The sequence below is a fragment of the Hordeum vulgare genome, chromosome 4H (genome assembly GCF_904849725.1).
Source record: "Hordeum vulgare subsp. vulgare chromosome 4H, MorexV3_pseudomolecules_assembly, whole genome shotgun sequence".
Classification (NCBI taxonomy): Eukaryota; Viridiplantae; Streptophyta; class Magnoliopsida; order Poales; family Poaceae; genus Hordeum; species Hordeum vulgare.
The window spans coordinates 160,230,010-160,302,098 of NC_058521.1; positions in this window are offsets into that span (position 1 = coordinate 160,230,010).

Sequence of the window (72,089 nt, forward strand, 5' to 3'; positions counted from 1 at the left end):
GTGATGGAAAAGGAAAATAGTCACGTTGGACTCAGTAGATTTATGTTATTGTATCCTAAAATTGTTTCTTAATTTCAGCAAGTTGTATCTTAATTTCAGCAAGGTGTATCTTAATTTGAACATGTTAAGTTTTCCTGCCTCGCTCTCCGGCATCTATAAAACCCCCCTCCACACTAAGGTGGGTAAGCAGTGTGGTCTAGTAGCTTACTTTCATCAAGATGTCCCATTATCCTTTAGATCGTTGCGCTTAGCTAGCAATTTCAAGATAGACAATAGAATAGTTTCATGGGACGAACTCATCAGTAGTGACACGCTACTGAATGAGGTTGCTCACGCATTAGCTAGGAAAGGGGTGGCTTCCAAGGACATTTGAGGAGATACGGAAAGAACTTATGAGGTTGAATGAAAGATGGAAGAAGAAAGGCCAACACATACACGGTGCAGTAAAACATCCATTTTTATGGATGGACGACAGCGAGGACGAAGACAATATCTTGATGCCGGGTACCAAGGACAAGAGTACCTCATCGTCAAAGGGCAAGAGCTCTGCGTCGACGAAGGACAAGAGATGTGCATCGACGGAGGATGACGATGATGCCTTCATGTAGTTTAGTCATGCCTTTTAATTCAGATGTATTTTGTATTATTTGTTTGTAATCTCAAGTTGTTGGGCCATTAAGTTCCATGTAAGCCGACATTGGATGCATTTGTTGGTAGTATAAGTGTTATCCCCGCTAAACCAACTGAGCATAGAAATAGAACATGAATACGTTTCATACATAAAATAGACATATGTCTCATACATAATTAGATGGCCATGTCTCTGATGATAGATAGAAGCCTCACTGACAACGTCTGCCTTGGCGCTCTGGGAGTGTGCGAGGCGTACTCCAGCCAAACCTGGGGGGGGGGCTAATGTTGTGAAGAGGAATCTCGGACCTACCCCGGCCGTTCTGTGTATCATGTGTGGGCCATGGTGGAGGAATCGAAAACATGTCCAGCCACATATTTTGCTGTGATAGTGGTTCTTCTTGTTCACTCGTGCACCCAAATCCGGATGCCGACGCCTCCTGATATGCATAGGATCCTACAGGAGGGACCATACGAGTTGGATGTGGATGAAACATGAAACCCGATGTGCGACTTTGATGTTGTGGTGGTGGCTAAAACTCTAGTGTACGTATCGAACTGCTCATTTAGTGTAGTGTAGGCTCACCTAGTATGTTCACTAGCAAAGCGTCTCTGCGCAAGACATAAGTGACTTTCAGCCATAGTGTATGCAAAGAAGGTGGATTACATTATACCACGAGACATACCTTGCGACGTGTCCAACACAGACCGAAAGTAGGCATGTCGATGTTTTCAACATCAAACATGTTGCCCACAGAAAAACCCTGGTCGACATGTATGTTTGGTCGTCCTATGGACAACCTCTCCTAGGACCACAACTGTAAAAACATAGGGCATCCAAGAAGGGCCGACTTGGTCGTGGAGAGCTGACAACCGTTGCACATACCTCGATATGTAGCTGCTAATAACATCGAACCCCAACTCCTCGGTGTGATCTGAATCGCTATCTCAGCTCTCGTGATCTCTAGCGCAATGGGGATGTAGCGCGTACTAACAGTGGTGACATGGTTCTCTGTGAACATCACCTTTCCAAGAAGCCACATTAGGTATGCCTCCAGGCTACGAGTAATCTGTGTTGCATTCAAAGGGACTTGTGGATACCCCGGAAATTTCTGGATCAGTAATCAAGTAAAGAGAAAGTATTAGTTAATAACTTGAAGCATGCGAAATGAAAGATATGCGGCTTAGGAACTAACCCTAAAATGTTGTAACCAACCATACTTAGGTCCATGAGGCTCTGCCGCTAGAGCGAGAGCCCGATCATATATATCCAAGAAACGTGTTGCCAAAGATTGTTGCCACTGTGGCGGGTCCTCCAACAGTCCTATGGTAGGTCCTGCCAATGGTAGTCCGAGCGAAATTCAGACATCTTCCAGAGTAGGAGCCATCTTACCCCAACGAAAGTGGAAGGTGTGGGTCTTAGGCCTCCATCTGTCCACTAAGCAAGTGAGCAAAGAGGAGTCAATGCTGAGGTGCCTCGATGTCTCAGTGGCCCATTTGAGCCTGCATATCCACCAACATAAAAAATTAGTTATTGTGTCCCTTTAATACACCTGCTTCAAGTTTACCATAAAACATTTACATGTCAACCCAATATGGATGTATACTCCAGTCCACCTTAGCAGTGCGAGTGAGAAGTGGTACGAGCTTCTGCTCACTTAATAGCGCATCACGATGCTTACTATCAATGTCCGGCTTAAGCAGAAACATTCCCTTCATTGCTATAGTAATGAAATATAGTGCCACATACCATAGAAATGACAAGACAGTGCCACACTTAATACAAAAAGCAAGACAATGCCATACCTAATACAAACTTAAAACATAGTGCTTCACTTAGTACGAATAACAAGACAGTGACATAATTAAGACAAACTTAAACTCTTCCTCCCCCTCTTGGTCTCCCTCTTCCTCCTCTTCTTCCCCGACTGCCTCATCCACGCGTAGTGCCCCTTGCGGTGATGAAAGTGGGACAATCAGGTCCCTATGCCCAAATTTATTACATAGAATGCATTGCATCATGCGCCCACCGGCTTCGGATTCATCCTTGTCATTCCGGATGCGCTGACACTGTCACCTACCTCTACTTGTACGCATATTCTTAGGGTGTGGAATGTATCGCCTTTTAACAGGGTCAACAGTGTTGAAGTTACCCATTGATCAAAAACCCATCAACTCACATGTCCACGTATTGACGATGGACTCTTTCAAAAAGTACAGATACACGAATGAGATTATGTCAAGGCCTAGCTGCCTGCAAGCAGCAAGTACATGCGAGCAAGGTAGGTGACGCAACTTTGGTTTTTTGCATGTGCACTCGCACGTTGGCCTCACTTCATTTCCAAATTTTACATCAGGCGACCTCTCCTCATTTGCACATCCGAATTTGTTGTTAGCTAAGCGGACCTTGAACCTTCGCTCTAGATTTCTGATGGCGACAACACTGTGTGATCGGGCTTTCTTCATCTTTTCATCCATGTACTACATAACCATTTCACAGTCACGTGTGTTCGGAATGTTAGTGATATGCAGCTCAACGCTTTGACGTCTTTCTCTGAAATACTTCATTGTCCCATAGAAAATGCCCTCCACGGTCGCTGTAAGTGGCAAAGCCTTGTTTCCTCTGAGGACAAAGTTATATGTTTCAGTGATTTTGGTAGTCATGACACCGTACCTTGCTCCATGTGTGTCATGCAACAGAGACCACCTCTCCAAAGGATCATGCTCTATCCACTGATCAAAGGTTTTAATCGTCCTTGCAAGCCTTCTCCTTGTACGAGGAGGGTCAAATCATGGCAAGTCACAAAGCCCAACATGCTCTTCCTCCATGGTAACTGATCTAGTTGCTAGCTGTGCAGCTACTGCTTCAACATGTGCCCTCATAGTTGCATCTCTTGCATCTCTCCTATCCCTAACATGTTTCTATGTACAAACATTAAGTCTGTTACGTATTAGCTCATACTTCCATTGTTGGTTCTGCTTGTAGAGTTTGACAATGGAGTTTGACAAACATGTGCCCTCAAAATCAGGTCCTGCCATGGAGTTTGTTCATCGGGACCAGGGTTTGACAATGTATTGATCGCCTTGAGTATACCTGCATGCCTGTCATGAAGGGTGCACACATTCGACTTATCATGCACAGCTGCTATTTTCAACTGCCTAAAGAACCATGTCCAACTCTCAATGTTCTTGCTCTGCACAAGAGCAAATGCAAGTGGGACGACTTGATTTTGGCCATATTGACCAATGGTTGTGAGGATCTGACCCTTGTACTTGCGAGTGAGAAAAGTGTCATCTACACATATCACCGGTCGACAATGTCTGAACACTTTGATGCAGACACCGAAAGAGAAGAACAACCGATGCAACACCCTCATAGTTGAGAACTCTGGCATGAACTAGTCTTGGATGTCGACATAGGTGCCGGTATTCCGGTTCTGCAGTGTATGGAGGAGCCGGACAACAGAGTCATATGCATCAAAATATGAACCAAATCTGGTCCCAAGTTCCCTTGCTTAGCCCTCCAAGCCTTGCCATAAGAAATTTTGTACTTGAACCTGACGAAGACTTTTGTCTGGATAGCCTTAACTTCCATCGCTTTGCTCTCCACTACCTCGTTGTAAAGCAATCGAGCAATGACCGTAGAAGTAAGGTTAGGATGATCTTGAGGGATACATGGAATAACACAAGTATGATGAACTATGCCACTTATGACCCAGCTTGTGCATACTTAGGGAGATAGCAATGCACCCTTGCGAGATAACCCTGGTTTCTGCATACTATTGTCAAGTTTTTCAGACTTGAAACACCAGCTACAAAAACCGTTTGCATGGACATTGCCGAATCAATGATTGCATCCTTCAGAGCTTGTTTGTTTGGGTATAGGGCACTTGTCGCAATGTTGTTCTGGTGATACTGTCAGGAAGAATCATGACCATCGTTCACGATCATTGCAGATGAGAAGTCATGATTCCATGATGCAGGAATAGGCGCTTCATGTGCGTTCTCTTCTTCGTCCGACTCGGCGGAATCATTGACAATATCACCTTCTCTATCTTCTTCATGCATCTAGTTTTGCATGTGCCTGTCTATCTCGTTAGCGTCTGTCTCGCCATTAACATAATCATCTGCATTTCCTCCTTCTGCCTAACTGCTCTTCGCTGCTTCGTAAACATCATCTCTAGCATGGGACACATAATTTGGTTGTGAATCATGCATCCCTCCACTGCTCTGGCCATAATCGTAACTACATTCGACTTCAGGTGCACTAACCAGCTTCAGCACGGGGAGCAGTAAGGCAACAGGATTACATCCCGTACGCTCGCAAGATTTTAACCAGTGCACCCACTGGTCGTCCTGCTCTATATGCTTCAAATAAAAGTAAATATTTGAACTCGACCGGGTCCATAATGCATGAACACCGACAATATGTGTTTCAATATTAAACCCTAAACATCCGGTGAGCCATTCTGTCAACTAACTAATAGACCATGTTTCACGGGAAGTCACTGGCACCTCAATGTACTGAAATTCACTCAGATCAGCTACCATTTCATTTGTTTGAACAGTACCATGACTGTAGTGAAAACCTAACTTCACTAAATCAGACATCTCTGCTGACCTAAAAATATATTCAACATGCACAAATTTCAAAACAAGGACAAACCTAAATTATTTCCGAATCAACTAAAAATTCAGAGACCTAAATATATTTCCCAAAGCTACCGGAGCACCTAAAAATATTCAAACACCTTAATTCACAGACCTAAATATATCCAAATCTATGGGAGCACCAAAATAATAATTAAACACAATAATTCACAGACCCAAATATATTAGCAATATATTACATAATGCTGCAGGAAGGAATGTTGATTTTTACCCTTGAAGCGTGCGAAGAAACGAAGAACGATGAACAACGAACATCGAGAAAAAATGACGAACGCAGCGGCCTCCACCACCACCACCAACACCACCTCCACCTCCACCTCCAACTCCACCACAACCACCACCTCCACCTACAACTCCACCATCACCACCATCACCACCTCCACCTCAACCTCCTCCACCCCAACCTCCTCCACCACCACCAAGAAAATGGTCAACACCACCACCACGAACTACCCGATCGCGAGATCGACGGATGCCTTGACTGCCCTAACCCTCTATAGTACAAATATAGTGGAAAGTGAGGAAACAAACGGCTCGGATTTAGTGTAGAAATGAGATAATTTTTGGGTGGGGAGAGAAGAAAAGAGGAGAAGTAGAGAAATAAAGAAGATAAGGAGGAGGGAGAAGGGGGAGTGGGCTGGGTGAGGCCAACCAGCCTCCTGTGGGCTGCGCCAAGGCCGAGTGCCTCCCCTCCAGGCAGAGTGGCTGGGCACGACGTGGCCGAGCCAATCATTGGCTACCACATGGCCGACTCGCCTCTAATCGGCCACAACGAAGCCGACAAGACCCCATCGGCCATGGCAAGGCCGAGTGAAGCCAGTCGGCTTCGGTGCGGTCGAGGCCCTGTTATTTTTGAAAAAAACAAAATGGTGTATTATTTTTTAAATTAAATGAAAAAACACAATATTAAAAAAAACTAGCGTCCATCTGTCCCTACAACTTTTGAACCATCATCATAATAACATGCACTCCAGCTGCAACGTTCCCTCATTCAGAAGCAGAGATATGCAACCAAGTCAGAACTATAGTACTACCAAGAGATCAAGGTTCAGTTAGAGCAAGCACAACGCACAGACCCATTTCGTCCGCTCGCTTTCATTCATGTCCGTGCACACGAAAAAGTATGCCCAACGCGCAAACCCATTCCTATTTCCTGTTCGCTTTGTGTCCGTACGGACCCATTTTAGTCCCAAATTTGGGGCCGATTTGGATTGAAAGCGGGCACAAAGCGGGCGTTTTTTGTGCTCTCTTCATCTGTGTATGTCCGCTGCATGCGAGGTATGGCCTACCTGTCATAAACCAACTTCTCTCTCCTACCTTTTCTCTTCACTACCCCATCCCACCCATCCACGCACCAACTCGCCGGTGATGGGTTCGGCGATGATGTTCCCTCTAGGCCGACAACGTGAGACCACAGATGCAACGACGATGAGCTGCTATGCAGCGGGCGTGGCGAGTGGCGCGATGAGATGGGTGCGGCAAAGCGAGGCGAGCGGGCACGACAGACCAAACTAGCGCGACGGGTGCTTTGGGCGGCGCCGCGAGGCCAGGCGGGCGCGTGATACGTCTCCATCGTATCTACTTTTCCAAACTCTTTTGCCCTTGTTTTGGACTCAAATTTGCATGATTTGAATGGAACTAACCCGGACTAACGTTGTTTTCAGCAGAATTGCCATGGTGTTGTTTTTGTGCAGAAATGAAAGTTCTCGGAACGTCCTGAAAATTTACGGAGAATTTTTCTAGAAAATATGATAAATACCTGCACAAATATCCACCGGAGGGGATGGGCGAGTGGGCCACAAGCCCTGTTGCCGCGGCCACCCCCTTGGACGCGGCAACTAAGCTTGTGGGGCCCACGTGGCTGTGCCGTCCCCAAACTCAGCTATATAAATTCACTTTCGCCCAGAAAAAAATAAGAAGAGAAGATTTCGTCGCATTTGCGATACGGAGGCGCCGCCACCTCCTATTCTTCATCTGGAGGACAGATCTGGAGTCCGTTTTGGGCTCCGGAGAGGCGAAATCGTCGCCATCGTCATCATCAACCTTCTTCCCTCTCCAATTCCATGAAGCTCTTCATCGTTCGTGAGTAATCTATTTGTAGGCTCGCTGGGCGGTGATGAGTAGGATGAGATCTATCATGTAATCGAGTTAGTTTTGACGGGGATTGATCCCTAGTATCCACTATGTTCTGAGATTGATGTTGCTACTACTTTGCCATGCTTAATTCTTTTCACTAGGCCCCGAGTGCCATGATTTCAGATATGAAATTATTATGTTATCACCAATATATGTGTGTTTTAGATCCGATCTTGCAAGTTGTAGTTACCTACTATGTGTTATGACCCGGCAACCGCGGAGTGACAATAACCGGAACCACTCCCGGTGATGACCATAGTTTGAGGAGTTCATGTGTTCACCAAGTGCTAATGTGTTGTTTCGGTTCTTTGTTAAAAGGAGAACCTTAATATCCCGTAGTATCCTTTTGGACCCCGCTGCCACGGGAGGGATGGACAATAGATGTTGAAAGGACGTGGATGTCGCCTAGAGGGGGGGGGGTGAATAGGCGCTTTAAAATAATTAAGGTTTAGGCTTGAACAAATGCGGAATAAAACTAACGTTTAATATGTCAAGCACAAAACCTACAAACAACTAGGCTCACCTATGTGCACCAACAACTTATGCTAAGCAAGATAAACAACTAAGTGATAGCAAGATATATTACAATAAACAATATGTCTATCACAAAGTAAAGTTCATAAGTAAAGGGTTCGGGTAAGAGATAACCGAGGCACGGGGAGACGATGATGTATCCCGAAGTTCACACCCTTGCGGATGCTAATCTTCGTTAGAGCGGTGTGGAGGCACAATGCTCCCCAAGATGCCACTAAGGCCACCGTAATCTCCTCACGCCCTCGCACAATGCAAGATGCCGTGATTCCACTAAGGGACCCTTGAGGGCGGTCATCGAACCCATACAAATGGCAAACCTTGGGGGCGGTCACCGAACCCGTACATGTGGCAACCCTTGGGGGCGGTTACCGAACCCGTACAAATTGCTCGGGGCAATCTCCACAACCTAATTGGAGACCCCGATGCTTGCCCGGAGCTTCACACCACAATGATTGAGCTCCGAGACAACACCAAGCTTCTAGGACGCCAAAGCATCCGCGAAGAACAATATCTAGGGTACTAAGTACCAAAGGTAATAAGCTTCTCAAACTTCACTTCCACGTATCACCGTGGAGAACTCAAACCGATGCAACTAATGCAATGGCAAGAACACACGAAGTGCTCAAGTCCCTCACACTCAAATCCCTCCACAACAACGAAAGCTATGGAGAAATATGAGAGGAAGAACAAGGAGCTCACAAAGAACTCCAAGATCAAGATCCAAGGGGTTCCCCTCACATAGAGGAGAAAGTGATTGGTGGAGATGTGGATCTAGATCTCCTCTCTCTTCTTCCTCAAGAACAAGCAAGAATCATTGGAGGGATTGAGAGTAAGCAAGCTCTAAGAATGTCAACAGTGGAGGTAGAACAAGAGCTCAACGAATGGATAAGGCTAAGGGGGAAGAAGACCCCCTTTATATAGTGGGGGAAGGAATCAGACCGTTACCCCCACTCTCTGCCCGAGCTCCAGCGGTACTACTGCTGGCTGCAGCGGTACTACCGCTGGCACTCCAGCGGTACTACCGCTGACTGCAGCGATACTACCGCGAGCTAGCGGTACTACCGCTGGCCCCAGCGGTACTACCGCTGGGCCCCTGGTAGTGCAAAGGCACTACCACCGCCAAGAAAGTCTTCGCAAAAAGGTCCGTCCACGAACAACCGCTAAGCAGGTGGTACTAAGCTCCTGGAGCGGTACTATCGCTGACCAGGGGTGGTACTACCGCCAGCCAGCGGTACTACCGCTAGGGCCAACGGTACTACCGCCAACTCTAGCGGTACTACCGCTAGGTCCAGCGGTACTACCGCTCGCCACTGAAACAACCATAACTTTCGCATACGAGCTCCGAATCGAGCAAACCCAAGCTTGTTGGATTCAAGACGACAAGAGCTATCCAAACAGCGACCATGCAGATATGAAAACGCCAATGATATAGAGATGTGAGTCCTCTATGAATGAAGAACCGGCAAAAACTCCAACATCGAAAACATCATAGTAGATGCATATGGACTCCGTTTTCGATGAACTCGAGCTTGTCACGAAGATGACCATAAGCTCTAAAACTCACAAAGAGAAACACCAAACAAGAACCAAGAAGTATGATGCAAGGATGCAAATGGTTTGAGCTCTCAACGAATGATACGGTCAAGCTACTCACTTGAGAGCCCCCCTTGATAGTACAACAATCTATCCTAAACAGAAAACCTATCAAGGGCAAACCTATACCTTGCACCTCGTCCTCTTGAGCTAGATGATGATGATCTTGGCTTCCTCAAGATGGATCACCTTTCTTGATTGTGTTGGCTTGATGAAGACTAGTTGATTGCTCCCCCATACTCACTATGGGTGAGCCACTCTTCAGCATATCTTCACAAGTCCATTGCCACCACAACGGACGGCAAGCTTCAAGCATGATATCTTCGTGCTGATCCGCTTGAACTTGCACATCGCAATCTTGATGACGATCACAACTTGACGTCATACTTCATGGGTTGTATGAGATCTTCCCTTTGACGCAAGCCCATGGAAACACACCTAACCCCCACATAGAACTCTCACGAAGACCATGGGTTAGTACACAAACACGTAATGGACAATGCTTACCATACCATGGGATCACTTGATCCCTCTCGGTACATCTTGTACGCTTTGTGTGTTGATCATCTTGATTTACTCTTTGTCTGAGATCTTGATCAACCTTGTGTCTCTATGACCATTCTTTGGATAATACCTTGAATACCACCTTGGTCATCATATAAACTCCTTGAACCCAACAGATGGACTTCAAGAAGTGCCTATGGACAAATCCATTAAATATAACTTAAGGCAACCATTAGTCCATAGGAATTGTCATCAATTACCAAAACCACATATGGAGATATATGCTCTAACAGATATCATGCAAGTTCTTTTCCCTAAGCACGTATGACTACACACGGAATGCATGCCTACATCACATTGACGAACGGGAGCTAGCCACATATCTCTCCCTGTTATAACTGTTGCATGATGAATATCATCCAAACGAATCACCGACCCATTCCCTACGAGTTTGTCCCACTGCTGATGTCACTTGTTTTGCTCTGCTGCTGTTAATGCTCTTACTTGTTTTGCTCTGCTGCTATTACCACTGCTGCTGCTACTGCTGTTACTTGCTACTGTTGCTACTTGCAACTGCTGTTACTATCGTCGCTTGCTACTGCTGCTACTTGCTACTGTTGCTACTTGCTACCGCTGTTCCTTGCCACTGTTGTTACTCGTTACACTGCTGTTACCTGCTACAATTCTGGTTCGCTCGACATTGACGGGAAAAGACAATTTCCGTCAACAGGCAACTTCTGGCGCCATTGATACGACAGTTAGGAATAGCCTGCCGTCAATAGATCGTTTTTAACACCGTTGTTATCATCCTACTTTGCTGCTGATACTTTGCTTGGAGATACTAATCTTTCAGGTGTGGTTGGATTTGACACATTCAACTGCTAATACTCGAGAGTATTCTCTCACCTCCTGACTGGCGTACCAACAAATTTGGGTGGAATACTCTACCCTCGTAAACTGCCGCGAACCCACGCGCTGGTGGGCCATTGCAAGACAATTGCTAATTGTTGAGCAACTGGGAGCAGTTCTGGCTCTGTTGTCGCGAAGGCATCAAGTCAGGGAGTCATCAACAACATTCTTCTAGTGTCGTTGCCGGGGACTGCCGTTAGCAGCATTTTTCTGGCGCCGTTGACGGGGAGGTATTGCTATATTCTCTAAGTCACTTGGGATTTATATCTGCTGATCACTATGAAGAATCTGAAAGATCCAAAAACCAAAGTCTTGCCCTCAACTACGAGGGGAGGTAAGGAACTGCCATCTAGCTCTGCACTTGATTCATCTTCAATTATGAGTAAGTTTGCGACATCACCTCTTGCTAGAAATCTTTATACGTCGCCTATGCTTGATGATGCTTATGATACTGTTAGATATGCTATGCCTAATACTGCTAGAGATGCTATGCCTGATACTGCTAGAGATGTTATGCCTGATACTGCTAGAGATGCTATGCCTGATACTGCTTTGCCTGATGATGCTAGAGATGCTATTTTGCCTGATGATGCTATGCCTGATACTGCTAGAGATGTTATGCTTGATACTGCTAGAGATGCTATGCCTGATGATGCTATGCTTGATACTGCTAGAGATACTACTTTGCCTGATATGCCACTAGGGGTATTGCTTGATGCTCATATTCCTAGAGTTACTGCCAATGCTCGTGATGCTTCTGAAACTGCCGATACTATTGAGATAGAACCTGCTTTTTCTCCTGCTAGATCTAGCTCTCCTAGATATGAATTGCCTTATATACCTGAGGGTTACGTTATGGAGGGAGAGATAGCTGAGGATTTTCTTGCGTGTAAGGATGCATATGATGCTGAGAAATTACTTCTCAAGTGGAAGGAAAAATCTCTGAAAGCTAGGATGAAATACGACCCGAAGTTTGCCACTTCACCTATCTTTATCACCGATAAGGATTATGAATTCTCTGTCGGTCCTGAGATAATCTCTCTAGTCGAATCTGATCCTTTCCACGGTTATGAGTCTGAGACGGTCGTAGCCCATCTTACCAAACTACACGATATAGCCACCCTTTTCACTAGTGAGGAGAAGATCCGCCACTACTATATCCTTAAGCTGTTTCCTTTCTCTCTAAAGGATGACGCTAAAGCCTGGTTCGCTTATGTTGCTCCTGGATGTGTGAGTAGTCCCCAGGATATGGTCTATTACTTCTATGAGAAATATTTCCCTGCCCATAAGAAGCAAGCCGCCTTGCAGGAAATATATAACTTTGCTCAACTCAAAGAAGAGAGTCTCCCACAAGCTTGGGGGGGGGGGGGGCTCGTCCAGCTACAAAATGCTTTGCCTGATCACCCTCTCAAGAAGAACGAGATACTTGATATCTTCTATAACGGACTTACCGATGCCTCTAGAGACCACCTAGATAGTTGTGTCGGTTGTGTTTTTAGGGAACGAACTGTAGAACAAGTTGAGACTCTACTGAATAACATCTTGATCAAGGATAATGCTTGGACTATTCCCGAACCACCCCCTAAGACAACTCCGAAGAAAAGAGGTATTCTATTCCTCAGTCCCGAAGATATGCAAGAAGCCAAGAAATCTATGCAAGAGAAAGGCATTAGATTTGAAGATGTCAAAAATCTACCACCTATCGAAGAGATCCATGGTCTCGATAACCCGATACAGGTAGTAGAAGTAAATTATCTGCGTAGGTTTGATGAGAGTGATATTCCTTTTGATAAACTGCTAGCCTATGCTTTGATGAATTTGACAACTTTGTTGCCAAACAACAGAGTTTCAATGATTATGTTGGCAGACATTTGGAACAAAGTACTCGCATGTTTAGTCATTTAAGTGCTTGTGTAGACAGAAATGTCAATGATCTGAAGCTTCTGAGTAAACATGCCTCTATGATTACTACTCAGGTAGAACAAGTACTTAAAGCTCAGAATGACATGCTCAATGAATTAAATGACAACTCTGTCAGAGTCATTACTAGAGGAGGCAAAATGACTCAGGAACCTTTGTATCCTGAAGGTCATCCTAAGAGAATTGATCAAGATTCTCAAGGAATTAATGCAGATGCACCCAGTCATCCTAAGGAGAAGAAGAAGGATGATAGAAACCTGCATGTTAGTTCACCAAATACTGTCACACCTGAAGAACCAAATGATATTTCCGCGTGTGATGCAGAAACACAATCTGGTGATGAACATGAACCTGGTGACAATGTGGACAGCGATGTTCATAATAATGCTCAACCTAGCAATGATAAGGATGTGGAGATTGAACCTACGGTTAATCCTGATAACCCACAACCTAAGAGATACGATAAGAATGACTTCATTGCTAGGAAGCCTGGTAAAGAAAGAGAGCCATGGCTTCATAGACCTATGCCCTTTCCTCCTAAGCCATCCAAGAAAAAGGATGATGAGGATTTTGAGCGCTTTATTGAAATGATAAGACCCGTCTTTCTGCAGATGCGGTTAGTTGATATGCTCAAAATGTCTCTGTATGCCAAGTACATGACATATATCGTGACCAATAAACAGAAGATACCAGATCTTGAGATCTCCACCATCCTTGCCAATTACACTTTGAAAGGTGGAACTCCTAAGAAACTTGGTGATCCCAGAGTGCCCACTATACCTTGCTCCATTAAAGGAAACTACGTAAGAACTGCCTTATGTGACCTTGGAGCCGGAGTTAGTGTTATGCCTCTCTCTCTTTATCGTAGACTTGAATTGGATAAGTTGACACCCACTAAAATCTCTCTGCAAATGGCCGACAAATCAACTGCTTTCCCTGTCGGCATTTGCGAGGATGTGCCTGTTGTGGTTGCTAACACCACTATCTTAACAGACTTTGTTATCTTGGATATTCCCGAGGACGATGCCATGGCTGTCATCCTCGGAAGACCCTTTTTAAACACTGCAGGGGCTATTATAGATTGCAACAAAGGCAATGTCACTTTCCATGTCAACGGTAATGAGCATACCGTGCACTTTCCGAAGAAATGATATCAAGTACATTGCATCAGTGCTATCGAAAAAATTTCATCGATTCTTTTTGGAAGCTTTGAATGCCCTATTCCTCGTGTTAAGATGAAGTATGATTTGCTTGTTAGGGAGATTCATATCCCCATTGAGGTGACTTAGTGACTGTTGAGGCATAGTTTATGCCTAAGTAATTTTGGTGATTGATCACAGTACCGTACAGGACTAATCGTGTGTGTCAAGGTTTCAGGTAACACTCGTCAACGGCACAAGACAACTCGTCTCCTCTCTTCTGGAACGGAAACACGGCGCTCTCTACGATTCTCTTTATTTCAGTCATAGGAAAGCCGTACTATTAAGAGGGGATCCGTAGTGGAAAGGTTTGGGTGGAATCTATATTTACACACGCACTCATCACAATTCTCCCCTTCTGTGTTTGGAGCGGCCCTCGCCTATTTCGTCTTGAGCATCTCTGCAAAATGGTCCCCAGCGGTAGTACCGCTGGTGCCAGCGGTAGTACCGCTGGACTGCCAGCGGTAGTACCGCTGCAGCCAGCGGTGGTACCGCTGTCTGGCGGTAGTACCGCCACTTGACAGCGGTAGTACCGCTAGCCAGCGGTAGTACCGCCCCCTGGTCAGCGGTAGTACCGCTCCAGGTGCCTTGTTCCACCTACCTAGCGGTAGTTCGTGGACGGACCCTTTTGCGAAGACTTTCCCGGCGGTAGTAGTGCTTATGCACTACCAAGGGGCCAGCGGTAGTACCGCTGGAAGCCCCAGCGGTACTACCGCTGCATCCAACGGTAGTACCGCCAGGCAGCGGTAGTACCGCTCCTTCCCAGCGGTAGTACCGCTGGATCTCGGGCAGAGAGTGGGAAAACGGTCTGATTTTCCCCCCACTATATAAAGGGTTCTTCTAGCTGAGGAACCCTATCTCTTACCTCTCTAAGCTCCATTGTTGCTCCTCAATCTTAAAAGTGCCTGATCTCTCTCCCTACCCAATCAAACTTGTTGATTCTTTAGGGATTGGTTGAGAAGGCCTAGATCCACACTTCCACCAAGAGAAAAGTTGATTCCCCCACCTATCCCTTGCGGATCTTGTTACTCTTGGGTGTTTGAGCATCCTAGATGGTTGAGGTCACCTCGAAGCCATATTCCATTGTGGTGAAGCTTCGTGGTCTTGTTGGGAGCCTCCAAGCTTTGTGTGGAGTTGCTCCAACCTTGTTTGTAAAGGTTCGGTCGCCGCCTTCAAGGGCACCTATAGTGGAATCACGGTACCTTGCATCGTGCGAGGGCGTGAGGAGAATACGGTGGCCTTAGTGGCTTTTTGGGGAGCATTGTGTCTCCACACCGCTCCAACAGAGACGTACTTCCTGTCAAAGGGAAGGAACTTCGGTAACACATCCTCGTCTCCATCGGTTCCACTTGTGGTTATCTCTACCCTTTACTTTGTATTTGCTTTTACTTGTGACTATATCTTACTTGCCTTAATAGGTCTTGTTGGTAGCATCTATAGGGATCACCTCTTTGTCATATTATTTGTGAACCCGTATAGTGTTTACTTTAACTTGTTAAGATTAATTAAAAAGTGGTCGTTGTCTATTCACCCCCCCTCTAGCTAACCATATCGATCCTTTCAATTGGTATCAGAGCCACGTCTCTTTATTAAGGGTTTAACCACCCGAAGAGTATGGAAGGCGGAGAGGAAGTTAACCGTGGGCAACCCGAGGACATGGACTTGACTTCGGTCACAAGGGACGACTTGAATACGGCTATGGCCGCCCTCAAGACGTCCTTGACGAGCGAAGTCAAAACCATGCTTAAGGAATTAATTGATGGTCTTAAAAGTTCACCCGAACCGGCTTTAGTGGTTAAACCCACCATCTCCGATTCGGAGGCCAACTCCTCTAAGGAAGCGGCTAAAGGTATGCAACCTGCTTCACCTCACGAAAAAGATGGAACAGGAACACATGCTTCGGTTCCACCTCCCATGACATATGGAGGACCCGTTCTCGCACCTCGTCTTAATCCTGTTGGTCCTCCTCCTAAACTTGTAAAAGGTGACTTTGCTAACTGGGTATTTTCTATTAAGTCTCATTTGAATCACAGCTCAACAAACCTGTGGAGAATTATCGAGCAAGGATATTACCCTCATGACCCAAGCAACCTCACTCCAAGAGAAGATGCAGACAATCAATATAATCACTCTGCGCTGTTCATTCTCCAGTCTGCTGTGCCACCTGAAGATCTTCCCCACTTACGTCCCTTCACATTGGCCAAGGATTGTTGGGAGCATATTATGGTGTTGTACAAGGGAAGCTCAAGTATTCAACGATCCAACTATGAAGTGATACTTGATCAGGCCGATGAGTTTGTGATGAAGGAAGAAGAGGACCCTCGTGATCTCTATCGGAGGGTGACGGCTATTGCTGTGGCACTAAAAGACCATGGGAGTAAGGATGTGGATGACACTTGGGTCAAGCGCAAGTTTCTCAAAGCCATCATGCCTTTCAATAAAGCCATGTCATCTGTCATTCGTCAGCGGCCAGACTTTCACTCCTTGTCTTCCAGTGAAGTGTTGGATGAGTTCATTGCAATGTCAATCATGAACGAAACAGCCGACAATGCACTTGCTCGTGTCCGATCAAAAACCACTTCACCCAAACTTGTGTTGAAAGCAAGAGCAATGCTTGAAGAAGAAGAAGAAGATGAGGAAGAGGAGAGCTGCCCAGAAGACACAAAGTATGCCTATCATGAGCACATGGCTCTTGCATCAAGGCAATTCTGGGGAAATAAAAGGAACTCAAGACCAACCTTCAACAAGAACAACTCTAGTGGATTCAAACCCAAACAACGAGTAAGGACATGTTATAACTGTGGCAACGTGAGTCACTTCGTGGCAGAATGCCCCTATGAGAAGAGAGAAGACAACGGAGGCAAGCTCATTCGCAAAGACAAAACCAAATCATTTCCAATCAAGAACAACTTTGTGAAGAAACCTCACCCAAAAGGAATGGTGGCCCTGGAGGAGTATCCTTCTGATGATGATGATGATGATGATGATGATACAGTGGCAACGACAACTGTTGCTATAGCCACTACCCCTTCCCAGAAGGTGTCTCTCTTCAACGCCCCCAACGAGAACCACATCACCAAGTGCCTCATGGCAAAAGGTACCAATCAGGTAACTCCTATCATTAAGACCAACATTGCTTCTGCTCCTTCATTGTTAAATTGTGTAGAAAATAGTGATGTTGGAGAACTTAATGAGCATGATCTTGATAAGTTTCTATGCACTATTAAGGGAGAAACCAAGAAGCATTTTGTTGCCCTCTTGGAACAACTGGGTGAGGCCACTGACCTCATTGAGTCTCATGACCATCTCCGAGCATCATGGACATAGCCGTGACTATGCCGATGAAATTGCCGAATTATCTAGTACTCTAGAAGAAGAGCGCACTCTTCGTTTGGCTCTTGAGGAGTCACATAACGATGACTGCACTAAAATGCAAAAGAAACTAGATCATGATGTTGTTCTTACTCGCATGCTTAAATCTGAAAAGTATGCTCTTGAGGTTGGCCGTGACAGACTCAAAGAAGAATTTGACATACTTGACAAGGCCCACAAAGCCTTGAAAGGTGCTCATTTCGCTCTGAAAGAGTCCCATGATCAACTCCAAGCAAAGCTTACCAAGGAGATCTCTACTTGTCCTCCCTTTGTGTTAATTGATAATACTTGTGCAACTAACCCCTGTTGTGAGCATGTTCATCTTGTGGAGGAAAATGCCAAGTTAAAGGAGAAACTTGAGAAGGGCCTTGTGTCATGCAGACAAGGTGAGAAGAGTCTGAACGATCTCTTGAGCACTCAAAAGGGTGTTGTAGGAAAGGAAGGACTTGGACTTACTTCCAAGCCAAAAGGTAAAAGGAAGAACAAGAACAAACGATCTCTCACCCTCATGGACATCTTTTTCAAGGAGGGTGAGGGGACTCAGAAGGTGAACAGGAACAAGGTGGACTATGGGAACCTCAAGAAGGGCAAAGCCGCTCCTACTAACACAGCCGGCAAACTCAATTCCTCATATGTGTTATGTTGTGCTAGTGATGGGCATGTTTATGCCAGATTTATTGGTTCCTACGATGAAGATATTGAATGGGCTATCTGGGTTCCTAAGACCCTTGTCTCTAACATGAAAGGACCCATTAAAAAATGGGTACCTAAAACCAAGCCTTGATCTATTGCAGGAGTTTGCTTCCGGTGGGGTGTCGTGGTTGCTCGATAGTGGAGCAACAAATCATATGACCAGAAGCAAGGACTTAGTGGTGGATGTGCATCCTTCTCCATCTATGCCCACCCATGTCCAATTCGCCGATGCATCCTCGTCAAAGGTATTGGGATTTGGTAAGGTGGTCGTCTCTCAAGATTTGTCTATTGAGAAGGTCATGCTTGTTGAGTCTCTTGCCTACAATTTACTTTCCGTTCGTCAACTTGCAATCATGGGTTTTTCCACATTCTTTAATATTGACACTGTGGTCCTCCTAAGGAGCAAGACTCTTAAAGTAGCCTATGTTGGACATGTCGAGAATGGTCTCTATGTGGTAAACTTTTCAAAGCGACCCACTAAGACTGCGACATGTTTAATGGCTAAAGTTGACGTGGGCTGGCTTTGGCATCGCCGTTTAGCTCATGTCAATATGAGATCTTTGCAAAGTCTTCTGACAGGGGACCATGTTCGTGGACTAACATATGTGAGCTTTGCTAAAGATCGTGTTTGCAGTGCTTGCATTGAAGGAAAGATTCATGAAACTGCTCATCGTCCAATAACTCTTATCTACACTAAGAGGCCATTGGAACTTCTTCACATGGATCTGTTTGGTCCTCCAACATTTGATAGTCTTGGAGGCAGAAAGTATTGCTTAGTCATTGTTGACGATTACTCAAGATATACCTGGGTATATTTCTTCAAAAGGAAGAGTGAAACTCAACAAACGGTCATCAACTTTGCCAATGAAGCGCAACGTCAACATGAAGCAAAGATCTTGATGATTAGGAGTGACAACGGCACCGAGTTCAAGAACTACACCCTAGATGAGTTTCTAGGTGATGAGGGAATAAAGCACCAATATTCTGCACCATATACCCCTCAGCAAAACGGCGTGGCAGAAAGGAAGAACCGGACCTTGATAGACGCTGCAAGAACAATGATGGCAGAATTCAAATCTCCAAACAACTTCTGGGCAGAGGCCATCAACACAGCATGCCATGCGTCCAATCGGCTCTACATACGCAAGGGCTTGAACAAGACTCCGTATGAGATTCTAACTGGAAACAAACCCAATCTCAAGTACTTTCGGGTATTCGGTTGTAAGTGTTTCATTCTTAAAAAGGGAGCTCGGTTAGCTAAATTTGATTCTAGAGCACATGAGGGTATCTTTGTTGGTTATGCTACAAACTCTCATGCTTACCGTGTCCTCAACAAGTCCACCGGACTAATTGAGGAGACGTGTAACGTGGAGTTTGACGAAAATAATGGCTCCCAAGTGGAGCAAAGTGGTCTTTGTGATATAGGTGATGAAATTCCTCCCGAAGCCATAAGAAGAATGGGGATTGGTCAAATACTCCCCATTGAGGAACCCCTTGTGGCCGAAGGAGAAGGACAATGCTCTACTCAAGTGGAGCCATCACCCCCACAAGCCCCACACGCTTCCGATGAACAAAGAGAAGACTCTCAACAAGTTGATCAAGCTCTCGGTCAAGATCAATTGCCTAAAAATGGTGATATGCCCACTCAAGCACTATCCCAAGACCTTGAACCAACACGAGATCAAGATCAAGAGCAACCACTAATACAAGACCAAACCAGTGAACTTGCTCAAGTCGAAGGACAAGATGATCAGGAGACTGCCTCACAATTCCCGTCTGGAGCTCCAACAACCGGCTCAAGACGCAAGAGCAAACAAGTGACACAAGGCGACGCACCTCCGTTATCTAATGAAGAACTCTTGGAGCGTCGAGCAGCCAAGAATGCGAACAAACTGAGAGTCAAATCACACCTTATGAAGAATGTTCTTGGCAGTTTAAAAAAGGGAGTATCTACTCGTCAACAGCTTTGGAATTATTGTGAGCATCACGCGTTTGTCTCGTATTGTGAACCTCAAGAGGTACAGGAAGCGCTCGATGATGAGGATTGGCTTATGGCCATGCACGAAGAACTTAACAACTTCGAGCGCAACCAAGTATGGGATTTAGTGCCTCGACCAACGAAGGAACATAATGTCATTGGGACCAAATGGATATTTAAGAACAAGCAAGATGCAAATGGAATTGTGATTCGAAACAAGGCAAGATTGGTGGCTCAAGGATACTCCCAAGTCGAGGGTATCGACTACGGTGAAACCTTTGCCCCTGTTGCTCGTCTAGAATCTATTCGCATGTTACTTGCATTTGCTTCTCATCATAACTTCAAATTACAACAAATGGATGTGAAAAGTGCATTTCTTAATGGTCCTTTGAATGAGTTGGTATATGTCAAACAACCCCCGGGATTCGAACATCCCAAGCTCCCCAATCATGTGTACAAACTCAATAAGGCACTCTATGGCCTTAAACAAGCCCCACGCGCGTGGTATGAGTACCTTACTGAGTTGTTAGAAGATCGCGGGTTTGAAATTGGGAAGATTGATCCCACTCTTTTTACTAAGAGGGTTAAAGGGGATTTGTTCATATGCCAACTATATGTTGATGATATTATCTTTGGCTCCCCTAACATTTCATTCAATGAAGAATTTGCTGCACTAATGACTGAGAAGTTTGAGATGTCCATGATGGGAGAGTTGAAGTTTTTCCTTGGGTTCGAGATTAACCAAGGTCTCGAAGGGACATTCATCAAACAAGCCAAATACACTCAAGACATGCTCAAGCGGTTCGAGCTCGAAGATGTCAAACCGGTCAAGTTTCCCATGCCAACCAGATGCAAGCTTGACAGTGATCCCAATGGTAAAGCTGTGGATCAAAAGGTATACCGCTCCATGATTGGATCCCTCCTTTACCTCTGTGCATCTAGACCGGATATTATGTTGAGTGTAGGGATATGTGCACGGTTTCAATCCGCACCAAAAGAAAGTCATTACATGGCTGTCAAACGAATCTTTCGATATTTGGCTCATACCCCAAACTTTGGCCTCTGGTATCCCAAAGGAGCAAACTTCAATCTAGTTGGCTATTCTGACTCAGATTGGGCTGGAGATTGTGTGGAGAGGAAGTCAACGTCTGGAGGATGCCAATTCCTTGGTCGCTCTTTGGTAAGTTGGTCTTCAAAGAAGCAGAACTGTGTCTCCTTATCATCCACCGAGGCTGAGTATGTGGCAGCTGCAAGTTGTTGTGCTCAATTGCTATGGATGAGGCAAACTTTAAAGGATTACGGTGTCACTTGTGACAAAGTGCCTCTTCTATGTGACAATCAAAGCGCCATCAAGATTTCCCTCAACCCAGTGCAACATAGCAAAACCAAACATATTGATATTCGTCATCACTTCATCCGTGAACATATCAAGCTAGGTGATATTGAGGTTCACTTCATCCACACTGAAGAGCAACTTGCAGATATTTTCACCAAGCCACTAGATGAAGCAAGGTTCCGGGAGTTAAGGCATGAGCTAAATATCATTGATTCAAGTAATGTGGATTGAAACTAGGCGTATTGCACCTCACTTCACATTCCATCTTGGTCTAGATGTAGGCATAGACATAGGGGGAGTGTTGTTCTCTCAATGAACTCTCCCTCCCCCCATTATGCATAAATCAATCTAGTCTTTCACTTTAGCCATTGTCAAATGGTACTTGTGCTTCAAAGACGAGCATTGGTCATGAACCCAAGGATAACTCTTCGCGGTGTCATACCATTGTCTCAAACATAGGTGGCCTCGGCCACCGCCCCTCCATCCTCTCTTGCGTATAAAGGAGAGGTTATACAATGACAAGTCAGTACTTTTTCTTGGAAGTCATCCCTTTTTGCTCACTTGTCATGTGCCCAAGTTTTCCCGCTTTCCTTAGCCGTGTTGAAACATGTACAGCGGTACTACCGCCAGGGTAGCGGTACTACCGCCAGGACCCCAGCGGTACTACCGCCAGGGGTAGCGGTACTACCGCCAGGACCCCAGCGGTACTACCGCCAGGGGTAGCGGAACTACCGCCAGGACCCGAGCGGTACTACCGCCAGGTATGGCGGTACTACCGCCAGGATTCAAAATCTACCACGACCGGCTAGAAAATTTCTAGGGTTTCAAGGGGGAGCGGTACTACCGCCAGGGGGAGCGGTACTACCGCCGGGACCCCAGCGGTACTACCGCTGTCCGTACCCCTTGGGCTATATAAAGGGAGGGGGAGCCCGATTTTCCCATCTGTTTCTTCTTCCTCGCGGCTCCACCCTCCCCTAGACCGAAAACCCCCTCGATTGGATCTCACTTTGTGGAGCTCCTTCTCCCCGTTGGTGTGGAAGGGCTGCTTCACTTCTTCTTCCTCCTCCAAAGCCATGAATCCCGGTAACAAAAGCTCCTCCCTTCTTCTATTTGGTTGTTCTTCGTGTTCTAGGGTTAGGAGCATTGGGGATTGGATTCATCTTGTTGATCCTATGGCTAGTTATTGGATGGCATGAAGGAAATATTTGAGGGGAGTATAGGTCCAATGGTTTGTTGTTATGATTGCTGCCATGGTTTAGGATTTCATCGTCTTAGATCGAATACTTGAACTTTTGATTTAGATCTAAAACGTGCTCTCTCCTGCCTAGGCATGTTTGTACCTCGTGTTAATATGTGTTCCTCATGACAGTAGGGCTGGGGTGTACGTCTTAGTGTTCATATTCAGTCCATGCCCTCGAAAACGAGTTTTATATGTCAGATCTGAAAGTCAAAACCCCCAGCGGTACTACCGCCAGGAGTAGCGGTACTACCGCTATGACCCCCAGCGGTACTACCGCCAGGGATAGCGGTACTACCGCTAGGCCCCAGCGGTACTACCGCCAGGGGTGGCGGTACTACCGCCAGGAGCATTCACGGTGTCTTTTTTTGTTTTTCTTTTGCTTAGCAATGCATGTTTCCTTCTTCTGCGTTTTCAAGATTCATTGCCTTGACTTTTCTTGTCGCCTCTTTTTCGTTTTGTGGTCTGTGTCACAGGTGGCTCTGCTCGCCGTTCGAACCCTCCACGGGACACGGCATCCAAACAGTTTCGCAACACAGAGGTGCCCGAGAGGTCTGCCACGTCTGGTCTGCCTCCCAAGAAGAAGACCTTCAAGAAGGTCGCTCACAAGGAGAAGAGGGTCAATATCCGTTCTATGTCCTCCAAGGACTTTCTGCAATTCCGCACCAAGAACCCCTATCTCAAGGAGAGGGAAGTGATTGATGGGGTTGAAAATGTCTGGGTAAAGGACCAGTGCATGATATATCGGGATGTTATTGCTTCCTTCAAGAAGAACCATATCTCTTTTCAGTGGATTGATCTGGCACATCTTCAGCGGAACATGGAGTACTTTGGTGATGCCCTCTCTCTGGTTGACAAACTGGGCATCAAAGACATCATTACCTTCAAGACGGACTTTGATCCCACTGCAGTGGCCCAGTTTTATGTCACAGTCCATTTCTCACCTGATGATCAGCGTTCCATGATCTGGATGACTGGGTCAAAAAGGATGACTGGTTCCTCGACGGAGTTCATGCAGTTCCTTCACATTGACTTTCAGGGTGCTGACACTCCTCTTGGGCTGCGTCCACATGCTGCAGCCCCCACCAATAGGGCCTCCGCAAAGGACAGACTGCAGTCACTGTATCTGAGGAAGGGGGTGCTTCCCAAGCACCTGGACATCATGCATCGGATCTTTCGCAACACTCTTTTTCCTAGGATTGGTAACTTCGATGAGGTACATGGCTACTTGGCTGAGATGCTGTTACTATGTGAGGATGCTATGTCTCAGGAGTCTGCTCAGCTGGATATTGCAGATGTGATGTTCACAGAGCTCTGGAACTGCATCATCAATCGTAAGGTTCCTATCTATGGGCCTTACCTGTTTGCATACATTTGCCATAAGTGGGAACAGGCTTTTCCGGATGAGGTTCTCTACGCACAATCTGATTACATTGTGCATGACCCAATCAGGCTGCGCGTCAAGGACAAGTGGGCCAACCCATCTTCATCTTCTCAGCACATGGACACTGATACAGAGACCGCTGCTGGCAGAGGACCTGCCTCTCAGCCCCGCTCATCTGCCATGCCATCTTGGGCTATCAAACTGCAGGACAAGATGAAGACACTTTTCTGTATGCAGGCCAAGGGACAGTACCAGACACATGTGGCTCAGAAGCAGAGCCGTCAGAGGCATAAGCGTGTTCTCAGGACCTTGGATGTGGACATCTCCAGCGGCTCCGAGGACGACATCACTCCGGAGGCCACTTGGATGCATGCTCAGGGGTACCAGTGGTCTGGCGATGAGGCAGCAGAGGAGGAGCAGACCGACCAGGAAGGGACAGACGAGTCTGGTGATCCTGAAGACGAGAAGTAGTTACCTGTGGCATTAGGTGTGCCCTTTTTGGTGTCTTGTGCCAAAGGGGGAGAGAGTCTAGGATTTGCTTTCACTTCGAACTTTGCATTGCTTTGCTTTATCTCGTATGGTTTGCTTTGAACTTGGTTTGATTTGTTTGCTATCTTGTGTGAGACATGATCTTTCTTATGTGAGATTAGATTTATTTCCATCATATGCTGTGAGTCATATGTCATATATCTCTATCTTTTTATTCTCATATTATTATCTGTGCAAATCCGGTATTGTCATCAATCCACCAAAAAGGGGGAGATTGTTGAGGCATAGTTTATGCCTAAGTAATTTTGGTGATTGATGACAGTACCGTACAGGACAAATCGTGTGTGTCAAGGTTTCAGGTAACACTCGTCAACGGCACAAGACAACTCGTCTCCTCTCTTCTGGAACGGAAACACGGCGCTCTCTACGATTCTCATTATTTGAGTCATAGGAAAGCCGTACTATTAAGAGGGGATCCATAGTGGAAAGGTTTGGGTGGAATCTATCTTTACACACGCACTCATCACAATTCTCCCCTTCTGTGTTTGGAGCGGCCCTCGCCTATTTCGTCTTGAGCATCTCTGCAAAATGGTCCCGGCGGTAGTACCGCTGGACTGCCAGCGGTAGTACCACTGCAGCCAGCGGTGGTACCGCTGTCTGGCGGTAGTACCGCCACTTGACAGCGGTAGTACCGCTAGCCAGCAGTAGTACCGCCCCCTGGTCAGCGGTAGTACCGCTCCAGGTGCCTTGTTCCACCTACCTAGCGGTAGTTCGTGGATGGACCCTTTTGCGAAGACTTCCCCGGCAGTAATAGTGCTTATGCACTACCAAGGGGCCAGCGGTAGTACCGCTGGTGCCAGCGGTAGTACTGCTGGAAGCCCCAGCGGTACTACCGCTGCATCCAACGGTAGTACCGCCAGGCAGCGGTAGTACCGCTCCTTCCCAGCGGTAGTACCGCTGCATCTCGGGCAGAGAGTGGGAAAACGGTCTGATTTTCCCCCCCACTATATAAAGGGTTCTTCTAGCTGAGGAACCCTATCTCTTACCTCTCTAAGCTCCATTGTTGCTCCTCAAGCTTAAAAGTGCCCGATCTCTCTCCCTACCCAATCAAACTTGTTGATTCTTTAGGGATTGGTTGAGAAGGCCTAGATCCACACTTCCACCAAGAGAAAAGTTGATTCCCCCACCTATCCCTTGCGGATCTTGTTACTCTTGGGTGTTTGAGCATCCTAGACGGTTGAGGTCACCTCGAAGCCATATTCCATTGTGGTGAAGCTTCGTGGTCTTGTTGGGAGCCTCCAAGCTTTGTGTGGAGTTGCCCCAACCTTGTTTGTAAAGGTTCGGTCGCCGCCTTCAAGGGCACCTATAGTGGAATCACGGTACCTTGCATCGTGCGAGGGCGTGAGGAGAATACGGTGGCCTTAGTGGCTTTTTGGGGAGCATTGTGCCTCCACACCGCTCCAACGGAGACGTACTTCCTGTCAAAGGGAAGGATTTTCGGTAACACATCCTCGTCTCCATCGGTTCCACTTGTGGTTATCTCTACCCTTTACTTTGTATTTGCTTTTACTTGTGACTATATCTTACTTGCCTTAATAGGTCTTGTTGGTAGCATCTATAGGGATCACCTCTTTGTCATATTATTTGTGAACCCGTATAGTGTTTACCTTAACTTGTTAAGATTAATTAAAAAGTGGTCGTTGTCTATTCACCCCCCTCTAGCCAACCATATCGATCCTTTCAGCGACTATTCGAAAATTCTCCGTTCTCTCTTGCGATTCGAGAAAGTTTTGTCATAAGGATTTGATCAACCCCATTGACGGATTTCTTTCGATGACCATGAAATGGATGAATCAAAGAGTCACATACCTCTGTTTTAAGCTTTCATTTTCTTTTGCTTAGAAGAAAAATGATAGATTTAGTTTAGTTTTTCATGTTTTCTGTTTTAGCGTCCGTGAGAAAAATACCCCGAAAATAAAAGTTCTCCGATGGTCCTGAAAATCTAGTATTATTTTTTCTGGAATATTTGAAAAATACTGGGACTGAGAGCTGGCCTGGGGGCCACACCAGTGGGCCACAAGCCATGACGTCGCGGGCTTCCCCCTGGCCGCGGCCACCAAACTTGTGGGGCCCATAGGGACCCCCTCCACTCATTCCAGCTCCCATCCTCTTCTTCTACCTCGTGAAAAAATCGTTTCGCAGCTCAAACCCGTGTTCTTGCTCATTTGGCTGTGATTTTCGATCTCCTTGCTCAAAGCACTATTCTCTGAACCGTTTTGGGAAATTACTCCGTGGTAAGTGACTCCTCCATTGGTCCAATTAGTTTGTACTCTAGTGCTTTATCCTTCGCGTATTCTTGCTACCTTGGTGACCGTGTTCATGAGCTTGAAATATTAATTTTAGCTGGTCCCAAGTAGTTTTAGCGCGTGATACGGTCTCTAGGCACTAGTAGGAGTAGTTTCTACAAGGTGTGGTTGGTCTTTATTCACTTTTCTCTTGAACTTCAAAAATTTCAGAAAAAAGAAATTATGTTCAGGAGGAAGTTTCATGGTGGTTCCTCAAGTAAGAAGGGTCCCCGTCTTTCTATTCGGGAGCCCGATCCTTATCAACTAAGGAGCGCACTTGTACAACCATGTGAATGGCCTTCCGATGAGTTCATGATCAAAGCAGGCTTCAAGGATGAGTTTGATACACTTGTTCGCAATGCCGAGTTAGAAGAATTCCTCTCAGATAAATGTGAACAGTGTGCTATGCTCATTGCCTCTTTCATGCGTAGATTTAAATTTTCAGTTGGCCGTGACTCATCCATACTGTTTGATCTGTATGATAAATCCTACACCATGGATTTGGAGGATTTCAATAGGATTTGCAAGATACCTGATGGGGGTAGTCTTAATGATCCTGCTAAGTCTTCGGTTAGAGATTTTGTCTCTAGTATAACCGTTGGAGAAACTCGAGACATCATGCAAGCTACCATAGGAAGCATTCATTTCCCTGCCTTACACTACTTTGCCCTCTTCATAGGTAGATGCATTAAAGGCAAGGTTGAACATTGTCACCTATGCGCATCCGACCTTATTATCCTTAAGAGCGCAGTGACGGGTGACAAAAGCTTCAACATGGGAGCTATTATAACAAGGAGGCTGAATAAGAATGCTATTGATGGGGATTTCTTTGGCGGGATCTATGCCACTCGCATAGCAAATTTGCTCGGAGTACCCATCCGCGCATGAGATCCCCCTCTCCATACAGTTTTCCTTGACCGCGTCGCTATGACACGCTACCAGTTCCTTGAGAGGGATGATGAATCCCTCCTATACCGATTGATATTTAACCGGCAGCGTGTTTTCCATATTACCGTTCCTGCTTCTGCTTTCTTTGACTTTCTGGTAAAACGGAGATACTACATAACCAGAGGAGAGGCAGAGGAGTATGAGAGGGAGGCAAAGGTTGCTCGTCTCCGTGTGGCAGCTATTCAGGCCGTGGCTGCAGCGCTCCCGTATAACCCCGATTATGATTTTTGGTTTCGCGAGGACCATCCTTGGGAGTAGACCAAGCTAGGCCAAAATCCTAAGCTTGGGGGAGTACGTGTTTGCACCAACATTACATTCATGCTTATGCTTTCACTTTGTTAGTCGGTGTTTACACTTTGCCACTTTATTATCCATGCTAGTTTATTTTCGTTTTCTTGTTTTTTGTCCTTTTGAGAAAACCCAAAAAGATTTTCCTTTCTTCTTTTGCTTGTTGGGAGCTTTCCCGTGTAAATAGTTTTCTTTTTCTTTGGGTCAAGGTAGAAGATATTGGTTACAATGTTTAGTGGCTCTTGCATGCATACCTGTTTAGCTTTCAAAGAGCCATATTACTTTGTCTTCTCCTTTGTGTTTTCCTGCAGATTCAGCTTATTCCATTGCACGAGCATGCTTATTATTGTTCACATCGTTCGGTCGTGCAAGTGAAAGGCAATAATGATGATATATGATGAAGTGACTGAGACTAGAAAAGTTGGTATGAACTCTATCTATTTTGTTTTTGTAAATATGACTAGCTTGTCGTCCTACATTCAGCTTTGTTGTGAGAGAACCATGTTTGCAATGACAACTTAGAGATCATAGTTTCTGATGCCATGCCTATTTAGCTAGGAGCTTATAAAGGTTTGTCTTGAATGCCAACATAGATTTTGAGATGACTATGATGTAGTATGATAGGATGGTATTCTCCTTTGAATGATTCAAGTGGCTTGACTTCGCGCATGTTCATGCGTATAGTTGAAACAAAATCAACATAGGCTCTATGATGTTCGTGTTCATGGTGATTTATATCCTGCTCATGCTTGCACTCAATGTTAGTCAAACTCATTGCATCTTGATGACCGTTGTCGCTCTCTAGTTGGTCGCTTCCCAGTCTTTTGCTAGCCTTCACTTGTACTAAGCGGAATACTGCTTGTGCATCCACTTCCATAAACCCAAAAGTTTTTCCATGAGAGTCCACCATACCTACCTATTTGCGGTATTTACCTACCGTCCCAAGTAAATTTGCATGTGCCATTCTCTAAACCTTAGAGAAATAATCTGTTTTGCATGCCCGAACCGCTCATGTGGTGACAGGGGGCTATTGATATCTTCCATGTTAGGCGTGTTATCCTCGACATGTGTTTATTCATTGTCATTCACGAGAAAGGGGCCGGTAATTGGAATGCCCAGTTCCACGCTTAAATCGAAAACATAACTGTAAAACAAGACTCCCCCTGGATTGATGTTAGTATGGACGGTACCCGAGGATTCGGCTAGCCGTGGAGTGTGATTGATTGGTGGTGGGGGAGTTAAAACTTTACTTTTCTGTTTGGGAACCGCCTATAGCATGAATAGCATGGAAGATATTGAGAACTCTTGGTCATTGCGTTGACAATGAAAGCATGCCACCCAACATTATTATCTCTGTTTTCAAAGCTTGAGCTCTCGCACCTCCGCAAATCAATGCTTCCCTCTGCGAAGGGCCTGTCTATTTATTTTCCTATTGAGTCATCCTCTTCTTATATAAGCACCAACTAGAGACCACCTCTGTCATTTTTATGCTTTGCTTTTGATTGATATTGAGTATGACTATGATTGGATCTTCTTTGCTATGAATTACAATGTTTAGTCAGCCCTTGATCTTTGAAAGTGCTCTGCATTTATGTTTTGCGGTCTCAGAAAGAGCTAGCGAGATACCACCTATTCATATTGCTTCATGCTTGTTTTGATTGAATTGTTGGTATCTGAAACTCATTATTATTTGCTCGCTAGCTGATTATGCCATTGATATTAGTTTACCGTGAGACCTTTGTGTCACTTGCTTATGTGGTTAACTTGTGATCTTGCTGAAATTCTGGTTACGAGTTACACATAGTTGCAACAACAAGATCAAACAGAGTTTGTCAAAGTTTTTCTTTCTGTTTCAGTTTGTCAACTGAATTGCTTGAGGACAAGCAAGGTTTTAAGCTTGGGGGAGTTGATAGGTCTCCATCGTATCTACTTTTCCAAACTCTTTTGCCCTTGTTTTGGACTCTAATTTGCATGATTTGAATGGAACTAACCCGGACTAACGCTATTCTCAGCAAAATTGCCATCGTGTTGTTTTTGTGCAGAAATGAAAGTTCTCGGAACGTCCTGAAAATTTACGGAGAATTTTTCTGGAAAATATGAAAAATACCTGCGCAAAGATCCACCGGAGGGGGTGGGCTAGTGGGCCACAAGCCCTGTTGCCGCGGCCACCCCCCTGGCCGCGGTAACCAAGCTTGTGGGGCCCACGTGGCTCTGCCGCCCCCAAACTTAGCTCTATAAATTCACTTTCGCCCAGAAAAAAATCACAAGAGAAGATTTGGTCGCGTTTGCGATACGGAGGCTCCACCACATCCTGTTCTTCATCTGGAGGATAGATCTGGAGTCCGTTTTGGGCTCCGGAGAGGGGAAATCATCGCCATCGTCATCATCAACCTTCTTCCCTCTCCAATTCCATGAAGCTCTTCATCGTTCGTGAGTAATCTATTCATAGGCTCGCTGGGCGGTGATGAGTAGGATGAGATCTATCATGTAATCGAGTTAGTTTTGACGGGGATTGATCCCTAGTATCCACTATGTTCTGAGATTGATGTTGCTACTACTTTGCCATGCTTAATGCTTGTCACTAGGGCCCAAGTGCCATGATTTCAGATCTGAAATTATTATGTTGTCACCAATATATGTGTGTTTTAGATCCGATCTTGCAAGTTGTAGTTACCTACTATGTGTTATGACCTCGCAACCCCGGAGTGACAATAAGCGGAACCACTCCCGATGATGACCATGGTTTGAGGAGTTCATGTGTTCACCAAGTGCTAATGTGTTGTTCTGGTTCTTTATTAAAAGGAGAACCTTAATATCCCGTAGTATCCTTTTGGAACCCGCTGCCACGGGAGGGATGGACAATAGATGTCATGCAAGTTATTTTCCCTAAGCACGTATGACTATACACGGAATGCATGCCTATATCACATTGACGAACGGGAGCTAGCCACATATCTCTCCGTGTTATAACTGTTGCATGATGAATATCATCGAAACGAATCACTGACCCATTGCCTACGAGTTTGTCCCACTGCTGCTGTCACTTGTTTTGCTCTGCTGCTGTTAATGCTGTTACTTGTTTTGCTCTGCTGCTGTTACCACTGCTGCTGCTATCGCTATTACTTGCTACTGTTGCTACTTGCTACTGATGTTACTACTGTCGCTTGCTACTGCTGCTTCTTGCTACTGTTGCTACTTGCTACCGCTGTTACTACTGATGTTCCTTGCCACTGCTGTTACTCGTTACACTGCTGCTACCTGCTACAATTCTGGTTCGCTCGACGTTGACGGGAAAAGACAATTTCCATCAACGGGCAACTTGTGGCACCATTGATACGACAGTTAGGAATAGTCTGCCGTCAACAGATTGTTTCTAACACCGTTGTTATCATCCTACTTTGCTGCTGATACTTTGCTTGCAGATACTAATCTTTCAGGTGTGGTTGAATCTGACACATTCAGCTGCTAATACTCGAGAGTATTCTCGCACCTCCTGACTGGCGTACCAACAAATTTGGGTCGAATACTCTACCCTCAAAAACTGCCGTGAATCCACGCGCTGGTGGGACATTGCAAGACAATTGCTAATTGTTGAGCAACTGGGAGCAGTTCTGGCTCTGTTGTCGTGAAGGCATCAAGTCAGGGACTCGTCAACAACATTCTTCTAGTGTCGTTGCTGGGGACTGCCGTTAGCAGCATTTTTCTGGCGCCGTTGCCGGGGATCTGCTAAGCAGCGCGGCAGACGCTGCGAACGGTGCGGCGAGGCCAGGCGGGCGCGGCAAACGCTGCGAACGGCGCGGCGAGGCCAGACGAGTGTTTCTTGTGCGCGCCTGCGCGCTCAGCCCATGCACCAGGTCACCAGTGCTAAAGAGGTCACCAGGGAGAGGGAGGAAGAGGTGCACTTCGAGTCTGTCGAGGAAGAGGAACTCGTAGACAAGGAGCCGCTCCTGGGCCTATGGACAGTAGCCGACGAGGGCCACCAGGTTGGGGTGCCGCAGTGTCATCAGCATCGCGAACTCCACCATGAACTTGTGGCTCCCCTGCGCGTCGCTGCGGCACAGCTGCTTCACGGCCACCGGCATCGGCGCACCGTCGTCGACGTCGTCACCGTTATCCACACGGAGGTGGCACCTACACACCCTGCCGAAGCCGCTCTGGCCGAGCAGGAACTTGAGCGTCTTGCGGCTCGCCACGCTGCCGCTGTTGTCGCCATGGTGGCGCAGGCTCATGGAGGTATGCGCAGCATGGCTGCAAGGGCGGCCGGCGCAGAGGACACAGGGGACGCTAAGTAGGCGGTGAGTGGCCGAGGAGAAGCAGTGCGGCATGGCGGAGGCCGACGAGCTGCTGTGGCGCGACAAATGGCGAGCTGCTGCGGGAGGCGGGGCGAGCTGCTGCAACATGGGGTGGGCGCACGGCGGGGCAAGCTGGTGCGACGCGGAGCGGGGCGAGCTGCTGCGACGGCGGCACAGAGGCGCAAAGGCAGGGGCGGGGCGAGGCGACATCGAAGGTTGCTCACTTGGTGTTCGACCGAATGCCGACGCGGACATGTACAAAATGTGTCTGCCTCCTGTTGGGTGCCTAGGACGACCCAAACAAAAAAGGTGGATAAGGACGAGCGGCCAGACGACCCAAACGGACAAAAAGCGGACACGGACGAGCTGTCGGACGACCCAAACGGACAAAAAGCGGACAAAGCATGTGTCCTTTGGGTCGTCTGTTGGAATTTCTCTTATGTTTTTAAGATAAGATACAGTTCTTGGAGAACGTCGCATGGGAAACAAAAATTTTCCTACGCGCACACAAGATATGTCCATGGCAATGACCAGCCTTCCCGATCTAGCGCCGAATGGACGGCACCTCCGTGTTCAGAACACGTACGGCTCGATGACGTCTCCTTCTTTTTGATCCAGCAAGAGAGGGAGGAGAAGTAGATGGGATCTCAACCAGCACGACGGCATGGTGGAGATGATGGTGGAGCAGTGCCAGCAGGGTTTTTCCAAGCGCTGCTGGAACCGATCTGAGGAGAAAACGGAGTTATGAGAGAGGTAGGGCTGCCACCGGGGCGTGGGAATTGATGTGTTCAGCCCCTCCCTCTCCCCACTATATATAGGAGGCTAGGAGGAGGATTGGGTCGCAGCCCTAGCCCCTCCTCCAAGGAGGGGGCATGAGCCTAGGGAGGTTTCCTCCCTCCCCAAGACACCTAGGAGGTGCCTTCCCCTTTAGGGACTCTTCCCTCCCAACCGCATGGCCCTTGGGGGCTGTACCAACAAGGCTTGGACGCCCCCTTACAGCCCATGCAAGTCCTAGGGGGTGGAGGGACCCTTCCGGACTCCTGCGGAACCCTCCGGAACCTTTTGAAACCTTCTAGAAGCTTCCCGATACAATACCGACAAAACCCGAAACTTTTTCGATAGCCAAAATAGGACTTCCCATATATAAATATTTACCTCCGGACCATTCCGGAGATCCTTGTGATGTCCAAGATCTCATCGGGACTCCGAACAACATTCGTTCACCAACATACATATCCAAATACTACTCTAATGTCATCGAACGTTAAGTGTGCAAACCGCGCGAGTTCAAGAATTATGCAGACATGACCGAGGCACCTCTATGGTCAATAACCAATATCGGGTCCTAGATGCCCATATAATTCCTACATATTCTACGAAGATCTTTATAGGTCGAACCACGATGTCTAGGATACAATCAATCCCGTAAGCAGTTCCCTTTGTCCATCGGTATGTTACTTGCCCAAGATTCGATCGTCGGTATCTCCATACCTAGTTCAATATCTTCAATGACAAGTCTCTTTAATCAATATCTCCATACCTACTTCAATATCTTCACTAACTGCTTAGTCACATTGCTTGCAAGGCTTATTGTTATGTTGTATTACCGAGTGGGCCCCGAGATACCTCTCCGTCACACGGAGTGACAAATCCCAGTCTTGATCCATGCCAACCCAACAGACAGCTTCGGAGATACCTGTAGAGCACCTTTATAGTCACCAAGTTACGTTGTGACGTTTGATACAAACAAGGTATTCCTCCGGTGTCCGGGAGTTGCATGATCTCATGGTCATAGGAACAAATATATTGACATGCAAAAAAACAATAGCAATAAACTGACACGATCATATGCTACGTTCATAGTTTGGGTCTTGTCCGTCACATCATTCTCCTAATGATGTGATCCCGTTATCAAGTGACAACACTTGTCTAAGGCAAGGAAACCTTGACCATCTTTGATCAACGAGCTAGTCAACTAGAGGCTCACCAGGGACTGTGTGTTGTCTATGTATCCACACATGTATTTGAGTTTCCAATCAATACAATTCTAGCATGGATAATAAACGATTATCATGAACAAGGAAATATAATAATAACCAATTTATTATGGCCTCTAGGGCATATTTCCAATAGTCTCCCACTTGCACTAGAGTCAATACTCTAGTCCACATCACTATGTGATTGTAATGAATCTAACACCCATACAGTTATTGGGTTTGATCATATTTTTCTTGTGAGAGAGGTTTTTAGTCGACGGGTCTGAATCTTTCAGATCCATGTGTGCTTTACAAATCTCTATGTCATCCTGTAGATGCTACTACCACACGCCATTTGGAACTATTCCAAATGACCACTCCACTATACGAATCCGGTTTACTACTCAGAGTTATCCAGATTAGTGTCAAAGCTTGCATCAACGTAACCCTTTACGACGAACTCTTTAATCACCTCCATAATCGAGAAAATTCCTTAGTCCACTAGTTACTAAGTATAACTTTGACCTTTGTTCAGTGATTCAATCATGGATCACTCTTTATACCCCTTGACAGACTCATGGCAAGGCACACATCAGGTGTGGTACACAACATGGCATACTTTAGAGCCTACGGCTAAGGCATAGGGGACGACCTTCGCCCTTTCTCTTTCTTATGCCATGGTAGGGTTTTGAGTCTTACTCAAATTCACACCTTATAATACACTCAAGAACTCCTTCTTTGACTGATCCATTTTGAACTCCTTCAAAAACTTGTCAAGGTATGTATTCATCAAAAGTTTTATCAAGCATCTTGATCTATCTCCATAGATCTTGGTGCTCAATGTTCAAGTAGCTCAGTCGAGGGTTTCCTTTGAAAAATACTTTTCAAACAACCATATATGCTTTCCAGAAATTCTACATCATTTTCGATCAACAATATGTCAACCACATACACTCATCAGAAATTCTATAGTGCTCCCACTCACTTTCTTGGAAATACAAGTTTCTCATAAATTTTGTATAAAACCAAAAGCTTTGATCACTCATCAAAGTACTTATTCCAACTCCGAGATGCTTGCTCTAGTCCATAGTAGGGTCGCTGGAGCTTGCATACTTGTTAGCATCCTTAGGATCAACAAAACCTTCTAGTTGTATCACATACAACCTTTCCCCGAGGAAACCATCGAGGACACAATGTTTTGACATCCATCTGCAAGATTTCATAATTGAAAAATATAGCTACTGCTAATATAATTCCAACAGACTTTAGCATCGCTACGAGTGAGAAAGTCTCATTGTAGTCAACTCTTTGAACTTGTCGGAAACATCTTTGCGACAAGTCGAGCTTTCTTAAAGGTGATATTTACCATTATCGTCTGTCTTCCTTTTAAAGGTCCACTTCTACTTAATAGCCTTACGACCATCAAGTAGTTTTTCCAAAATCGACACTTTGTTTTCATACATGGATCTTGTCTCGGATTTCATGACCTTCAGCCATTCGTCGGAATCCAAGCCCACCATCGCTTCTCCATAGCTCGTAGGTTTATTGTTTTCCAGCAACATGACCTCCAAGACAAGATTAGCCTACCACTCTGGATCAATACGTTTCCTTGTCGACCTATGAGGTTTGGTAGTAGCTTGATCTGAAGCTTCATGATCACCACCATCAGCTTTCCACTTCAACTAGTGTATGCGCTACAGGAACATCTTCCTGCGCCCTGTTACTCATTGGTTGAAGTGGCAGTTCAATAACCTCATCAAGTTTCCACCATCCTCCCACTCAATTCTTTCAAGAGAAACCTTTTCTCGAGAAAGGACTCTTTTCTGCAAACAAACACTTTGTTTTCAGATCTGAGATAGGAGGTATTCCCTACTGTTTTGGGGTATCCTATGAAGATGTATTTATCCGCTTTGTGTTCGAGCTTACCTGGCTCGAACTTTTTCACATAAGCATCACAGCCCCAAACTTTTAAGAAACGATAGCTTAGGTTTCTCCAAACCATAGTTCATACAGTGTGATCTGAATGGAATTAAGTGGTGCCCTATTTTAAGTGAATGCGGTTATCTCTAATGCCTAACCCAAAAATGATAGTGGTAATTAGATAAGAGACATCATAGTATGCACCATATCCAATAGGGCGCGACTATGACGTTCAGACACACCATCACACTATGGTGTTCCAGGTGCCATGAGTTGTGAAACAATTTTCATAGTGTCTTAAATGTTTACCAAACTCGCAACTCAGATATATATTTACCTCCACGATTACATCATAGACATATTATCCTCTTGTCACGACGATCTTCAACTTCACTCTAAAATTGCTTGAACTTTTCAATATTTCAGACTTGTAATTCATCTAGCAAATACACTGGTATCTACTCTAATCAACAATGAAGTAATAACATAGCGATATCCATTGCATGCCTCAGCACTCATTGGACTGCATACATCTAAATTTGTTATTTCCAACAAGTCACTTACTCGTTCCATCTCACTGAAAATGAGGCCTTCAGTCATCTTGCCCACGTGGCATGATTTGCATGTATTAAGTGATTCAAAATCAAGTGAGTCTAGACAATCCATCTGCATGGAGTTTCTTCATGCGTTTATACCAATAGGCATGGTTCGCATGTCTCAAACGATTCAAAAACGAGTGAGTCCAAAGATCCATCAGCATGGAACTTCTTCATGCGTTCTATACCAATATGAATCAAGCGGCAGTGCCACAAGTAAGTGGTACTATCATTACTACTTTGTATCTTTTGGCATCAATATTATGAACATGTGTATCACTATGATCGAGATTCAATAAACCATTCATTTTAGGTGCAAGACCATTTAATGTATTATTCAAGTAAACAGAGTAACCACTATTCTCTTTAAATGAATAACCGTATTGCAATAAACACAATCTAATCATGTCTATGCTCAACACAAACACCAAATAACAATTATTTAGGTTCAACACTAATCCCTATGGTAGAGCGAGCGTGCGATGTTTGATCACATCAACCTTGGAATTACTTCCAACACACATCGTCACCTCACCCTTGCTAGTATCCGTTTATTCCGTAGCTATAATTTCGAGTTACTAACACTTAGCAACTGAACAGGTATCTAATACCCCGGTGCTACTAGGAATACTAGTAAGGTACACATCAATATCACATGTATCAAATATACTTTTGTCGACTTTGCCAGCCTTCTAATCTACCAAGTATCTAGGGTAGTTCCGCTTCAGTGACCGTTCCCCTTATAACAGAAGCACTTAGTCTCGGGTTTGGGTTCAACCTTGGGTTTCTTCACTAGAGCAGCAACTGGTTTGCCATTCGTGAAGTATCCCTTCTTGCCCTTGCCCTTCTCGAAACTAGTGGTTTTACTAACCATCAACAATTGATGGTCCTACTTGGTTTCTACTTTCGCTGTGTCAAACATCATGAATAACTCAGGGATCATCTTGTGCATCCCTGATATGCTATAGTTCAACAGGAATCTCCAGTAGCTTGGTGGTAGTGACTTTGGAGAACTTTGTCAATCACTATCTTATGTGGAAGATCAACTCCACTCGATTCAAGCAATTGTAGTACTCACACAATCTGAGCACATGCTCACATTGAGCTTTTCTCCCTTACTTTGTAGACAAAGAATCTTGTAGGAGGTCTCATACCTCTCAACATGGGCACGAATCTGAAATCCTAATTTCAGCTCTTGGAACATCTCATATGTTCCATGACGTTCAAAACGTCTTGGGCACCTCAATTCTAAGTTGTTAAGCATTAAGCACTGAACTATCACGTAGTCATCAAAAACGTTTATGTGAGATGTTCACAACATCCACACACGATGCTGGGGTCGCAGCTTACCGAGCGGTGCATTAAGGACATAAGCCTTCTGTGCAGCAATGAGGACAATCCTCAGTTTACGGACCGAGTCGGCATAATTGCTACTATCATCTTTGAACTAAGTTTTCTCTATGAACATATCAAAAACAGTGGAGCTATAGCGCAAGCTACAACATAATGTGCAAAGACATTTTGACTATGTTCATGATAATAAGTTCAATTAATCATATTACTTAAGAACTCCCACTCAAATTGACATCCCTCTAGTCATTCGAGTGACATATGATCCAAATCCACCAACTCAAATCCGATCATCACTTGAGTTAACTTGGCTTCAATGGTGAAAATCTCTATGTTGGTCATATCTACCATATGACTCATGTTCTACCTTTCGGTCTCTTGTGTTCCGAGGCCATGTCTGTACACGCTAGGCTCGTCAAGTTTAACCTGATTGTTCCGCGTGTGCAACTGTTTTGCATCCTTTGTATGTGAATGGAAAATCTATCACACCCGATCATCACGTCGTGTCTCGAAATGACGAACTGTCGCAACGGTGCACACTCGGGGAGAACACAATTTTATCTTCAAATTTTAGTGAGGGGTCACCTTATAATGCTATCTCGTCCTAAGAAAAATAAGGTTCATAAAAGGATTAACCTCACATGCAAATTATAAGTGACATGATTTGGCCATGAACTTGTGCTTCTTGATCTCCTCACCAAAGCACTGACATGATCTCCATCGTCACTGGCACCACACCATGATCTCCATCATCATGATCCCCATCATTGTGCTGCCATCGAGGTTGTCGCACTAACTATGATGTTACTACTAAAGCTAATGTCTAGTGATAGAGCAAAGTATCATCAAGCGCAAAATAATTAAAGTCAACCCTATGGCTCCTGCCGGTTGCCATAGCATCGACATGCAAGTCGATATTTAACTAATACAACATGATCATTATCATACATCAAATATATCACATCATGTCGTTGGCGATATCACATCACATGCATACCCTGCAAAAACAAGTTAGACGTCCTCTAATTTGTTGTTGCGTGTTTTACATGGCTGCTATGAGTATCTAGTATGATCGCATCTTACTTACTTAAAACCACAAGGTGATCGGCAAGTTGCTATTTAAGATTCCCAAAGGAGCACCTCGGTCAAATCCGATTCAACTAATGTTGGAGAAACAGACACCCGCCAGTTGCTACGGCAAAAGAAATCTTCTCCTGCCTCTTGATCTTGCGTTGGTTTTTCCCTTGAAGAGGAAAGGGCGATGCAGCACCGGAGCAGTAAGTATTTCCCTCAGTTTGAGAACCAAGGTATCAATCCAGTAGGAACATCGCGCCAAGTACAGAGTACATGCGCAAACACAAAAGAGCTTGCACCCAACGCTATAAAGGGGTTGTCAATCCCTTCAAGATTTATTGCAAAGTGAGATCTCAAGGCGGAAATTGCAACGAAGTAAAATTGTAAGGCTGAAAATATGGTCTGAAGTACATCCGGGGGCCATAGTGTTCACTAGAGGCTTCTCTCAAAATAGCAAATAATACGGTGGGTGAACAAATTACTGTCGAGCAATTGATAGAACCGTGCAAAGTCATGACGATATCTAAGGCAATGATCATACATATAGGCATCACGTCCGAGACAAGTAGACCGATACTTTCAGCATCTACTACTATTACTCCACACATCGACCGCTATCCAGCATGCATCTAGTGTATTGAGTTCATGACGAATAGAGTAACACTTTAAGAAAGATGACATGATGTAGAAGGATAAACTCAAACCAATGATGAAAACCCCATCTTTTTACCCTTGATGGCAACAAGACGATGCGTGCCTCGCTACCCCTTCTGTCACTGGGTGAGGTCACCACACGGTATGAACCCAAAACCAAGCACTTCTCCCATTGTAAGAATCATAGATCAAGTTGGCCAAACAAAACCCACAACTCGAAGAGAATTACAAGGATATGAAATCATGCATATAAGAGATCAGAAGAAACTCAAATAAGATTCATAGATAATCTGATCATAAATCCACAATTCATCGGATCTCGACAAACACACCCCAAAAGAAGAGTACATCGGATAGATCTCCATGAAGATCATGGAGAACTTTGTATTGAAGATCCAAGAGAGAGAAGAAGCCATCTAGCTACTAGCTATGGACCCGAAGGTCTATGGTGAACTACTCATGCATCATTGGAGAGGTCATGGTGTTGACGAAGAAGTCCTCCGTATCCGAATCCCCCCTCCGGCAGGGCAATAGAACGTGCCCCAGATGGGATCTTGTAGAGACAGAAGCTTGCGGTGGCGGAAAAGTATTTTCGTGGATCTCTCTCGCAGTTTTGGAATTTTTCTGAATTTATAGGCGGAAGAGGTAGGGCAGACGAGCCATAGGGGGCCCACAAGCCTGCTAGGCGCGGGCCCCGTGGCTGCACCTCGGGGGCTTGTGGGGTCCCCTGCTGGCCCCTGCCTTGGTTCTCAAGTCTGGTGCGTATCTTCTGTTCCGGAAAAAATCTTTTCGGAAGTTTTATTCCGTTTGGACACCGTTTAAAAATCCTCCTCTGAAAAGGGTCAAAAACACGGAAAAAACAGGTAATGGCACTTGGCACTGAGTTAATAAGTTAGTCCCAAAAAAGATATAAAAGGCATACAAAACATCCAAAGTTTGGCAAGATAATAGCATGGAACCATCAAAAATTATAGATACCTTGGAGACGTATCAAGCATCCCCAAGCTTAACTCCTGCTCGTCCTCGAGTAGGGAAGTGATAAAGACTGAATTTTTGATGTGGAATGCTACCTAGCAGGGTTGTCCTTTGTAACTTCTTTCATATGACATGAATGTTCAGATCCGTAAGATTCAAAACAATAGTTTGCTATTGACATGAAAACAATAATACTTCAAGCAAACTAGCAAGGTAATCATGAACTTTCGAAATAACAAGGCCAAAGAAAGTTATCCCTACAAAATCATATAGTATGGCTATGCTCCATCATCCCCGCACAACTAATTTAAATCATGCACAACCCCGGTATTGGCCAAGTAATTGTTTTCACACTCTTACTTTCTCAAACCTTTTTCAACTCTCACGAAATACGTGAGCGTGAGCCATGGATATAGCACTATAGGTGGAATAGAGTGTGGTGGTGGTTGTTAGACAAAAAGGAGGAGATGGTCACATTGATAGATATCAATGTGAATGAGTAGGGATTGCCATACAAAGGATGCACTAGAGCTATAAGTATGTGAAAGCTCAAAAGGAGAACTAGTGGGTGTGCATCCAACTTGCTTGCTCATGAAGACCTAGGGTAATTTGAGGATTCCCATCCTTGGAATATACAAGCCAAGTTATATAATGAAAATTCCCACTAGCATATGGTGGTGACAAAACAAGAGGCTCTCAATCATGAAGAACATGGTGCTATTACGAAGCACAAGTGTGGAAAAAGATAGTAGCATTGTCCCTTCTCTCTTTTTCTCTTTTTTTTATTTGGGCTCTTTGGCCTCTCTTTTTTTATGTGGGAAACTTTGGCCTCTTTTTTTTATTTCCTCACATGGGACAATGCTCTAATAATGATGATCATCACACTTTTATTTACTCACAACTCAAAGCTTAGAACGATGATGACTCTATAGGAAATGCCTCCGGCAGTGTACCGGGATGTGCAACGATCTAGCTTGGCGTATGCCATTTAAATATCTCGCTAGCTATCTTACGATCATGCAATGGCAATATGATAGTGATGGCACAAGTCATGAGATGGAACGGTGGGAGTTGCATGGCAATATATCTCAGAATGGCCATGAAAATGCCATAGTAGGTAGGTATGGTGGCTATTTTGAGGAAGGCATATGGTGGGTTTGTGCACCGGCGGAAATTGCGCGGTACTAGAGAGGATAGCAATGGTGGAAGGTGAAAGTGCATCTATACCATGGACTCACATTAGTCCTGAAGAACTCACATACTTGTTGCGAAAGTTTTTATTAGTAATCAACACCAAGTGCTAAACGCATACTCCTAGGGGATGGGTTGGTAGGTGTTAACCATTGCGCGATCCCGACCGCAACACAAAGGATGACAATCAATAGATTAATTATGCTCCGACTTCCTAACATAGCGGTTCACCATATGTGCATGTTACGGGAATCACTAACTTCAACACAAGTATTTCTAGATCCACAACACCCTACTAACATAACTCTTAATATTACCAAATCCACGTCTCAAAACTAACTGAGAGGAATTAGACTTCTCTTTCTACTCAATGCACATGAAGACAGAAGTTTGTGTATCCTATTTGGGTACCTATCACCTTTGGGACTACTTTAATAGCACAAACCAACTACCAAGTCACGCACCGCCGTGCTCTAAAAGATCTAAGTGAAGCACATAGAGCAAAATTATCTAGCTCAAAAGATATAAGTGAAGCACGATGAGCATTCTAGCAAAATCACGATGAGTGTGTGTCTCTCTCAAAAGGTGTGCATCAAATATGATTGTGACACAACAAAAAGAAAAGACTCCCACGATACAAGACGCTCCAAGCAAAACACATATCATGTGGTGAATAAAAATATAGCTCCAAGTAATGTTACCGACGGATTGAAGGCGAAAGAGGGGATGCCTTCCCGGGGCATCCCCAAGCTTAGGGATTTTGGTGTCCTTGAATTTGGCTTGGGATGACTTGGGAATCCCCAAGCTTGAGCTCTTTCCACTCTTTATCCCTTTGTCCATGAGAACATCACCCAAAACTTGAAAACTTCACAACACAAAACTTAAACAGAAACTCGTGATATCATTAGCACAAGAAAACAAACTACCAACCTCTTTAGGTACTATAGCAAATTTTATTTCTATTCATATTGGTGTTAGATTACTGTATTCTCATTTTTCCATGGCTAGTACCCCCCCGATACTATCCATAGTTTCATCAAAACAAGCAACCAACTCAACAAAAACAGAATCTGTCAAAAACAGATCAATCTGTAGCAATCTGTATACTTCGTATACTTATGGTACCTCAACAATTTTGAAACATTATGACTGCTTGAGCAAAAGGCATATCAACCAGCAGCAAAAAGAATCAACTCAAAATCTCTTTCTGAATAAAAATGAACGATAATCTCGTGAGCCAAAAGTTTCTGTCTTTCTCCAGCAGGATTAAACAACCATCACCAAGACTAGTCATAAAGGTTTTGCTTGGCTCAAACACAAAAAGAAACACAAAAGACACAATCATAATAGAATTATGATGGTGTGGACGCGAAAAAATAGAAAGAAAAAGATAAATTAATTGTGTTGCCTCCCAACAAGCGCTATTGTTTAGCGCCCTTAGCTAGGCATAAGGCGATAGAATCACGTATCATCGTCTTTGGTGCTCAAACCATAAGTGGCCCTCACCATGGATTCATAAGGCAATCTTATTTTCTTTCTAGGAAAATTCTCCATGCCCTTATTTAAAGGAAATTTAAATCTAATATTCCCTTCCTTCATATCGATGATAGCACCGATAGTCCTTAGGAAAGGTCTACCAAGAATGATAGGGCATGTAGGATTGCAATCAATGTCAAGCACAATGAAATCCATGGGTACATAGTTCCTATTTTCAATAATAATAACATCATTGATCCTTCCCCATGGGTTTCTTGACAGTAGAATCCGCAAGATGCAAATGAAGAGAACACTCCTCAATCTCATTAAAACCCAGAACATCACATAAAGACTTTGGAATCACGGAAACACTAGCACCCAAATCACACAAAGCATTGCATTCGTTGTTTTTGATTTTGATAGTAGGTTCCCACTCATCATGAAGCTTTCTAGGGATAGAAACTTCCAATTCAAGTTTCTCTTCAAGAGATTTTATCATAGCATCAATGATATGATCGGTAAAGGCCTTGTTTGGCTATAAGCGTGTGGAGAGTTTAACATGGATTGCATCAAGGAAATGCATTCAATCAAGGAGCAACTATCATAATTGAATTCCTTGAAATCCAAAGTAGTAGTTTCATTACTACTCAAGTTTTTAATATCTTCTACTCCACTTTCAATGCTTTTAGCATCAAGATAGATGGACGCCGAATCATTGGGGCGTTTTTCAACCAAAGTGGACTCATATCCAGCCCCATCAACATTAGGTTTGACACAAGAAAACAAAGATTCAATGGGAGTCACACCAATCACTTTAAGATCTTCGTGATTCTTATCACGAGAACACACCCTTTTAAGCCATTCATGTCTAGCACGAATTTGGGCGGTTCTTTCTTTGCTCTCACTCATCGAGACATGCATAGCTTTCAAAGTTTCATCCATATTGATCTTGGGAGGAGCACATCTAACTTTCAAAGCATCAATATCACTAGACATTCTATCAACGCTTCTAGCCAAATCGTCAATTTTGAGTAGTTTTTCCTCTATGGACGCATTGAAAATCTTTTGCGAGTTGATAAACTCTTTGATATTACTCTCTAGATCAGAGGGTAATCTATTGTAATTTCCATGAGTATTGTTGTAGGAGTTGCCAAAGTTATTAGAGGGGTTACTAGGAAAAGGCCTAGGAACATAGTTTCCTCTAAAAGCATTGTTGTTGCCAAAATTATTCCTACCAACCAAATTAACGTCCAAGCTAGCATTGCTATTCTCAACCAAGGAAGACAAGGGCATGTCATTAGGATCTAAAGGAGCACTTCTACTAGCAACCAAATTCATTAACTCATCCATCTTAGCACTCAACGAGTTAATTTCTTCTATAGCGTGTACCTTCTTACTAGTAGGTGACCTTTCAGTATGCCAGTGAGAGTAGTTCGTCATGATATTGTCTAGGAGTTTTGTGGCTTCTCCTAACGTGATTTCCATGAACGTTCCACCTGAGGCGGAGTCCAAGATATTTCTAGAAGCAAAATTCAAGCCAGCGTAAAAGATTTGTATAATCATCCAAAGACTCAAGCCATGAGCGGGATAATTTCTAATCATCAATTTCATTCTCTCCCAAGATTGTGCAACATGTTCATGATCAAGTAGCTTAAAATTCATAATATCATCACGGAGAGAGATAATCTTAGCCGGCGGAAAATACTTGGATATGTAAGCATCTTAGCACTTATTCCAAGAATCAATACTATTTTTGGCCAAAGACGAAAATCAAGTTTTTGCTCGATCTCGCAACGAGAACGGAAAAAGCTTCAATTTAATCACATCATTATCCACATCTTTCTTCTTTTGAATATCGCAAAGCTCAATGAAGGTATTAAGATGGGCTGCGGCATCTTCACTAGGAAGGCCGGAGAATTGCTCTTTCATAACAAGATTCAGCAAATCATCATTGATTTCGTATGATTTCGCATTAGTGGCGGGAGCAATCGAAGTACTAATAAAATCATTATTATTAGTATTCGAGAAGTCACAAAGTTTGGTGTTTTCAGTCATGGTGACTTCAGCAAGCAAGCAAGCAAACAAGCAAACAGAAAGCAAGCGAGAGAAAAGGGCAAACGAAAAAGGCAAACGACGAAAAGGGCAAATATTTTTGTAATTTTTTTTTCAGAAGTGGGGGAGAGCAAATAGAGAGGCAAAAAAGTAAATGCAAGAGCTGAGTTTGTGACACTTACTTGGATGAGTTCCTGACTTGATCCTCCCCGGCAACGGCGCCAGAAATTCTTCTGCTACGCCAACAGAAATCTTCTGCTGCCTCTTGAGCTTGCGTTGGTTTTTCCCTTGAAGAGGAAAGGGCGATGCAGCACAGGAGCAGTAAGTATTTCCCTCAGTTTGAGAACCAAGGTATCAATCCAATAGGAGAATCGCGCCAAGTCCAGAGTACCTGCGCAAACACAAAAGAGCTTGCACCCAACGCTATAAAGGGGTTGTCAATCCCTTCAAGATTGATTGCAAAGTGAGATCTGAAGGCGAAAAGTGCAACGAAGTAAAATTGTAAGGCTAAAAATATGATGTGAAGTAGTCCCGGGGCCATAGTGTTCACTAGAGGCTTCTCTAAAAATAGCAAATAATACGGTGGGTGAAAAAATTACTGTCGAGCAATTGATAGAACCACGCAAAGTCATGACGATATCTAAGGCAATGATCATACATATAGGCATCACGTCCGAGACAAGTAGACCGATACTTTCTGCATCTACTACTATTACTCCACACATCGACTGCTATCTAGCATGCATCTAGTGTATGGAGTTCATGGCGAACAGAGTAACACTTTAAGCAAGATGACATGATGTAGAGGGATAAAATCAAACCAATGATGAAAACCCCATCATTTTACCCTTGATGGCAAGAACACGATGCGTGCCTCGCTACCCCTTCTGTCACTCGGTGAGGTCACTACACGGTATGAACCCAAAACCAATCACTTCTCCCATTGCAAGAATCATAGATCAAGTTGGCCAAACAAAACCCACAACTCGAAGAGAATTACAAGGATATGAAATCATGCATATAAGAGATCAGAAGAAACTCAAATAAGATTCATAGATAATCTGATCATAAATCCACAATTCATCGGATCTCGACAAACACACCGCAAAAGAAGATTACATCGAATAGATCTCCATGAAGTTCATGGAGAACTTTGTATTGAAGATCCAAGAGAGAGAAGAAGCCATCTAGCTACTAGCTATGGACCCGAAGGTCTGTGGTGAACTACTCATGCATCATCAGAGAGGTCATGGTGTTGATGAAGAAGTCCTCCATATCCGGCAGGGCACTAGAACGTGCCCCAGATGGGATCTTGCGGAGACAGAAGCTTGCGGCGGCGGAAAAGTATTTTCGTGGATCTCTCTCGCAGTTTTGGAATTTTCCGGAATTATAGGCGAAAGAGGTAGGGCAGACGAGCCATAGGGGGCCCACAAGCCTGCTAGGCGCGCCCCCTGGCCATGCCTAGGGGGCTTGTGGGATCCCCTGCTGGCCCGTGCCTTGGTTCTCAAGTCTGGTGCGTATCTTCTGTTCCGGAAAAAATATTTTCGGAAGTTTTATTCCGTTTGGATACCGTTTAAATCCTCATCTGAAAATGGTCAAAAACACGGAAAAAACAGGAACTGGCACTTGGCACTGAGTTAATAAGTTAGTCCCAAAAAAGATATAAAAGGCATACAAAACGTCCAAAGTTTGACAAGATAATAGCATAGAACCATCAAAAATTATAGATACGTTGGAGACGTGTCACCAGTCATCTTTATGCAACAAGTTGCATTTTAGTCGATGAAACCAGTCTCTCGTAAGCATACGAGTAATGTTGGTCCGGGCCGCTTCATCCAACAATACAGCCGAGTCAGAGAAGACTAAGGAGGGCAGCAATATGAATATCAACGCCCACAAACTCTTTTGTGTTCTACTCAAGATATCATCTAGGCATAGACCTAACTCATGATGCCACTGTTGGAGAACATCGCATGGGAAGCAAAAAAACTCCTACGCGCACACAAGATCTGTCAATGGTGATGACAATCTACGAGAGGGGAGAGTGCTTCTACATACCCTTGTACATCGCTAAGCGGAAGCGTATATAACGCCGTTGATGTAGTGGAACATCTTCGCGGTCCAAATCGCAGCCCGTCCCACGATCTCATAACAATCCGTCCAGTGATCTCATCACGATCCTTACTGATTTAGCGCCAAACGGACGACACCTCCGCGTTCAGCACACACACGGCTCGATGACGTCTCCTCCTTCTTGATCGAGCAAGAGGGGAAGGATAAGCAGATGGGATCTCAACAAGCACGATGGCATGGTGGAAATTTTGGTGGAGCAGTGCCAGCAGGGCTTTGCCAAGCGCTGCCTGAACCGATCTGAGGAGAAAACAGAGTTATGAGAGAGGTAGGGCTGCCACAGGGGCGTGGTAATTGATGTGTTAAGCCCCTCCCTCTCCCTCACTATATATAGGAGGCTAGGAGGAGGGTTGGGTCGCATCCCTAGCCCCTCCTCCAAGGAGGGGGCTTGGGCCTAGGGAGGTTTCCTCCCTCCCCAATGCACCTAGGAGGTGCCTTCCCCTTTAGGGTCTCTTCCCTCCCAACCGCATGGGCCCTTGGGGGCTGTCCCAACAAGTCTTGGAAACCCCCTTACAGCCCATGCACATCCTAGGGGTTGGAGGGACCCTTCCGGACTCCTCTGGAACCCTCTGGAACCTTCTAGAAGCTTCCCGATACAATACCAAATAAAACCCAAAACTTTTCCGGTAGCCAAAATTGGACTTCCCATATATAAATCTTTACCTCCGGACTATTCTGGAGATCCTCGTGATGTCCGGGATCTCATCTGGGACTCCGAACAACATTCGGTCATCAACATACATATCCCAATACTACTCTAGCGTCACCGAACGTTAAGTGTACAAACCCTTCGGGTTCGAGAACTATGTAGACATGAACGAGACACCTCTACGGTCAATAACCAATAGCGGGACCTGGATGTTGGAACTATGACCTAGAGGCAATAATAAAATGGTTGTTATTATATTTCCTGGTTCATAATAATTTTCTATTATACATGATATAATTGTATTAACCGGAAACCGTAATACATGTGTGAATATATAGATCACAATGTGTCCCTACTGAGCCTCTAGTTGGCTAGCTCGTTGATCAACAGAAGATCATGGTTTCCTGATCATGGACATTGGATTTCATTGATAACGGGATCACATCATTGGGGAATGATGTGATGGACAAGACCCAATCCTAAGCATAGCACTAGATCGTGTTGTTCGTCTGCTAAAGCTTTTCTAATGTCAAGTATCATTTCCTTAGACCATGAGATTGTGCAACTCCCGAATACCATAGGAGTGCTTTGGGTGTATCAAACATCACAATGTAACTGGGTGATTATAAAGGTGCACTACAGGTATCTCCAGAAGTATCTATTGGGTTGTACGAATCGAGACTAGGATTTGTCACTCCGAGTGACGGAGAGGTATCTCTGGGCCCATTCGGTAATCCATCATGATACTGAGTTCAGTGTGACTAAGGAGTTAGCCACAGGATGGTGTGTTACGGAACGAGTAAAGAGACTTGTCGGTAACGAGATTGAACAAGGTATAGGGATACCGACGATCGAATCTCGGAGAAGTATCATGCCGGTAGACAAAGGGAATTGCATACGAGATTGATCGAATCCCTGACATCGTGGTTCATGTGATGATATCATCATGGAACATCTGGGAACCAACATGGATATCCATACCCCGCTGTTGGTTATTGACCGGAGAGGTGTCTCGGTCATGTCTGCATGGTTCCTGAACTCGTAGGGTCTACACACTTAAGGTTTGATGATGCTAGGGTTATATGGGAATAGTGTACGTGGTTACCGAAGGTTGTTCGGCATCCCGGATGAGATCACGGATGTCGCGAGGAGCTCCGGAATGGTTCAGAGGTAAAGATTCATATATAGGAAGTGAGGATTTAACGCCGGAAGTGTTTCGCGCGTCATCGGTTAGGTACCGGGACCACCGGAAAGGTTCTGGGGGTCCACCAGCCCCGAAGGGGTATATGGGCCAAAAGATGGATGGGAACCAGCCCATATGTGGGTTGGTGCGCCACCAGAAGCAGCCCAAGGCGCAAGAAGAGGGGAGGTGGGCTAACCCTAGGCATGGTGGGCTTGTCCACCCTAGGGCGCCACTCCCTCCACCCCTTGGCCGCCGCCCCTTGCCCTAGATGGGCTGCCCGCACCGCTTAGGGTGGGAAACCCTAAAGGTGGGCACCCTCCTCCCTCTCCTCGTATAAATAGTGGAGGTTTTGGGGCTGATTTGAGACACAATATCACTCTCTCTCTCGGTGCAGCCCTACTCCTCCTCCTCCTCCTCCTCGTCCTCCATAGTGCTTGGCGAAGCCCTGTCGGAGTGCCACGTAGCTCCACCGTCACCACACCGTCGTGCTGCTGGAGCTCTCCCTCAACCTCGCCTCCCTCCTTGCTAGATCAAGGCGTTGGAGACGTCACCGGAATGCACGTGTGTTAAACAAAGAGGCACCGTTGTTCGGCACCATAGATCAGAATCCACCACGATATGAATCGCTGCGAGTACGACTCCATCAACCGCGTTCTGGCAATGCTTCCGCTTAGCGATCTTTAAAGGTATGAAGATGCTCTACCCCTTTGCTCGTTGCAGGTTTCTCCATAGATAGATCCTTTTGAATCATAGGAAAAATTTGAAATTACTAAGTTCCCCAACACTGGCATCCGAGCCAAGGTTCTGATACGTCCCAAACGTATCTATAATTTCAATTTGTTCCATGCTCTTTTGGGTGACATTTTTTGACAAGCTACTGTAGGGAAACACCCCACAACTTTTCTTTTATTCCATTAACAGATTATATGTACATGAGAGGGGGTTGGGATATATAAATGAGAAGGGCATGGGGGGATACAAACCTTAAGTAGATCATCCCTAAATCTAGCCTTAATCATGTGGCCTAAAAGGGATATATCATGAATAAAACCAACTTTCACTAAGACGGGAACAGAGGACAAGGCAGAATTTAGATATTGCAATCTCCACCCCCCCTGAGCGAGGAAGGAAGAGCTAGCAGAAAGTCTCCTTTCCATACTTACAACCAATAGAGGCAGCAAGTGTCTGAAGTTCTCCGTGATCAATGTTAATGGGCAACAAAGCAGACTTGTGATAGTTTACTTGGAGACCTGTTGATTGGGAAAAAAGCAGGAGCATCCTTTTGAATTCTAGCAGCTGAGACTCTACAGTAGGCAAAATGATGAGTGTATCATCTTCATATTGGAGAATTGGAAAGTCTTTGTCATGACAGGGTATTGGCAGCTGAATGAGTCCATCCTGCAACAACTGATTGAACAAGGTTTGGAGAAAATCAGCAGCAATGGCAAAAAGGAGAGGGGACATGGGATCTCCCTGCGTGACCCCTTTTTTGCACATACATTTTTACCAGGAACTCCATTGAGAAGAACAGAGGAGGAGCCAGAACTAAGCAACTGTTGTGTTCATAAAATCCACTTAGCATTCAAACCTTTATGCTTGAGGATCTGAAAGATGAATTCATGTTCCATAGAGTTAAAAGCCTTTTCAAAATCAAACTTGAGGATGCAAATTGGTTGTTTGGTGTGGTGACATTGATGCAAATATTCCAGGGTCCATCCTACACAATCTTGTATGGTTGTGGACTTGATGAAACCATACTGATTTTTATGGATACATTTCATGATATGCAACTGCAGCCTGTTGGCAATCATCTTGGAGAGGAATTTAAGACCCATACCAGTCAGTGAGATAGGTCTGAAATCACGAACTTGTTCAGGGGATCTCTTTTTGGGCACCAAAGTGATATAAGAGGAGTTCATATTTTCCAACTGAGCTATCCCTGCATGAAAGTCAGTTGCAAGATGATAGAAATCAGAACGAATGATATGCCAGCATTTCTTGAAAAAAAGACCATTGAAACCATCTGGACCAGGTGCCTTATCAATGGGCATTTCTTTGACAGTCCTATCCATTTCCTCATTGGTGAAAGGCAGTGTCAAAACATCAAGCCCTTCCACTCTTGGAATGAGAGATTGAAGATCAAATGCCAAATTGATTCCTTGAGAAGAACCCATTCTGTTTTTGAAGGAAGACCAAAAGCATCCTGCAATCTGCTCATGATTAGTGATCACAGATCCATCCTCCAACTTAAGAGAAGATATGGAGTTTCTTCTGTATCTTTAAGTAGCCATGGCATGAAAAAATTAGTATTTTCCTCCCCCACCTTGATGAATCTGATGGTAGCTCTCTTTTTCCAATATAAAAATTGCAAATGCAGCACATGATCTAAATGAAGTTTGACAATTATCCTGAAATTAGCTTCAGGTCTAAAAAGGGGGTCTTACCTCCTCAAGGTCATCCAGACATAGTACCACTTGATTGCACTTCTCAATAAGTGTTTTGAGCTTTGGAAGACCAGTCTGCCATCTCTTTAGGGCCTGCCTCAAATGTTTAAACTTATCCATCATAATGGCAGAAATGTGACCTTTCCTCGAAGGGGTCTGCCAAGACTATTGCACACATTCTAGAAAACCATCCATCTCTACCCAATAATTTTCAAACCTGGAAATGTTACATTTAGGGATGGAGGTGTTGACTGTCACCACACAGGGAACATGATCAGATGCAGACTTTGCTAAAGGCAGAACTTGGGTCAGGGGATAGGATGAAATCCAATTGGCAGAAGTGAAAAACCAATCCAGCTGCTCCAAGAGGGGTGAGTCTTGCATGTTGGTCCAAGTGAAAGACCTACCTTTGAGAGGCAATTCCAGAAGACCCAGGTGGGCGATGATCCCATTAAAAATGAACATGTCATTCACATCAGCACCAGGGATATTTCTATTGGAAGGGGATCGAATAAAATTGAAATCTCCAAGCAGCATCCAATGATCATTCGCAGGAATATTAAGATGGTATAGCCAACTGACAAATTGGTCTCGAGCTTCTAACTGACAAGGGCCATATACATTTACCAGGGTCCAAGCTTCAGAGGTGTGATTGGAGATGAATGCCACAATTAACCCAAAAGTCTATGTTTCAACCAGAGTGCTAGTAAAAACTGAGGAGTTCCAAAGGGTGATCAATCGACCAGAGGCGCCACGCGATGGGATGTATGCAAATTGATGAAATCTTTTGGGGCAAAACCTTCTAACGGTATGAAAATCAACATGTTGCATATTGGTTTCCTGAAGGCAAATAACTGTAGCCATGCTTTCATCAATTTTGCTTCTAACCGCTCTTTGTCGTGAATCAGAATTTAAACCACACACATTCCAGCAAAGAACACGCCAGCTTCTCGTAGAACGACTATCCATAGCAATGATGTAAAGAAGTAAAAGCGGAGTTACATAATAACCCACGCATCCAAAGTTTTGGCGGCTGTGATACACAGCCAGAGGTAGCAAAATAAACCAGACAACAATAAGAACATAGATACATAAGTCGTGGTTTAATCATCAGCAGGTGCAGGCTTTGGAACATAAGGATCTTCCATAAGTCAATCCTCTGATAGCTTCTCAGGTGTAATGCCAAGGTTGTGGCCCACCACCTGAATTACACGCACGGGAGTCGCAGGTGGGAGAGGCTCCTCCTGAGATGAAGATGGCGCTGCCTGAACCTCTGGGGCGTCCACGGGTTTTGCTCGTGGCTTCCTCTTCTTGGGCACATGCATCGGGAGCTCCTGCAGCACTGGCTTGAACCCATCCCTCTTGATCGACCCCCTGGTACAGCGACGTACCGGGGCAGCCGGAGTCTCAAAGGAGAACAATTCACCTGATGGAGGAGAGACGCTGTCAGATGAAGCAGTTACCTTGGAAGCAGGTTCAGGGGTGCTGTCGTGGTAGACGATGCGAGGTTCAGTGCTATCTTCATCAAAAGCCAATGACCAGGAGCGCCTGGGAAGCACAATTGGCATGGTCGCATGCATGGCGAGGTGACGAGGAACATCCTTGGAGGTGAAAACCCCCATCAGCGCTTCAAAGGAGCGTGTCCAAGATACAACCGGCGGGAGCGGAGGCCCATAGGCGACCTGAACCGCTCCGATCATCAGCTGATCAGATCGAAACAGGGGCTGCTGGTAAGGAACAATCGCCAGAGGATTGAAATCTTCAGCTTCCTCCTCAGCATCCACCTCCTCAGGGGCCATGTCTCCAGCAGCCTCCTCCGCAGCAGCATTGTCCTCATTAGGAGCGGCAGGAGCATCCACAGCATCATCGTCAGCTGCCTCCTCTCCTGCAGCATCATCCTCTGCAGCGGCATCAACATTGGCCGGTTGAGGATCAACCACCACAATCTCCTGAACAGAGTCAGAAGAAGTTGGCTGATCAATGACCATGGACTCCTGATCTTGTTCCGGGGCTGCGGGTTCCTCCACACGAGCTTCAGGGTGCCATCCCCAACCGCCACCATCATGTTGGGCCGGCATCTCAGGCATTGGGGGTGGTGGTGGTAGCGGCACAGCATTCCAGCCCAGCGCTGGATATGGCAGAAGCGCGAAGAGCATGTTGTTTTGCTCCAACTGTCCTGGCAGCGGATGAGGATTGCCATTGAGGGGCATAGGAGCCTCATCATTCGGCATTTGCTGAGCAAAACCTGCACCCAAGATGAACAGACGTGCAAACCAAGAAACCGTCGCCCCACCCCAAGCAGCATATTCCAAAAAAGTGACACTACGGGGCACCAGATTATCATTTGGGAAAGATGCAAAAATGATGGAGCGGACAAGACATGGATCATCACTGACCCAATGATGAAATTCCCCACAAGTATTAACCACGGCACAGAGGTCATTCGTATTGCGGTAATCCAAAGGAATGCCTAAAAACATCACACAACCCTGACGAAAGCCGGCAGCCCCTTTAAATCCTACTCCCTCATTGTGTCGCATGCATCGGACAAAAGTGTCATTCCCCAAATCTTGGGGAACCATCCGAGTGGCAGCAAAGCTTTCTCTAGCATCCCTAAGCTCAAATAAACCTACCCCCTCAATCCATGGTTGAGCAGAGTGGACATGAAAGCCGAGGTTGTGCAGAAGATCAACAACCTCCTGTCGTACCTGAGCGACTTGATCAGCAGGTGGTGCATACATGACCTCCGCGATGACGTACTGTTCATGTCTGTGGGCAATGGGGATTGCCGGCGTGATGAACGTCCACGGGAGGCGGTCAGGGGCTCCGTCGATGATGTTATGGCCCAGAGGAACAAACCGCTCAGGGTCAAGCTCGAAGTTGTCCATGTCAGGGAGAGTTGCTGGAGGAGGAGGCGTCAATGGCGGTGGCTTTGATGGAGTCCTGGGAGGCGATGAGTGCAATAGGACACGCAGGAACTGTTCGACAGGCTGTGCGGCTTCCCCAAGAACAACAGAGGTTCCCAAGAAATCGGCAACAGGGGAGGTGGTGGGGCTCTTACGTTTCCAAGTAAGACAATTATCACGCATAAAAGTAGCATAGTTAGATTTGGAATGGCCAACATAGCCGCAGGAGGAGCATAACGGCGACGTGCAGTTGGGGGCTAGATGCCCACATTCAGAGCAGATCGTGCAGGAAAATATCTCACGAACCATGTCGTTGATCAACTCGTCAAATTGCTGGTGGGCTTCTTGCGAGGAAGGAATCTCTGGACCATCAAAGGAGAGTTCACCAATGGCCCAATAGGTTTAACAAAAGCAGGCCCACAGTCGAAGTCATCCATCCCTGAGAAATCCAAAGATTTTGAAATCCCGCTTGAGGTTGGGGGCGACACTGAATCAGTGCAATGAGAGGGAGAAATCCCATCAATCACGGTGATATTTGTTTCCTTGCCGTACAACACGGGAGATGACGTCGGCTGACAAACTGTGCCAAAAGTAATATGTGGCGTCGCCTTCGTCCACCGGAGTTCAGCCGGCAGTGGTGCACTGATGATGACACGCTCCTGCAGAGGAACAGAATAACCAGCAGTTTGTAATGTCAACAGTTCATCCTGCGTGACAGGGCACCGATAACCCTTGCAAACCTCATACTGTTAAAGGTTGCAAAAGAAAGCTTCTTACATGTAGATGATCCAGATTTAAAACATGATTTTCCTGGCCTGGAATGCATTGCCATCAGACCTAGTGTAGCTCGTCGCTTAGAGGGGCAAACCAAAACCCATTCAACATCGCATTGTTTCTTCCATAGAGAAAATTCCCGGTTCCAATTCGGGCCACCACTCCCCCATAGATGAAAGAAAAACTTAAAACTAGAGCACTTGTAAGAACGTAACCCAATATATGAAAACCAACTTGTTTGCAAGAAACCAGGAAGGAGAAAACCGAGTCCGTGATCTTCGTCACCATAAGGTCAATGGCGGAACCCCCAATGGCAGATTCGAGCGCCCCAACTACTGAATCTTCTGTGAGACGAAAAGCATGACGACCAAAAGATACCACCATGATGAAAGGTCGACGATGATGCATCAGGTGCACAAAGAAGCCATAGGAGTAGAAAACTTATCCGCAAAAGTTGCACCAGGGGAGAAATCCAGATCCAACGTGGAGCCACCCATGCAAGCCATGAAAAACCATGTACGTGATCTTGGCAGTGCACCTGAGATGATGCGCCCAACGATTGAGGAGCACACCGGCTAGAAGTCCAGATCAACATGGAGTCGCTAGTGCGGGAGGGAGGAGGTGGGAATCGCCATACAAAAGTAGATAAGAATGGATTTTCTGTGAATTCATCCTTTTGGGTGACATTGTTATATGTTTTGCTACACTTTCATACCTTTTTACACATATTTGGACTAACCTACTACCTCATTGCACCCAATGCCAGTTTCTGTCTACTGATGTCTTTTTTGCAGGGACTTTTACCCCAATTTACACAGCCCCAAAAATTCCGAGAAAAATATATAAAAATCAGCGTGATGGAAGCTTCACGAAGTATCAAGTGGGGCCAGAGGGGAGCCAGGGCTCGCCCAGGCGGCCACCCTGCATGGGCCACCTCCTGGCCGCGCCACCAGGCCGCCTGGGTGGGGCCCACCCCCTCTGGTGCCCTCCTTCGGCCTATATTTACCTCTCCGACAGAAAACCATATCAACAGATCCAAAATCGTGAATTCCTCCACCGTTCCGCCGCCACAGCGCTCCCAAGATCGGGAGTGCCAGAAGACATCTTCCCCGCACCCTGCCGGAGGGAGGATTGACCTCCGGGAGCTTCTCAACCACCATGGACGCTTCCCGGACGTGCCGTGAGTAGTCCTCCTTGGACCATGAGTCCATGACCAGTAGCTATGTGCTGTCTTCTCTCTAATCTTGTGCTTCAATGCTTAGCCCTTGTGAGATGCCCTACGTGATCAAGGCATCTATGTAATTTACCTGTTGTTGCTATGCTGAGCTTGCTGGGATCTAATGGATTATGAGACTATGTTCAGGTTGTGATGAGTTATATATTTGGTTCTCCTTTTATATAATGTTCTTGAGTAATTCATGCATGTTCTCCGTTGATTTTTATTGCTTTGGTCGAGTAGTAGATTGTAACTCCAAGAAGGATCGTTATGCATGATTGTGGGTTCATGCCCCCTGACGTCTAGCTTGAGTGACAGAAACATGAGACTAGGGGATGTGCTGTTGCCACCAGGGAGGAAACAACGGTGCTTGTGACCATGGTTGCAAGGATTGTTTACCTTACGCAAAGTTCGTTAATGCAGTTGTCCATTGCTTTGAGTTTACACTTCGGGTGGGGCTCGCAACTTAATACCAGCAAGATGTTCTGGATAGATATCTCAAGGTGGATGATTAGAGAGTAGATGTTGATGGATAAATGGTCTATTTGTCTTGGCGTACTACCCATTTCTTTTAAGCCTCTAACTTTCTAGTAGCATGATTAGCATTGCGGTGCGTTTATAATTCTGTCAATTGCCGAGCTGTAATTTGTTTACCCAGCATAGTAGTTTATCGTCTTTTGGGAGAGAGACATCACTAGTGAACATCATGGGACTCTGGTCCATATTACCACCATTGTTTACACCTCCATCATTTAATGCTTTTATTTACTTTTCCGTTGCAATCACTATTGCTATTCCCGCTTGTGTTTTGGTCTTTTGCAAACTACAAGGCCGGAGAGATTGACAACCTCTCTGAACTCGTTTGGAGCAAAGTTATTTGTTGTGTGTGTAGGTCCACATCTTTTGCTAGCACTAGAGCAGCGGACACCTACTTGTTGATCCTCGGAGTCCTCCTAGTTCAATAAACATTGCAGTCCCCGTGTAAGGGAAATCTGCTGCTGACTACATCTCCACCTTCCACTTGGGGTAATCAACGAGGGGCGAGAAGTATATCCATCAACTCATCATCAAGCAAAATTCGGACGTCGTTGCCGGGAACTCCAGCCTTCAAGATAGGGGAGTTGCACACTATCTTTTACCTTTGCTTTTTAGTCTTGTTAGTTTGCTTTCTAGTTTTTTCTTTAGAGTCTTATACCAAAAACCAGAAAAAAATAGTTGAATTGCTTTTAGTTGTCCTTTCTGCTTAAGTCCAGCATGTTAGGGTTTGATGCTTTGAGGGAACCTGAGGTCCTAGATTTCCATCAAAGGAATGGATATAATATGAAGAAGGCTTTGATAGAATTTCTAAAGCACATAAAAGAACTATGCCTTGGATGCCTACCAAAATTGTGCTTAGAAATTTTCATCGTCCTTTTTATATGGTGTAAACACTCTCTTGATATTATAGCTGAAGGAGATTTTTTAGAGTGTGATGAGGCTAGAGCTCTTGATATTGTACATGGTCTATCTAATTACCTTGTTCATGATCGTGGATTTGACACTATTATAGATAGACTTGCTACCATTGAAAGAAGACTAGATGCTCTAGATTTAAGAGAAAGAGAGAAACCCATGGTTGATCAGAAAAAGATTTTGAAAATAGATGATGACTGGGAGCCTTTTGTTACAATTAGCATCTCTAACCAAGACTTCCTTGCTTATTGTGATATTGGATCCATGCTTTCTACAATGCCAAAAGTTCTTTATGATTCTCTAAGCCTTTTAAACATGGACAATTTTTCATCTTACCATGAACATGCTAATGGGGATATTTCTGGGATCCAGGGAAAGGTAAAAGATGTCCAGGGTACATTCTCTAAAAGGAATGCAACGGTTGATTTCTTCATCATGAAGCCAAACCAAGGAAACATAGTGCTTGAAAGGGACTTCCTCCGAGCCATGAAAGGCTTCATTGATATAGGTAAAGGACACATACACTTACGTGGGAAAGCAAAAGGTACGTACTCCTTCCGTAGGAAAAATAAGGATGTACTTGTTGAGGATCCGTTTGAAGGTTTTGATGATTCCAATGACTTTGGTGAATTTTGATCCTTCTTTTCGCATCATGACTAGCTCAAAGGCATAAAAGAAAGTGCTTGTTGGGAGGCAATCCAATTTGTTTTTACTTTCAGTTTTAGTGGTCTTGATGCTTGTTACTACTGTGGCAACATAATTGTATCTTTATTTTCAACCTTTATGCCAAGTTTTAGCCTCCGATTGCAAGAAAGTTCAAAAGTTGTGACATGTTGTCCAGAAACAGATTCAGTACGCTTGACGGAAAAATTCGCCAAAAATAACCAGATCATCTTTTTTATATGAATTTTTTTTGAAAGTATGCTCTATATAATTGTATTTCTGGAATCGGTTGTGATTTTTTATTTGAGTTGAAAAAGTGTCCCGAAAAAATTATTTACTACCTGTTGTTCTGTTTTTTCCCAGATTCTGCCATGTTTTGCGTTTTCATTGTTTTGCAAATGTTAAGCTTGCTTGTTCTTTGCAAAAACCTTTTGGAAATCTTGAGAAATAGTAGTTCTTCATGAAAATCTTTATTTCCAGTAGAGAATAAATTATTTTATTATGGGCACTAAACACTCTAATCAGCTTATGATGAGTTTCGTATGAAGGGAGTTTTCAAGTATGCGATGGAAGATGATGAAAGAAGATCCAGGAGTGTCAAGCGCAAGCTTGGGGATGCCCCCATGCATCCCCAATAAATATTCAAGGATACTCAAGCGTCTAAGCTTGGGGATGCCCCCGTGCATCCCCTTTTCCATCAACAATCATCAGTTCATCCTTCTACATGCTATAATTTTATCGATTCATATGTTATGTGCTATGCTTGGAGCGTCCCGCTCTTTACTTTTTAGTTTGTTTTAGTTTTTCTTGTTTTTCATAACAAGTTGGAACCTAGCCTTCTTTGTTTGGGAGAGAAACACGCTCCACTCCACCCTAGAACACAACATAGGTTTTCATGCTTATCTTTTTTGTGTGTTCTTTATCTTTTCATAGCTACTGTCATGCTTAGCTCTTAGTTTTCATGCTTTATCTTTCTAAGAGCTTTTATTTAGGTTGCTTTTGGAACTCTCTTGAGTTATCATGATTATCTTGTTTAGAGAGTTGGCTTGTTGCACTGAGTTGTGTGTCTTGCATGAGTAGGTAATTTAGGTTGCTATTTAAGTATAGTAGTAACTAGCAATAGTTTTGAGGTATTGATTTGAGTAATGTTTGGACTATTGGTGTCAAGAGCTTGAGCCTATTAGTGATAGATGTCTTATTTTGGGAAATCCGTGTGTATTTTCAAAAACTAAAAAAATTTAGTTGAGAACTCTAGCTACTAGATGGATCGCTAACCTCTGGAGGGGTTGGAGTATATAGAGTACCCTCACGTTATCATGGGTCGAGGATGCGCAAGGATAATCAAACCCCCAAACACTCCTCCTCGGGGTACCTGTCTCTTTGTGAATCTCCTGACTAGATAGAGAGTTACCGATAATAAGTGCATGAGTTCTTCGTACTAATGTGAGTATTAGATTGTTGGCACTTCCACAATCCATATTTTGCTAGCCTCTTCGGTATCGTGCATTGCCCTTTCTCATCTTGAGAGTTGGTGCAAACTTCGGCGGTGCATCCAAACCCTTGGCATGATACGCTCTCTCATCATAAGCCTCATTATATCCTTCCTCAAAACGGCCATCATACCTACCTATTAAGGCATTTCCATATCCTTTCCGAGATACATTGCCATGCAACATCCACCATCTCATGACTTGATATTCATGTCATACATGCTTTAGCTTGATCGAGGAGCCACATGCTAGTTGGGCCTTGCCCTTATTATTGCTACATGACGCGCTAGTTTCATTGCATATCCTGCTACACTGGCAGAGGCATACATTTGCATACATCATGATAGTTTTCATTTGTCTTTATGTTAAATACTTCTTATAAAGTGTGAAGATCTTCTTTTTATTCTTCTAAAACATAGAGTGTTGCCCTTAAGTGAGGAAAAGATCCCAAAGGCGGCAAATTAAAAGATCCCAAAAGAGGACTAATACGTCTCCGTCGTATCTACTTTTCTGAACTCTTTTGCCCTTGTTTTGGACTCTAATTTGCATGATTTGAATGGAACTAACCCGGACTAACACTGTTTTCAGCAGAATTGCCATGGTGTTATTTTTGCGCGGAAATAAAAGTTCTCGAAATGACCTGAAAATTTACGGAGAATTTTTCTGGAATTTATGAAAAATACTAGCGCAAGAATCAGCAAAGGAAGTGGAGCCGTGAGCCCACAAGCCCACCAGGCGCGCCCCCCTGGCCGCGCTTGGCAGGCTTGTGGGGCCCACAAAGCTCCACCGCCTCCAAATCCAGCTCTATTTAGTCTGTCTCGCCAAGAAAAAAATCAAGGAGAAGAGTTCATCGCGTTTTACGATATGGAGGCGCCGCCACCTCCTGTTCTTCATCTGGAGGGCAGATCTGGAGTCCGTTTTGGGCTCCGGAGAGGGGAAATGGTCGCCATCGTCATCATCAATCTTCCTTCATCGCCAATTCCATGATACTCTTCACCGTTCGTGAGTAATCTCATCGTAGGCTCGCTGGACGGTGATGGGTTGGATGAGATCTATCATGTAATCGAGTTAGTTTTGACGGGGATTGATCCCTAGTATCCACTATGTTCTGAGATTGATGTTGCTAATACTTTGCCATGCTTAATGCTTGTCACTAGGGCTCGAGTGCCATGATTTCAGATCTGAACCTATTATGTTGTCACCAATATATGTGTGTTCTTGATCCTATCTTGCAAGTTGTAGTCACCTACTACGTGTTATGACCCGGCAACCCCGGAGTGACAATAGCCGGAACCACTCCCGGAGATGACCATAGTATGAGGAGTTCATGTATTCACTAAGTGTTAATGCGTTGGTCTGATTCTTTATTAAAAGGAGAACCTTAATATCCTGTAGTTTCCATTAGGACCCCGCTGCCACGGGAGGGATGGACAATAGATGGCATGCAAGTTCTTTGCCCTAAGCACGTATGACTACATACGAAATACATGCCTACATTAGATTGACGAACTGGATCTAGTTACTTATCTCTCCGTGTTATAACTGTTACATGATGAATAACATCCGACATAATCATCCATCACCGATCCAATGCCTACGAGTCTTTTATTACCGGTCCTTGCTACATTACTTTGCTTCTACTGCTGTCACTGCTGCTATTGCTGTTACTCTGCTTCTACTGGCTACTGTTGCTACTGCTGCTATCACTCTACTTTGCTACTGATACTTTGCTGCAGATACTAAATCTTTCAGTTGTGGTTGAATTGACAACTCAACTGATAATACTTGAGAATATTCTTTGGCTTCCCCTTGAGTCGAATCAATAAATTTGGGTTGAATACTCTACCCTCGAAAACTGTTGCGATCCCCTATACTTGTGGGTTATCAAGACCTTTTTCTGGCGCCGTTGCCGGGGAAGCACAACTATATTCTCTGAGTCACTTGGGATTTCTGTCTGCTGTTCACTATGAGGAATCCGAAAGATCCAAGAACTAAAGTCTTGCCCTCCACTACGAGGACAGGTAAGGAACTGACATCTAGCTCTGCACTTGATTCACCTTCAGTTATGAGTAAGTTTGCGACACCACCTCCTGCTAGAAATATTGATATGTCGCCTGTGCTTGATGATGCTACTTCTCCTGCCCATGATGCTTATGATGATTCTATGCTTGATACTGCTTTGCCTGATGATGCTATGCTTGATACTGCTTTGCCACTTGGTGCATTCCTTGATGCACAAATTGCTAGAGTTGCTGCTAGATGTGATGATACTTCTGAAACTGCTGATACTATTAAAGTAGAACCTGCTATTATGCCTGAATTGCCTGATATGCCTGAGCGTTATGTTATGGAGGGAGAGATAGCTGAGGATTTTCTTGCGTGTAAGGATAGCTATGATGTTGAGAATTTACTGCGCAAGTGGAAAGAAAAATCTCTGAATGCTAGGATGAAATACGACCCGAAGTTTTCTACTTCGCCTATCTTTGTGACCGATAAGGATTATGAATTCTCTGTCGACCCTGAGTTAATCACTCTGGTCGAATCTGATCCTTTTCACGGTTGTGAGTCTGAAACGGTTGTATCCCATCTTACCAAACTGTACGATATAGCCACCCTATTCACTAGTGAGGAAAAGATCCGCCACTACTATATCCTCAAGCTGTTTCCTTTCTCGCTAAAGGATGATGCTAAGACCTGGTTCACTTCTCTTGCTCCTGGTTGTGTGCATAGCCCCCAGGATATGGTCTACTACTTATCTAAGAAATATTTCCCTGCCCATAAGAAGCAAGCTGCCTTGCAGGAAATATACAACTTTGCACAAGTGGAAGAAGAGAATCTCCCACAAGCTTGGGGGAGGCTCGTCCAGCTGCTGAATGCTTTGCCTGATCACCCTCTTGAGAAGAATGAAATACTTGATATCTTCTGTAATGGACTTACCGATGCTTCCAAAGACCACCTAGATAGTTGTGCTAGTTGTGTTTTTAGGGAACGAACCGTAGAACAAGCTGAGATCATATTGAATAATATCTTGTGCAATGAGAATGCTTGGACTATTCCCGAACCACCTCCTAAGCCAACTCCGAAGAAGAGAGGTATTCTATTCCTCGGTCCTGAAGATATGCAAGAAGCTAAGAAATCTATGAAAGAGAAAGGCATTAAATCTGAAGATGTCAAAAATCTACCACCTATCGAAGAGATCCATGGTCTTGATAACCCGATACACGTAGTAGAAGTAAATTCTCTGCGTAGGTTTGACGAGAGTGATATTCCTTTTGATAAACCTGCTAGCTTATGCTTGGAAGAATTTGATAACTTTGTTGCCAAACAACAAAGTTTCAATGATTATGTTAGCAGACAATTGGAACAGAATGCTCCTATGCTTAGTCATTTAAGTGCTTGTGTGGACAGAAACGTCAATGATCTTAAGCTCTTGAGTAAACATGCCTCTATGGTTACCACTCAAGTAGAACAAGTACTTAAAGGTCAGAATGACTTGCTCAATGAGTTGAATGACAATTCTGTCAGAGTCATCACTAGAGGCGATAGAATGACTCAGGAACCTTTGTATCCTGAGGGTCATCCTAAGAGGATTGAACAAGATTCTCAAGGAGTTAGCACTGATGCACCTAGTCATCCTAGAAAGAAGAAGAAAGATGATAGGAACCTGCACGCTAGCAACCCTGTTGCTGCTACACCTGAGAGTCCAAATGATGTATCTGTCTCTAATGCCGAAACACAATCTGGTGATGAACACGAGCCTAATGATAATATCAATAGTGATGTTCATGATGATGCTCAACCTAGAAATGATAAGGATGTGGAGATTGAACCTGTTGATCTTGATAACCCACAGCCTAAGGCTAGGAGATATGATAAGAATGACTTCACTGCTAGGAAGCATGGTAAAGAAAGGGAACCATGGGTTCAGAAACCCATCCCCTTTCCTCCCAAACCATCCAAGAAAAAGGATGATGAGGATTTTGAGCGATTTGTTGAAATGATCAGACATGACTTTCTGCAAATGTGTTTGACAGATATGCTCAAAATGTCTCTGTATGCTAAGTACATGAAGGATATTGTGACTAATAAGAGGAGGATACCTGAGGTTGAGATTTCCACCATGCTTGCTAACTATACCTTCAAGGGTGGAACTCCTAAGAAACTAGGTGATCCCCGTGTGCCCACTATACCTTGCTCCATTAAAGGCAACTACGTTAGAACTGCGTTATGCGACCTTGGAGCCGGTGTTAGTGTTATGCCTCTCTCTCTTTATCGTAGACTTGAACTGGATAAGTTGACACCCACTGAAATCTCTCTGCAAATGGCCGACAAATCAACTGATTTCCCTATCGGCATTTGCAAGGATGTGCCTATTGTGGTTGCCAACGTCAATATCTTAACAGACTTTGTTATTCTGGAAATTCCGGAGGACGATGCCATGTCGGTCATCCTCGGAAGACCCTTTCTAAACACTGTAGGGGCTGTTATAGATTGCAACAAAGGCAATGTCACTTTCCATGTCAACGGTAATGAGCATACGGTGCACTTCCCGAAGAAACAATATCGAGTACATTGCATCAATGCTATCGAAAAAACTTCATCGATTCTTATTGGGAGCTTTGAATGCCCTATTCCTCTTGTTAAGATGAAGTATGATTTGCTTGTTGGGGAGATTTACATCCCCTTTGAGGTAACTTAGTGGCTATTCGAAAATTCTCTGTTCTCTTTTGCGATTCGAAAAGGTTTGTCAAGGAGACTTGATCAACCTCATTGACAGATTTCTTTCGATGACCATGAGATGGATGAATCGAGGAGTCACAAACCTTTGTTCCAAGCTTTCACTTTCGGTTGCTTAGAAGAAAAATGATAGATTTAGTTTCGTTTTCCCTGTTTTCTATTTTAGCGTCCCGTAGAAAAGTACCCCGAAAATAAAAGTTCTCCGAACGTCCTGAAAATCAAGTATAATTTTTCTGGAATTTTTGAAAAATACTGAGACGAAGAGCTAGTCTGGGGGCTGCACCAGTGGGCCACAAGCCGTGGAGGCGCGGGCACCCCCGTGGCCGTGCCTACCTGTCTTGTGGGGGCCACGTGCACCCCTCCACTCATTCTAGCTCCCATCTGCTTCTCCTACCTCCAGAAAAAATCGTTTTGCAGCTCAAACCCGTGTTCTTGCTCTTCTTGCTGGGATTTTCGATTTCCTTGCTCAAAGCACCATTCTTCGAACTGTTTTGGGGAAATTACTCCTTGGTAAGTGACTCCTCCACTGGTCCAATTAGTTTTTGCTCTAGTGCCTTATACTTCGCGTATTTTTGCTTCCTTGGTGACCCTGTTCTTGAGCTTTGCATGCTAATCTTAGCTCGTCCCAAGTAGTTTTGATGCGTAATATGGCCTCTAGGCACTTGTGGGAGTAGTTGCTACGAGTTTCGTTAAGCCTTATTCACTTTTCCTTAGAATCACTAAAAATTTCAGAAATTTTCAGAGATAGAAAAGGGAAAAGATGAGGAGGTTCTTAAGAGGCTCTTCAAGCCGTGACCCCAAGGATGATGGAAGTGAGAAGAAGCCCAAATATCCGGTTCCCGAGTTTCAGAAGTTCGAGCGTGCGAATGGCCAAGCGATGTGTTCTTACGCGACGCCGTACTTTATGAGGACTTTTATCACTTGGTGGAGAACGCAGGCCTTACCGCCTTCGTTGAAGATAAGTGTCCGCAATACCTCCTCCTCACTAATATCTTCGTACAAAGCTTTAACTTCTATCTGAGGAAAAATCCTCATATGGTTGAGTTCAAATTATATGATATCCCTCAGCGCATGTCACTCCAGGATTTTTGAAATGTTTGCAAATTTCCTTTTGTTGGGGATATTCATGAACCTAGTCCATGGGACTTGGAGGCTTTCATAGATACAATTGCTGTAGGAGAGGAGAGAGGAGTGTCTTGCGCTAGAGCTACTAGCATACATTTTCCGTGCTTCGGTACTTCTCATTATTCATGGGAAAATGTTTGATTGGCCGTGGGAAGGCTGGGTCCCTTAGCTCCCCAGATCTTGCGGCCTTGCGCGAAGCCCTTTATAGTGATAAAACTTATAGCTTGGGCGCTATAGTAGCTCAACGGTTGAACACGAACCGTTCTAAAGGTGTTGTCTATGGAGGTATCTATGCTACCCGTCTTGCGAGACACTTTGAGATACCTATTAGACTGGACGAGGAAGAAGAGATTCTTCTTTCCGAGAGATATCCAGATTATGTTAGCATGGTTCGCCATGACTTTCTTGATAGAGATATAAATAGAAGAATGATTAATAACCTGGTATTTAGTCAGGGTACTCGTGAGACTATTACTTTGCCTGCTCCTTCTTTGTTCAATCTTCATGCAGGCAAGTACATTATTATGCCCTTGGACATCTACGCATATTGGGGCTTAGCCCAACAACAGGTGCCCGTGCCCGAGCCAACAGTCGAGTACCAGATGCTAGTTTATCAATGGGAGCCAGAGCAGCTCACACAGCAGTGGCATCCTGAGTCCACTCCGGAGTACCCCGGAGCTGGTTATTTCCCTCCTTGGGAGTAGACCAACTTAGGCCAAAATCCTAAGCTTGGGGGAGTACGTGTTTCTCACCGACTTTACATTCTTGCTTATGCTTTCACTTTGTTCGTCGGTGTTCACACTTTGCCACTGTATCATCCATGCTAGTTTATTTTCTTTTTCTTTTTTTCTTTTCGTCTGTCTGTCTAGTTTGAGAAAACCCAAAAAGATTTCCTTTTTCTTCTTTTTCTTGTTGGGAGCTTTCCCGTGTAAATAGTTCTTTTTCTTTGGGTCAAGGTAGAAGATAATGGTCACAATGTTTAGTGGCTCTCGCATGCATATCTTTTTATCTGTCAAAGAGCCATATTACTTTGTCTTCTCCTTCGTGTTTGCTTGCATATTCCAGCTTTAGTCCAATGCACGAGCACTCTTATTATTGTTCACATCATTCGGTCGTGCAAGTGAAAGGCAATAATGACGATATATGATGATGTGACTGAACCTGGAAAAGCTGGTCTGAACTCGATCTATTTTGTTTTTGTAAATATGACTAGCTCATCGTGCCTGGTTCAGCTTTGTTGTGAGAGAAAAATGTTTGCAATGACAACTTAGAGATCATAGTTGTTGATGCCATGCTTAATTAGCTAGGAGCTTATAATGGTCTGTCTTGGTTGCCAACATGAATTTTGAGATGACTGTGATGTAGTATGATAGGATGATATCCTCCTTTGAATGATTCAAGTGGCTTGAGTTGGCGCATGTTCACGCATGTAGTTGAAACAAATCAACATAGCCTCTATGATACTCATGTTCATGGTGATTTATGTCCTACTCATGCTTGTACTCAATGTTAGTTAATCTCAATGCATTTTGATGACTGTTGTCGCTCTCTAGTTGGTCGCTTTCCAGTCTTTTCCTAGCCTTCACTTGTACTAAGAGGGAATACTGCTTGTGCATCTACTTCCATAAACCCAAAGTTGTTCCATATGAGTCCACAATACCTACCTATATGCGGTATCTACCTGCCGTTCCAAGTAAATTTGCATGTGCCACTCTCTAAACCTTCAAGAAATAATCTGTTTTGCATGCCCGAACCGCTCATGTGGTGACAGGGGGCTATCAGTATCTTCCATGCTAGGCGTGTTATCCTAGGTATGTGTTTATTCACTATCATTCACGAGAAATGGGCCGGTAATTGGAATTCCCAGTTCCATGCTCAAATCGAAAAGATAATTGCAAACAAAACTCCCCCTGGATTGATGTTGGTATGGACGGCACCCGAGTATTCGGCTAGTCATGGAGTGTGATTGATTGGTGGTGGGGGAGTCAAAACTTTACTTTTCTGTTTGGGAACCGCCTATAGCATGTGTAGCGTGGAAGATGGTGAGAACTCTTGGTCATTGCGTTGACAAAGAAAGCATGCCACCCAAAATTATTATCTCTGTTTTCAAAGCTTGAGCTCTAGCACCTCAAATCAATGCTTCCCTCTGCGAAGGGCCTGTCTATTTATGTTCCTGTTGAGTCATCCCCTTCTTATAAAAGCACCAATTAGAGAGCACCTCTGTCATTTTTATGCTTTGCTTTTAACTGTGATTGAGTATGACCGTGACTGGATCTTCTTTGCCATGAATTACAATGCGTAGTCAGCCCTTGGTCTTTGAAGGTGCTCTGCATTTATGTTTTGCGGTCTCAGAAAGAGCCAGCAAGATACCATATATTCGTACTGCTTCATGATTGTTTTGATTGAAGTGTTGAAGTTCGAGACTTATTATTATTTGCTTGCTAGTTGATTATGCCATTGATATGAGTTTACCGTGAGACCTAGATGTCATTTGCTTATGTGGTTAGCTTGTGATCTTGCTAAAATTCTGGTTATGAGTTAGACATAGTTGCAACAACAAGATCAAATAGAGTTCGTAAAAGTTTTTCTTTTGTCTCTTTCAGTTTGTTAACTGAATTGCTTGAGGACAGGCAAGGCTTTAAGCTTGGGGGAGTTGATACGTCTCCGTCGTATCTACTTTTCCCAACTCTTTTGCCCTTGTTTTGGACTCTAATTTGCATGATTTGAATGGAACTAACCCAGACTAATGCTGTTTTCAGCAGAATTGCCGCAGAAATAAAAGTTCTCGGAATGACATGAAAATTTAAGGAGAATTTTTCAGGAATTTATGAAAAATATTGGCGCAAGAATTAGCGGAGGAAGTGGAGTCGTGAGCCCACAAGCCCACCAGGCGCGGGCCCCCCTGGCCACGCCTGGCAGGCTTGTGGGGCCCACAAAGCTCCACCGCCTCCAAATCCAGCTCTATTTAGTCCGTCTCGCGCGGAAAAAAATCAAGGAGAAGAGTTCATCGCGTTTTACGATACGGAGGCACCGCCACCTCCTGTTCTTCATCTCGAGGGTAGATCTCAGTCCGTTTTGGGCTCCGGAGAGGGGAAATCGTCGCCATCGTCATCATCAACCTTCCTTCATCGCCAATTCCATGATGCTCTTCACCGTTCGTGAGTAATCTCATCGTAGGCTTGCTCGACAGTGATGGGTTGGATAAGATCTATCATGTAATCGAGTTAGTTTGGACGGGGACTGATCGCTAGTATCCACTATGTTCTGAGATTGATGTTGCTACTACTTTGCCATGCTTAATGCTTGTCACTAGGGCCCGAGTGCCATGATTGCAGATGTGAACCTATTATGTTGTCGCCAATATATGTGTGTTCTTGATCCTATCTTGCAAGTTGTAGTCACCTACTATCTGTTATGACCGGGCAACCCCGGAGTGACAATAGCCGGAACCACTCCGGGAGATGACCATAGAATGAGGAGTTCATGTATTCACTAAGTGTTAATGCGTTGGTCCGATTCTTTATTAAAAGGAGAACCTTAATATCCTGTAGTTTCCATTAGGACCCCGCTGCCATGGGAGGGATGGACAATAGATGTCATGCAAGTTCTTTTCCCTAAGCACGTATGACTACATACGGAATACATGCCTACATTAGATTGACGAATTGGAGCTAGTTACTTATCTCTCCGTGTGATAACTGTTACATGATGAATAACATCCGGCATAATCATCCATCACCGATCCAATGCCTACGAGTCTTTTACTACTGGTCCTTGCTACGTAACTTTGTTGCTACTGCTGTCACTGCTGCTACTGTTACTCTGTTGCTACTGCTGTTACTCTGCTGCTACTGTTACTCCGTTGCTACTGCTGTTACTCTGCTGCTACTGGTTACTGTTGCTACTGCTGCTATCACCCTACTTTGCTACTGATAGTTTGCTGCAGATACTAAATCTTCCAGGTGTGGTTGAATTGACAACTCAACTGCTAATATTTGAGAATATTCTTTGGCTTCCCCTTGAGTCCAATCAATAAATTTGGGTTGAATACTCTACCCTCGAAAACTGTTGCGATCCCCTATGCTTGTGGGTTATCAAGGACACATGAAAAGATCCCAAAGAGGACAAATGAGAGATAAATAGAAAGAGCCAAAGAGGCCACAAAAAAAGAAAAAAAGAAATAAAAAGAGAGAAGGGGGCAACACTACTATTCCTTTTGAAAGATCCACACTCTTCATTGTTATATTTGTACTCCATAGAGATTATCATTCATGCATAACTATGTGGGGACCCTTACACTATAGAACTTGGCTTGTATGTTCCAATGATGAGCCTCCTCAAATGAGCTCTAGGTCATAATGAGCAAGCAATTTGGAGGCACCCCCACTTGTTCCATTGGAGAGCTTACCTTAGCTCATATGTGCATCCGTTGCATGGCAATCCCTACTCCTCACATCATATCTATCATTTGGCTTTCTCTCACGTATGATTGTCCTCATTGATGTGAGCTTTTCACACCTTTTTTTTTGTCTTCCTTCCCCATCATTATTCTATTTCCCATCCTAAGTGCCAACATATCTTGCTTGCGCTCATCCATTGCATGAGTGCTCAAAGTCGAAAGGGAGAGGATCATTTGGACTTGTACCTGACTAGTGGTCTCGGGATGAGTCAAGTGTGAAGATTTAGTAGATTGAGTTCTCAATTAAACTATATAATATTTTTATACTCTAAACCCATGTCCCACTTCTTGCACGCAAACACCATTTGGAGACATTCGAGTCACGGACAGCGAGAGCTCTTGCACCTTTATGTTCTTACTTTGATATTTTCAATACTAAATATAGACTCTTGCTTGTTATTGTCTTGACTTGAATTGCACATCTTACTTGCTTTACTTTGAAGTTCCTATATGTGCATTAGCATGTCACCACGGAAATTATTTATGTTATCATTTACCTACTCGAGGACGATAAGGAATTAAGCTTGGGGATGTTGATACGTCCCAAACATATCTATAATTTTTGTTTGTTCCATGCTCTTTTGGGTGACATTGTTATATGTTTTGCTACACTTGCATATCTTTTTACACATATTTGGACTAACCTACTAACTCAGTGCACCCAGTGCTAGTTTTTGTCTGCTGATGTCTTTTTTGTAGGGACTTTTACCCCAATTTATAGAGCCCCAAAAATTCCGAGAAAAATATATATAAATCAGTGTGACAGAAGCTTCACGAAGCATCAAGTGGGGCCAGAGGGGAGCCAGGGCTCGCCCAGGCAGCCACCCTGCGCAGGCCACCTCCTGGCCGCGCCACCAGGCCCACCCCCTCTGGTGCCCTCCTTCCGCCTATATTTACTTCTCCGACAGAAAACCCTATCAACACATCCAGAATCGCGAATTCCTCCACCGTTCTACCTCCGCAGCACTCCCGAGATCGGGAGCGCCAGAAGACCTCTTCCCGGCACCCTGCTGGAGGGAGGATTGACCTCCGAGAGCTTCTCCACCACCATGGACGCTTCCCGAACATGTCGTGAGTAGTCCTCCTTGGACCATGAGGCCATGACCAGTAGCTATATGATGTCTTCTCTCCAATCTTGT